This window comes from Orycteropus afer, unplaced genomic scaffold (genome assembly GCF_000298275.1).
Source record: "Orycteropus afer afer isolate SDZICR_OR568_19922 unplaced genomic scaffold, OryAfe1.0 scaffold00062, whole genome shotgun sequence".
NCBI lineage: Eukaryota > Metazoa > Chordata > Mammalia > Tubulidentata > Orycteropodidae > Orycteropus > Orycteropus afer.
Window position 1 is genome coordinate 10,276,737 of NW_006921649.1, and position 72,089 is coordinate 10,348,825.

Consider the following 72,089-nt stretch of genomic DNA (forward strand, 5'->3'; position numbering starts at 1 on the left):
CCTCCTTGGGTTTCCAAGGCGGTATCACTACAGAAGTAGATTGCCCAACCTTCCTTCCAAAGAGTGCCTGGTGGGTTTGATCCTCCAGCCTTCTGGTTAGCAGTCAAATGCTATTGACTATTATCCCACTTTACAGCAGAGGAAACTGAACCCTGGGGAGAAGTATCATGGTCTAAGAGCAGGTACCAAAGCCAAGATTATTAGAGCCCAGACTGTCTGACCCAGACATTGTTTCTGCAAGACCAGCAGACACAGGCCACTACCTTAGATGCTTCACCTTTGGTGATTGTTCTTAAAGAGGACCACAGTTATAATGCCTTTTGTCACCTCATTCAGGCTCTACTGCTGCTTCCCAATTAATTATTTTGTCTAGGCCTAAGTGACTGAGAGGGAGCTCTGGTAGCATAGTGCCTAAGGTACTTAACTGCTAGCCAGAAGGCTGGCAGTTCAAACCCACCAGCCACTCCTCGGAAGGAAGATGGAGCAATCTACTTTCGCAGTGATACTGCCTCAGAAACCCAAGGAGGGGTCGCTATGAGTCAGGTCCGACTTGATGGCACATTAACAACAACAACAACAAGTGACTGAGAACAGGGAAATGAGTAGGAAGGAGGTAAAAGGGTAATAAGTATGGGGTTCACAGTACTTATGTGGTGAAGACTCTGGGAATGGGAGTGGAAACCTGCATATACTGGAATTACCTCTGTTTCTCAAAGCCAGTCCAGAAAAGTGTGCCTTCAGCCACCTAGGTGACCCTAACATCTTGTCTCTGACCCTATGCCAATCTGAGTACTTCCAAAATGGTACTGCAACAGCTGACACCCTGGGATACAATAAAAGAAGCTTGAGCTTGGAGTTCTCATACTTATGTTGAGATTACTGAATTCTTTCCCAGAAAGATATGAAAAGGAATGAAAACTTGAGTGCTTTTTCTTCCCATTTGTCAGATGGGAAAACTGAGGTTCAGAGAAGTTAAACAACTCAAGTGTTCCTAATTCCAAAGCTCAAGCTGTCCTATACAAGTAGAGAAGGATTTTGACCAAAGATCCCCTCTGAGTAGAGAAAGGGCACAGAAGCTGCCACTTCCTATTCAGGAGCTTCATGAATATCATGCTCCTTGCAGTGCTGAATCTCCAGTGTTGCCACTGCAGAGGACACTGCCCTCTGGTGGCTCAGTTCACTGCTCTGCCAAATGCTATTCCCTGTGATTATATTACTGTCCATGGCCTGAAACTCTCTTCAGGCTGGCAGATACATAGTCACTTAATGGTTGGCTCCTCTGCCACCTGGGGCGCTGACAACCAGCTGCACAGCCACTTGAGATGTACTGTGGATGTGGCACTGTATCCCAGAAATAGGCTTGTTGTAAGAAGAACCAACACCAAGTGAAATCTGGCCCAGCTTGGGGCAGCTAGGCCACACCTTTCAGATGTGGTACGGGGAACAGGGGCTTAAAAAACCTGATTCAAACCATTGCCTCTTAATTGCTATGTGGCCTTAGCCAGATCCTTTCACCAATCTGAACTTCAACTATGAAAGTTAATGTCTGGGCAAGATGGTCAAGAATTAAATGAGAGTAAGTGCCAAACATGGCATCTAGCACACAGCAAGCATTCAGAGGATGTTAGTTGCTCCTACTTGTTTTACCTTCTGTTATTAGGTGAGACATGCTCAGAAGCCTAACCAGAACAGGACAGTGAAGTGAGATCAAATTTTCAGCTCTCGCCTAGGTGAGTCTTTTAGCATGAGACGCTTTCCCCGAGGCCCAAAGTTCTCTCCTAATGTAGCACTGAGTACTTGGGTGGTACAGACACGCTTGGCTGCTAACTGAAAAGTTGGAGGTTTGAGTCCACCCAGAGTCACCTTGGAAGAAAGTTCTGGTGATCGACTTCCAAAAAAACAGCCACTGAAAACCTGACAAAGCAGTTTTATTCTGACCCACTTTGGGTTATCCTGAGTCAGAGTTGACTTAATGGCAACTGGTTTTGCTTTGTGGTTCTGTCTGTTAATGTAAGAATGGCCACAGGGAAAGACTGCACTATCTGATAATAGTCATGAAACTGAAGGCTAGAGGTTTCCCTAAGTTTCTTGATCGAGGGCTGTTTCCCATTGAAGAGAAAGAGTTGAGAAATACCCAAAATGAGAAGAAAGCTAATTCAGGCCTATGGGGCCAGAAGAATGAAGTCACAGAAGGCTATGGGCTGGGGGGAAAAGGCTGAGTGTGGGTGGTAGGAGAGGGACTGTGAGGAAGCATCCACACTTTTGCCTAACATCTGGAGGGTCCACTGGCCTCCTTTGTTCACCTAGTAAATGTAATATTTCCTTCAAAAATCAAATGACTTTCTCTATGACTTCTGTTCTAGCTGCTCCATCCTCCCCCAGAAAAGTTGACTGCTCCCTTCCTCAGCACACCAGGTGTTTCTTTCCCTCTGGTCATTATTATAGGACAGTCTTAGGGACTTTCACTTCACTCCTTACACATCTCTCTGCTCCATGAGAGGAGCTCTGGTGGTACCCTGAGTGTGTCTGGTCTAAAGGAGCAGCTCATTAAACTTTCAGAAAATTGGATGAAGGGGTGGAAGGCATGGGAACCACTTCATAGACTCTCTTAAACTTGATGCTGGGGACAGAGGGAAGAACAGAGATTAGGGAGATGGACTAAAAGAAGATGATGTGAATATGCTCATTGGTGGATCAAAAAAGTTGATTTTACACCTGAAATTTACAATGAGTGAGAAGGAAAACATTGAGGTAGACATATATGGCATAGTGCAGAATGAGAGGAGCTTACACATGTGCAAAGATGCTCATTACTGATTTTATAATAGTAAAAAATGCAGAAATAACCTAGTGCCCATAAATAAAACCAAAAAAAAAACCCAAGCTGTTGCATCGATTCAGACTCATGGTGCCCTCGTGTATGTAGAGTAGAACTGTGCTCCATTGGATTTTCTTTTCTGTAACCACCAGCCACTCCTTGGAAGGCAGATGAGGCAATCTACTTCCGTAGTGATATTGCCTTGGAAACCCAAGGAGGGGTCGCTATGAGTGGGGTCTGACTCGACGGCACATAACGACATCAACAACAACTTTTACAGAAGGAGATCGTGAGGACTTTCTCCCACAGTGCCACTGGTTGGGTTTGAACCACCAGCCTTTAGGTTAGTACTCAAGCACAAGTCTCACCCAGGAACTTCCATCGGACATCTGTTAGATAAATGGTGGTACGTTTATATGATGAAATACCTAACAGCCATTGAAAATAATGCAGCAGATCTATAAGACTGGTATGGAAAAGGGTCTTTGATATGGGGATACAGTATGGTGCAGTGATTGAGAGTGTTTGGGTCTGCTTGCTTGGATTCAATTCTGCCCCACCCTCTTATTACCTTGGGAATATTTCTTAACCTCTCTAAGCCTCAGTTTCCTCACTTCTAAAATGAGTAGAATGATGGCGTCTACTTCAAAGAGTCATAAGGATTTGTGAGGTGCTTAACACAGTGGAAGCATGCATTAAGTATTCAAAAACTGTTTGCTATTATTATTGTAAAGTGAATAAAAGAAAAGAGCAGAAAATATCCACAGTATCATCTCACTTTTGCTTTTTATTTTTTTTGTTCATGCAGATATATATATATGTGCTATAAATATGTATGTGTGTGTGTGTGTGTGTGAAAAAATAACTATTAACAATTGTTATCTCTGAGGTGTGAGACTGGAGAGAAGTGAGGGAGGAACTTAGCCTTTCATCTTTATACACTTATTTTTGCTGTGAGCATATTTTATAATAAAAATAATATTAGTTAATTAATTGCTGAATCACACCCTGAGTCCTAGAATGTCTCCTATATCCATCGCCCTCGAGTCATTCTCACAGCAACCCTTTAGGACAGGGTAGAACTGCCCCAAACTTATAGAGTTTATAAGGTTGTAATCTTTATGAGACCAAACTACATCTTTCTCTCATAGTGCAGTTGGTGGGTTTGAACTGCCAGCTTTTGGGTTGGCAGCCAAGCACTTTAAACACTGCACCACCAGGGCTCCTCTAGAATTCCTAGATTCTAGAACATGTCCTGATTCAGAGGTTACCACAGAAGAGGGGATGATCCACCGTAGGACTGACTCCTGGGGACAAGACTGAGCCCACACCTGAGAAGCCCCATTTTGCTGCCCCAGCATGACAAGTCACAGACTTACTTGTTTGCCTCACTGCCTGCTTATTCTCTCAGAGCAACACCTGATAACAGCTCCCAAGATAAGCCCCAGACCAGGCCCACCTAATGATCCTCATGCATACACCATGGTTACCTACATTGGCCGAATGGCTCCAAAACACTTGACTATCTGGTCTGGGAGGCTTATGAGAGCAGCGAGTGTCAAGTCAACAAAGGCATCATTCCTGAAGGAAGAGAACACTGAACAATGAGGCAGCCAGCCCTGGATTAAAGTCTCCTCTGGCATCCACTAGCATGGTGTCATTTCCATGAGCCTCTGTGTCCTCACCTAAAATTCAGGGATTATCCTGCCATAACACTAGGCTATTGTGAGGATCAAGTAAGAAAATCTATAGCGAAGTATCTGATGCATTACTTGGCCCATGGAAGGTTCTCAGGAAGTTCTCATTTCTTGTCTATGTGACCTGCCTAATAGGCACAGATCCTAAAATAAATAAAAGAATGTCTGGCTCAGTCAAGGTGAGTGTACAGTTAAGATGTCTTTCCTGGTGAAGTCAGGACAAGGATAGGATAAGTTCAAGACAAGGACAGTCAAGTCAAGGTCAGGACAAGGACAAGGTAAAGACAGTCATGGAATTCCTCCAATATGCAGCACTGAATGGACTGGCTGCATTTTGGGGGCTGGTGAGTCACTCTCTAAACAAGATCTCAGTCTTGATGTAGGGTGGATTTAAAATGTAATCTTTAAAAATAGAGTAATTCATAGATACATGGACCAGAATCTACAACCAAAAGGTTTGAAAAGAGGTTATTCTCTTGAATAAAGGTTGAGACTGATGACTCACAGGAGAGAGAAGCTGGCCTGGACACAGGTGAGCCTTTTGGATGATCTGTCTCCCATCATGCCCCATCTCTTTCCCCAGGTGATTCCTACTTGGACCCTGCCCTGTGTGAGCGGTGCCTCAACATGAGCTGCAGCCTCCACTTGATCTTCTTGTGTCTAAGTCTCTTCACTCAAAGGTAAACTTTACTACCCCCTAAATCGTCTTGTTCTGAGTTGCTTTGTGTATAGGGGTGGCAGCTCTTTCTGTTCACCAATGACAAGGCAAACCTCATCATTCACCTCCCTGCAGCAACAGAACAATAAAACGTCCTTCCATTTATTCTCTCTAGAAGGCAATGGTGGTTCAGTGGTAGAATTCTTGCCTTCCAATGAAGAGCCCTAGATTCAGTTCCCAGCCAATGCCCCTTATGCACAGCCACCACCCATCTGTCAGTGGAGGCTTATGTTGCGATGATGCTGAATAAGTTTCTGTGGAGCTTCTAAACTAAGATGGACTAGTAATCTACTTCAGCGGCGAGTGAAAACCTTATGGCTCACCGTGGTCAGATCCAGTCAGGGACCAACTCAATGACAGATAACAGAAACACCAAATTTATTCTATCTGGAAAACTCAAGCTTCCAAAACAGTCAAGGCTGGATGAATCTCTTGTGCTTGTTGAGAAGGCACTTGGAGGATTCCCAAATTTCCATACCATTCTGCTTTAAATTCTAGATTTCTCTTTGGGAGAGTCACTGCTGGTACAAGGGCACAAGACACACATACACACACTCACAAACACACACTTGCAAACACAAGCTTAAGTTCCTGTGTATCTGTGAACAAACGTTCATACCAAAACTCATTCTCTTTTCCAGGATGTGTGTCCAGGGGAGTAAGTTTAATATTGAGGTCAGCAGAAGTGACAAGCTTTCCCTGCCTGGCTTTGAAAACCTCACAGCAGGATATAACAAGTTCCTCAGGCCCAATTTTGGTGGTAGGTCATCCTTTTTGTCTAGGACATCCATTCTAAAGGACAGAACCTGGGAAAATATCCAGTGGGGGTTTCCAAGAGGTGGCAGTTGACCCCCTTTTCTCCTCTTCTGTCTGCTTAAGGATTGGCAGTGATGGATGAGGAGAGCTGCCAATGATTCTTCATACTACCCTAGAGAAAGTGCTTTGCTTCTCCAGTGATAGGGTTATGAGAGCCTCCTAACAGCAGTGGTGGGTCAGTGGCAGAATTCTTACTTTCTAGACGAGAGATCCATATGGGTTCGATTTCTGGCCAATGCACTTCATGCATTGGTAGGCAGCTCCTAACTGTCAGTGGAGGTTTGTGTGTTGATGTAATGCTGAACAAATTTCAGTGGAGCTTCTGGACTAAGACAGACTAGGAAAAAAGACCTAGTGAGCTATTTTTGAAAACCAGACAATGAAAACCCTGTGGATCACAACAGTCTGATTCGTAAACAGTCTTGGCAGTGGTGCAGGACCAGGCAGCATTTTGTTCCATTATGCATGGGGTTGCCATGATGCAGGGGCTAAGAGTAGTTAACAACAACATGTTAAGGGACCTAGAGAGAGTTCAAATTTCCCTGCTTTCCCAGGCCTTATTAACACTAATCACAAGCATATGAGTCTGCATATCTTGGATAAGTCCACATAACAATTTTTCTTGCCTCCTGAATCCCAGACCATTAGGCTTGAGCATGGTCCTTCTCGTTCACTTGCTCACTGATCAACAAGACACAGAAGCCTTGAGCAAAGTGCTCATTCTGAGGACGTGGAACCAAAGTAGACTTAAGGGATGTGAAGCCCAGAACCTTCTGGGTGAGAAGGGAGCAAGGGCTCTTCAGTCAAAAAAAAAAGCGGGGGGAGGGGGACCACAGTGTCCTCCCTCCCCCTTTTTATGAGCCTCCTAGCACTCTACTTCTTAAAGAAACCTCCCTTTGTGTAGTAGCCTGGAGGCCCACGGAGTAGCCATTGCTCTCTATATTGTCTGTCTATACAGGCTTTAAGATCATGAGGTCCTTAAGAGACTGGACCTCCCTAGGATTTTTCAGGAGCTGAGCTGGACAGAGCAAAGATTTGCAAGCAGGCCAAAGTAAACACTGCCCAGGAGCTGGCTTTGACCTCTTTACTAAGAGAAAGCTGCCCTCTGGTGGCTTAGCTAAATTCTATAACTCAAGGGGAAGAAAGCACAAACTCTGGTCCATAGGAAAGCCAACTGAGGCAAGGCCTGGTAGAAAGTCTAGAAATAAACTTTAGAAAACACAGTGAGGTTGGAGCTCTTGAGTATTTTCCATCCTCCACATTCCTCTGGGAGGACAATGAACACTGACCAACTGTCCACCATGTTCCAGGCACTCAAAACACAATTTGTAACCTTGCCAGCTCAGCTCTTAAAGGTAGGCACATGTAGCACTATCTCAAAGATGAGAAAACTACATACAATACAGAGAAGTTTAGCAATTCACTTAAGGTCACACAGCTGGAAAGTAGGCAGCATGGGATTCAAACACGTCTATCCGAACCCAGGCTTCTCTTCTTAACATTGTACCATATGCTGCCTTGAGGAGAAGAAAGCCACTTAGCACATGCTTAGCAGCGTCTTCCAGTGTCTGCCATCAAAGACCATCCCCTTTACAAAGTACTAATGCTTAATTAGGAGTCCTGGTAGCATAGTGCCTAAGGCACTTGACTGCTTACCAGAAGGCTGGTGGTTCAAACCCACTAGCTACTCCTCAGAAGGAAGTTTGGGCAATCCTACTTCTGTAGTGATACTGCCTCGGAAACCCAGGGAGGGGTCACTATGAGTCAGGTCTGACTCGATAGCACATAACAACAATGCTTAATTATTTTTCAATTGCATTGACCCTAAAACTCCGTTTCCAAATGTCTTACCTCTATTCCATGGCTTGCTTTCCTTAGATTAATCAGGTAGCTTTGTCTGATTCCTACCAATAATTCTTTCTAAGCTTTTCTCAAATTTTACCTCTCCTTTTTGGTTAATGAATTCTCCTGACTCCCCAGGCACTACCGGCTAATTATTGCTAGTGGATGTAATTGCATCATCTATTAACATGGTGAAGACCGTGGTTCCCTTTCCAAAAGTAAAAACGACTGTGGAATAGAAGGGAAATGGCATTTATGAGACACCTCATATTACACTAGCTGGAAACTTTGTACAGATGACTGTATTTATCAGCCCCTTCTCTGGGTGGTGCAAATAGTTAACACTCTTGCCTGCTAACTGAAAGGGTGGAGCTTCAAGTCCACCCCCAGGCACCTCAGAAGAAAGGCCTGATGACCTAATTCAGAAAAATCAGCCATTGAAAACCCTCTGGAACACATTTCTATTCTGACATACATGAGGTCACCATGAGTTGGAATTGATGCCAGAGCAGCTGTCTTTTTCTGGATTCTGAGCTCATATATAGTCCCTCTTGACACTCTAGGAGCTTTGGTGGTGTAGTGTCTAAGACATTTGACTGCTAACCAGAAGGCTGGTGGTTCAAACACACCAGCCACTCCTCGGAAGGAAGGTTGGGCAATCTACTTCTGTAGTGATACTGCCTCGGAAACCCAAGGAGAGCTCGCTATGAGTCGGATCTGACTCGACAGCAGTGGATTTTTTTTTTTTTTTTCCCTTGCCACTCTGCAAGGAAGCTCTCACATGGCTAATCTCACCCTCATCATGACCCTGTGTGTCATTAGTGTTATTCCCCACTTGCAGGTGGGAGGTGAGAAAACTAGCTCCGAAAGATCCATTAATTTTCCCAAGATCTTAGAGCTGAGGTGTGACAGAGCTGAGATCTAAGTGTGCATCTCCTGGGCACTCAGTCCACATCAGTAGCCTAAGGAAGAATAAACTCTGCTTATTTGGCCTGGATTCTGAGATTCTGTAAGGCCTCTGTCTCAAGAGCTAAGACTGTGCTCTCTAGAGTTTGGCCTGCCTGCTGAGACCCCAGGACTTCTAACAGAGTGTGTACCCCAGCAAAGTAGGGAAGATTCTGCAATTCTAAACAGTTTAGGGTTGCTGGAATGTAAATGAAGAGGGGAAAATTGTCAGGAGGTAAGCATGAACTCAATCATGAGCAACTTGAATGCCATCTTGTGGTAAATTGACTTAGTTGAAGGGAAAAAGAAAGAGAAAGCAGTATACGTTCAGTCCAAATGGGTTAAATTTCTAAGTGATCAGTCTTTAGCAAGTGCCTTAGGAAAATCTTCCATGTAAGAAGTAGCAAATACCTATGCTCCCCCCCACACACTGCTTTCTTTAAATATGCACCAATGCTATACAGCATGGTCCCTTGTCATTATTAAAATAACTATATATTTTGTGCCTATTTTTTATAGAAAAAGAAGCCACATTATACACAATGGTTACTCCTGAGAGAGGAGAGTAGAAATTAACCTTCTACTTTATATACGTCTAGGTTATTTAACAGTTTTCAATGAGCAAGTATTACTTTTGTAATTAATAGTTTGGTTTTAATGCACTAGTGTAGTGTTAGAAAATCTTATGTTTGTCTTTCTGTGTAAGTCTTTCCTGTTTTTTCTTCATTCTCAGGAGAACCAGTTCTGATAGCAGTGACTCTTGACATTGCAAGTATTTCTAGTATTTCAGAGAGTAACATGGTAAGTGTTCTCACTTCATATTTCACCTGAGGAGTCACTGTTCTTGTGTTGAATGGGGATACGTGTTTGTGCAAACCAACCCAAGGAGACTAAAATGGCCCACCTCTGATGCCAAGTTGTGTGATGGATAACAAATCCCATTCCACACACCTGCATCTTGTGGGAATCTCAGCTTCTGATCCCTGTTCAATTCAGACCTCAGCTGCTCATATAGCCCTTCTCTCTCATCCCTAGCCACATGGGACCAGGTCAGCAAGTATTGGCTACAAGTGAAAAGTCTTCGTGACTCCCTCCACTTCGGACCAGCTGGGCCCTTCTCTCTCATCCCTAGCCATCTGGACTAGGTCAGCAGGTCCCAGTTGCAAGCTTAGGAGTCCACACTGTTGTTGTGTTGTTGTTGTTATGTGCCATCGAATCGGCCCCGACTCATAGCGACCCCTCCTTGGGTTTCCGAGGCAGTATCACTACGGAAGTAGGATTGCCCAACCTTCCTTCCGAGGAGTGGCTGGTGGGTTTGAACCGCCAGCCTTCTGGTTAGCAGTCAAGTGCTTTAGCCACTATGCTACCAGAGCTCCCAGGAGTCCACACTAGCCAGTCAAAAATTTTAGATTTTCCTCTACCCTCTTCAGGATACTAACTACAAGTTTGGGAGTCCACAGGACATTCCACTTCAGACCAGCCAGCTCCAATACTCCTTTGAGTCCTATAATTCACTGGAATGACTCACAGAGCTCACTGGAAACACCATACCTGTGACAACAGCTTTAATATAACAAAAAAGGATACCAACGAAGAGATGTGTAGGGTAAGGTCTAGGAGGGGTCCAAGTGAAAATCTTCCATGTCCCCAGAAGGTGTGCTACCCATTCAAGGCAGATGTTCATGCTTACCAACAGGAAGCTCCATACGAGCCTCAGGGTTCAGAGCTTTTATCAGCCTCACCACTTGGTCATGATCAATTACTTCATACCTTGTGAGGCTTAGTCAGCACTGGGCCCTTAAGTAAGCCTTTTTATTCAGGGCTTTCAGCAACCTAGAACAAAAGGCCAAATTGATACGTAGAAATTATTGAATTGGTGCATGTTTTGCTGTATATGTTCTCTGAACAATCAGAAAAAGGCAAAATTGCTTTCTGCACCTCAAAACTTTCTAGCTACTCTATACAGAACAGAAAGACTTACAGCCTCCCACCATTCTGAACAGTGGAAGCTGGAGACTTATCCCAAAAATCGAGAGAGTGGAAGATTCTTGTAAAACAGATTTTCTAAATAGCAGGAAGAAAGTGGATGCAAAGGCTGAAAGTGAGAAATCAAAGAATAGAGTAGGTACATTTGGTGAGGGATAATAATCAGGGAACAAAATGAAAATGCAGTGAGAAAGCCTGGACATTACATAGTCCTTCACAGAGTGGCAGACAAGCTGATGAAAACTGACAGTCCCATAACTGCTTCTCATGGCTGCTCACTTAAGACAACAAGTTAAAGACAAGGTCAAAGTAAAGGCAGTTTGCTAAGAAGGCCCACTGTCCTGTGCAAATCCTGGACAACCAAGCACTTAGCCCACCAAATATGCAAAAATTTGGTAGGGCCTTTGTCATGTGGAAAGAGCTCTGGTGACATAGTGGTTAAAGCATTCAGCTGCCAACCAAAAAGTTTATTGGTTCAAATCCACCAGCTGCTCCATGGGAGAAAGATGAGACCATCTGCTTCCTTAAAGATTTACAGCCTTGGAAACTCTATGAGTCAATTATATTATGTTCTACAGGGTAGCTATGAGTTGGATTGGGTTTGGGTTCGGGTTCATTGTCATCTGTAGCAACATGAGCTTGCATATCAAATAAGACCATGAACACGATTCTATGGCATTCCCTTTTGGCAGTGAAAGTTATCTAGAATAAATCATTGTTCTCTTATTGCTATAGGCCACCACCTTCAAACATAGCTTTATTCACCAGGTCCAATGTAGTATGTACTCTTGATTTAACCAGAGGGGGGGAAAGGAGTAAGTCTTGGTCCCTTTCCTTGCATTTTTGGAATCCTTTTCCTCCCACCCATTCCTACCTACTTACTCTCCCCTCAGGACTATACAGCCACCATATACCTCCGACAGCGCTGGACAGATCAGCGGCTGGTGTTTGAAGGCAACAAGAGCTTCACTCTGGACGCACGCCTTGTAGAGTTTCTCTGGGTCCCTGACACTTACATTGTGGAATCCAAAACATCCTTCCTCCATGAAGTCACTGTGGGAAATAGGCTTATTCGCCTCTTCTCCAATGGCACAGTCCTGTATGCTCTCAGGTAATCAGGAATCTGAGACCTCAGTGTTGGAAAGGAAGCAGCTGGAAGAGGAGGCATATATATATGTTGGGTGGTTCTGAGCAGCACTCTAATAGCCGCTCTGACATCCCACACTACTCATGCTTCTGTCTCCTTATATCCTTGATAGTTACATCTTAGTTCATATTAGTTTAACAAACATTTATATACACCTTCTGTGCCCAGCTTTGTGTTAACCCCTGAGAATGCATAATTGAATAAGATATTTCCCTGTCCTCAGTGACACAGAGATGTAAACAAAGAAATTTCAGGGTGCTGGCAGCCTGAGTTAGGAGGAGTCAGGTAGTTTGAGGTGATGCTGGATGCTGCTTTCACAGGACTCAAAGATGAATCTTAGAAGGTAAAAAGGAGTTAGCAGGATAAGAAGTAAGCAAAGAACAAGAATAAATAGAGAGCTTCATACAAAGAGCTTTCCTTTCATGGGGCTCAGTGGAGCTAGGGTTGTTCTAGACAACATCTCTATGTCTCTGTGTATTTTTGTATAAATTGAGCAAGGCTACTGCCACCTGCAGCCTTAAGCTCCCTTTATCACCTCCCTAAATTTCCAAAGCTAGAATTTCCTTCTACCCAATCACACATCAAGCCGCTGGTTGACTGGAACAGGGAAGATGCTCTAGGTGCCACAAGGACACCCCACAGGGAGAGGACTATCCCTGTTGCTAAGGGCTGGGCAAACCCAATGCTCCCTGGGAGAAGGCCAGTGACAAACACCCACTGTGATTATTTTTAATCCCAAATAAGACAGCCAGAAGCTGAAGTTTTAAAGCAAGGGTCAAGCTAAACAATAAACTGACTTTCTGGATTATTCATTGGACACTCCTCAGCTGCAATGAGTTATGCAAAGGCCAGCCAAGACTCCAACTTTTCTTTTAAGAAGTCTAACTAGACCTCTCCCTTGAAGCTCCTACTCCAATCAACATAAATGTCTCCTTCTCCATGTTCCCACAGCATGTGTGTATGTGTGTGTGTGTGTGTGTGTGTGTGTGTCTGTATTACAGGACAAAACACGATCTGTCTTGTTTAAGACTAAAAATAGCAGATGATGGTTGATAGTCTGGCTCTAGAGTCAGACAGATTTAGGTGCAAGTTCCTGGTTTGTTTCTTAGCAGCTCTGTGACCTTAGGCAAGTTACTAGACTCTCTGGGCCTCAGTTTGCTCAGCAGCAAAATGAGAATAATAATATTTTCTACCAGGTGGAGCTGCTGTAAAAATTCAAAGTGATAATGCATGTGAAGCATTTAGCCTAGGGACTGGCTCATGGTAAGCATGCAGCGAAAAGCAGGGATTGTTATTCTCTGTTTCCCTTAAGGGAGTGCAAGCTTCCTTAAGGTCGACACCATGCCTTAATCATGCCATAACTAAAGTGTAATTGAATATCTTTGGGCCTGAGCCCCAAGAACCACAGTGCCTGGTGTCCTCTGAGGCCCACCATTTCTGCATCTTGATCTGCTCTAGGAGTCAAGGACCTATGAAAACACACACAAGAGAATACCTGGGCTCAGTCCCAGCTCTGCCATGAAGAGGTGTGTACACCTAGCAGGTCCCTACATCTGTTGTCAAGTGGTGACAATGGTGACTGTGATAGCTGTTTAAATCCTCATGGGTTTGTCATGAAGTTTAAATTAAAAAAAAAAAAAAAAAAAAAAATCTAAGTGTGAAAGCATCTCAAATAAGCCAATGCATGGTTCTTCTCTGTGATGTTATCAGAAATTTGGTCTCTGAATTGCTGACATTCCAGCTTCCTCCACACTGGATACAAGTTTAGCTGAGTCTCTCAGGTGTTGTTTAACACAGAGACCCTCAGGGATGCTTTGAATACAGGCACATTGTAAGAGGCAAAATGAAAGTCTTCTTGGAGTGGTCTATGGAAGAGAACATAAACTTTCTATATCATTGTTGTTAGTTGCCTTCGAATCATGTCTGACTCATAGTGACCCTGTGATCGAGCTCACTGTTGAGACTATTGGGTTAATGCCTCTCATTGAGGATTTCCCTCATATTCTGACCCTCCACTTTACCAAATATGATATTCTTCTCTAGCAATTTGTTTTTCCTGATGATGTGCCACTATAAGCAAGGCAGTCTCACAATCTTTTTCCTAAGGAGCATTCTGGCTGTATTTCTTCTAAGACTGGTTTGTTTGTTCTCGTGGCAGTCCACAGCATATTCAATACTCTTTGCCAGCACCACAGTTTGAATGCATCAATTCTTCTGTCTTCCTTTTTCATTGTCCAGCTTTCACATACATTTGAGACAATTATAAAGACCATGGCTTGGGTCAAGTGCCCCTTAGTAATCAGAGTGACATCTATGTTTGTTAACAATTTAAAGAGATCTTTGCAGCAGATTTGCCCAGTATAATACATCATTTGATTTCTTGACTGCTTCTTCCATACATGTTGATTGTTGATCCAAATAGAATGAAATCTTTGACAAATTCATTTTTTTCTGCATTTATTATGATGTTGTTTATTGGTCCAATGCTCTCAATAGCAAACTTGTAACACATTTTTTAACCCACTTTTCCTTTCTTAGAATCACAACGACTGTTGGATGTAACATGGATCTGTCTAAATACCCCATGGACACACAGACATGCAAGTTGCAGCTGGAAAGCTGTGAGTATATATCCTAGAGGACCCTGAGATGATTTTCTTGGGTCACTTAGATCTGTGTATTCATGAAGAGTGTCTTACATATAGTGTCTTTTCTTTTCTCAATGTTTAATCACGAGTTCAGCCCTATTGGCTAGAGAGATTTAGAGACTGCTCCAAGAAAAACCTTCCAACATTACATCTTTGAGGAGGGCCATTGTCAGCTATTTCCACCTAAGAATATTATCTCTGACAGCCAAAGGAAATGCTTTAACATAGTTAATGGTCTAGGCCAGTGGTCATCAAAGTACCACCTGCCCTGGGCCAACTGCAGCCCACCACCTATTTCTATACATAAAGTTATATTGGAACAATGCCACACTACAATAGCAGAGCTGGGTAGTTGGGACAGAAAAAACATGACCCACTGGCTACTAGAAACCAAAAATATTAACATTCTTTTTTGCTGCATAGTTTTTAAGAGCCTTTAAATAAGCCAATTACCTGTGACATTCCAAGAGTGAGTGGTAACATTTCCCAAACTTATTTAACCATGGAATTTTCTTTCATGGAGTATTTTGTGAAACAATTCTTTGTTGTCATTGTTGTTTATTAACTTTTTATTGTGATTTGGACAAAAGTTTACAGAGTAAATTGGTTTTCCATTCAATAGTTCATACACATTTTGTTTCATGGCATTGATTATAATCCTCACAATGTTAACAGCACTCTTCCCACTTCCTCCCTGTGGTTACCATTTCTCTTTACCCTTCTTTCCTATGCATTCCTGCCTTCTGAGTTTTACACTGGGCAAATGCTGCCATTTTGATCTCTTATGTTTGATTGTTCTAAGTGTGTACCTTCCTGGTTCACCACATAGGGCTGCCTGTTGTTTGGCTGAAAGTTGAACCATGGGAGTGAGTTCACTTCCAGGTCTGAAGGACGATTCATGACCATAGTCTCAGTGGTTCCACTAGTATCTATCAGACCAGTAAACCTGCTATTATTATTATTATTATTATTATTATTATTATTATTATTTTGAGATCAGGACACTATTTTATAGAAAACACTTTGGTAGAAACTGTTCTAGACTAGCCCCTAATACCTAAACTTTTAACAGTTTATTTATGTGGTCTGCCTGGCTACTAGAAACTCTGATGGCATAATGGTTAAACCAGTGGACTGCTAACCAAAAGGTTGAACATTGGACTGCTAACCAAAAGATCGGGAGTTTGAACCCACCAGCAGCTCCAAGGGAAAAAGATGAGACAGTCTGCTTCCAAATAAGATTTGTAGCCTTTGAAACCCTACGGGGCAGTCCTGCTCTGTCCCATAGGGTTGCTATGAGTCAGAATCTACTCAGAAGCAGTGGGTTTGGTTTTGGGTTTTATCTGGCTACTACTAATCTTCAGAGGGTCTATGATTCCAGGTGATTTCCTTATGAATCACTGTATGACTCCAATCATCATTCACTCTCCCACCCTCACCCTACCACAGATCAAATCAGCCGGGGGTGGCTACGGAAGTTGATGAACAGGTCATAGGCCCATCATCAATGGCTCTTTCCATCTGTCAGCAAATACACTCAGGGCTACCCTTTTGCTCTAGAAAGTGAAAGTGTTGTGTTTACTAGAAAACTTCACTATCCCTTGCAGAAGAAGTGAAGACACTAGGAGGGGAAGACTACTAAGAAGAGATAACAAAACATATTGTAGGACCTCAATCTATTGTTTCCCTCGTCTCCTTGGCCTAACAAATTTTTTCACAAAAATTAATAATAACAATGACAATAATAAAAGATGTTGTTTTTCTGGTAAATACTGTATCATCCATTTACCTGTTGCTTACTACATACCAGGCACTATATTAGGTGCCTTCAAACAGTCACATGAGCTAGATACTGTTTTCCACTGTAAGGCCATTGACACTCACTTGGTTAGGACTCATGGTGACTTTGTGTGTGTTAGAGTAGAGTTGTGCTCCATAGGGTTTTGAGGCTGTGACCTTTTTTTTTGGAAGTAGATCACCAGGCCTTCCTGTTGAGGTGCCTCTGGTGGATTCAGACCTCCAGTCTTTCAGTTAGCAGTGAGCACATTAATCTTTTCCACTACTTAGGGACTCCTTATGGATAAAGAAATTAGGATTCATTTTGACTTGTACTTTTCCCAAGGAGACACATTAAGTAGCAGTACTGATACTTGAGCACAGGGGTGTTGAGTCCCAAATCTCTGGCTCTGCCCCTAACAGCTCTTCCCCTGGGCTGGAGAATCACATGGGATTTTGTTTCAGTGGCTAGTTTATGATCTGCACTATACATTTTTCCTGAGAATACCATAAAGTGCTTTTAAATAGTAATGTGGGGATAACAAAAAGCTTTTAATAACTCCTTTCCAGTTTTTCCAGTTTCTATGATTATCATTTTTCCCAAAATTTGTAGCCATGTGATGCTTGTTTTGGACTGCCCCAATTCTGCTGGAAACTTAAATTGAATTACAATGTGATTATCAGTGGTCCCAAACATATTGTTCTACCAATTCCTTTCCATTAGGGCCAAGACCAATGTTTTTTTTCTTTCCTGTGCATCCTAAAATCATTTCTTTGAGGAAAGTCTTTTGCTCTATCCCAACACTTCAGTTCTACATACCGGTATCAATACCATTTGGCATTGAGTCCATTCTGACTCTTGGCAACCCCATGTGTGTCAGAGTAGAACTGTGCTCCGTAGGGTTTTCAATGGGTAGTTTTTCAGAAATAGATCAGCAGACTTTCTTCCATGGTGCCTCTAGATGGACTTGAACATCAATCTTTTGGGTAGCAGCTGAGTTTATGGACCATTTGCCCCCACTATAGCCTCTAGTAGGAGCTCTGGTGGCATAGTGCCTAAGGCTTTGACTGCTAACCAGAAGGCTGATGGTTCAAACCCAGCCACTCCTCAGAAGGAAGACTGGACAATCTACTTCCATAGAAATAACCACCTCAGAAATCCAAGGAGGGGTCGCTATGAGTTGGAATCAACTCAATGGCAGTGAGTTTGGTTTTTTGGTTTATAGTCTCTAGCTAGTCTGGATGACTGGTTGAGTTCCTCCTGACTGTCTATCCTCATTTGAGTGCGCCATTCAACAAGTAAATAACAATTTTGTATTAAACACAGTGGTAGATGTTTGTGATACAAAGATAATAAAACAATGATCCAATCCTCAAGCAGTCTACAGTCTAATGGATGGGACAGAAGTTTAAATAATTATAATAGAAGAAATTGTAATAATATGAAGCAATGGTGTTATGGGAGCCTGGAGGAGTCAGAGACTTTCTAATGGAAGTACCACTTGAAATGAATCATGGGGGATCACTAGGAATTGGCCAAGAGGACAAAGTGTGGTATTCAGAATCTGCTAGGCCCAGAAGCAAGAAATAACACAGCATAAGTGAGAAATTGCAAACACACAGAGTCATCATTGATATTTATCACACCACTGTTTCCAACGTTTAAAAAACCTTACTTGATAAATATAAAACTTAATCTCTCCTGTTATCTGGAGATTTGCTCATGATGAGCAACTTGAATTCACTCTCTGTTGATGTGTGTAAAACAAATTCCTTGGCATTGTTAAGAAGCCTCCATTGTTCCTAAGTAAGCCACTCTGTGGTTGGGGAGGTGGGACCTATAACAGGTGTCCTGTAAAAACAATGCTAACAACAGAATTTATTACGTCATCAGGCATGGCTCATACCAATAATAATAATAATAATAAACCACCTCACTGCCATTGAGTCAATTCTGAATCATAGTGATCTGCATAGGGTTTCCAAGGCTATAAATCTTTATGGAAGCAGACTGCCTCATCTTTCTCCCATGGAGTGGCTCGTGAGTTTGAACCACCAACCTTTTGGTTAGCAGCCCAATGCCTTAACCACAGCACCACCAGAGCTCCTTTGGCTCATACAGGGGGACAAAAACTAGTCAAGAGCTAGGCCCTCCTCACATAATAAGGATGCAAGTACTCCAACATCTGAGAAGCACAACCATTTTGCGGCAGCAGCCATTTTTTCAGAGGTAGATGTTTAATTAAAGACTCAGACAGATTAATTATCATATTGATTAAATGTGTGCAAAACCTTCTTGAAGCAATACAGCTGTTTGGAGGCAGAATAAAACTTGGGGTTATCAAAAAGAGAACTCATTTTCAGTGCCACACAGAAAAAGTAATTGCCCTCCATGTGTCGTGGCTGTGATCATTTCAAATCCCACGAGGCAGATTCTCCGGGAAACTTCAGCACTCTGCTTGCACGAATCCTGTCCCCAGTGAGCAGAGGATGCTTTTGCTGAATGTTTATTAGCAGTTATTTGGGTACAGAAACCTCACCAAGGGTTTTGGTCTTTTTCTTTTAACTCCTCCCTACAACAGATTTGATTCCATCCACACTTGCTCACATCCACCCAGGGACAGAACAGTTATAATGCAACAATTGTGAGTGTTTGCCCATTGTATAAACCAACTGCCCAAGTAGGGACTTTTCTGCTCATGTTCATAAAAACCATTTGCTATTGAGTAGACTCTGACTCATGGCAACCCCACGTGTGCCACAGTACTTGAGAAAGGACTGCTTGAGAACTGTGCCCCACAAAGTTGTCAGTGGCTGATTTTTTTCAGAATGCCAGGCATTTCTTAAGTGCCTCTGAGTGAACTTCAACCTCTAAACTTTCGTTGGCATACAAGCGTGCTAACCACTGCACCACCCAAGGATTCCACTCACTTTTATAACGTTTTTAAAAAATTTCTTTGGGATCCTAGACCTAATTGGACAGTTAACCTCAGTACATGTTGGATGTTTCCAAGGAAAAGCCTAGGGACGCTTTAACCTAAGGGCTCATAAGTATACTTCTCTGCCCTATGGAAGGAGAGACAGCCACTACTAGATAGTGGTTTCCACAAGCTAAGACTTAACAAAATGTTAGTCTCAACACTGACATCACATTTCCCAGTTGGCTTTGGAAATGAAGGCATATAGTTCCATGTTGAAGATCACAGGTACTGGAATCACTGGTTTTTTCCTGTCACAAACTGTGTGACTTTGAATGGGTAATTAACCTCTCTGGAGCTCAGTTTCTTCCACTGGGTTTCCATGGCTGTAAATCTTTGCAGAAGTAGATTGCCTCATCTTCCTTCCACAGAGCAGCTGGTGAATTTGAACCACTGACATTTTGAGCACCCAAATGCCTTATCCACTATGCCACCAGAGCTCCTTGGGAAAAAATAATAATGCCTAACTAAAGGGATGACTTTAAAAACAGTTCCAAGAGTTATACATGTGTTTACTAGATGGATTGCCACAATGAGTGCAACAATGGGCTCAAACATAATAACGATTGTGAGGATGGCAAAGGACTAGGCAGCATTTAGTTCTGTTGCGCATATGGGTATCACATGAGTTAGAACAACAATGACATAGTTGACATACCATAAATTTCACCCAATTTGTGTTCAGTTTAATAAATTTACAGTTATGCCACCATTACCACAATTCAGTGATAGAACATTTCCATCATCCCCCCAAAATATCTCTCATGTCCATTTGCAATCAGTCATTCTCCATTCCCACCACTAGCCCCAGACAACCACTAGTCTACTTTCTGTCTCTACAAATTTGCCTATTCTGGACATTTCTTATCAGTGGAATCATACAATATGTGCTCCTTTGTGATTGACCTCTTTCACTTAGCGTAATGTTTCTGAGGTTCATCCATTTTATGTTGTTGTTGTTAGGTACCACCAAGTTGGTTCCAACTCTTAGCAACCCTGTACACTACAGAACAAAACGTAGCCTGGTCATGTCCCATCCTCACAATCCTTGCTACACTTGAGCCTTTCATTGTAGCCACTGTGTCAATCCATCTAGTTGAGGGACTTCCCCTTTTTCACTGACCCTCCATTTTACCAAGCATGAAATCCTTCTCCAGGGAATGGTCCCTTCTGATAACAAACCAAAGTAAGTGAGATGAAGTCTGGCCATTCTCGTTTCCAAGGAGCGTTCTGGCTGCACTTCTTCCAGGACAGATTTGTTCATTCTTCTGGTTGTTGTTGTTGTTGTTATGTGCCATCAAGTCAGACCTGACTCATAGTGACCCCTCCTTGGGTTTCCGAGGCAGTATCACTACAGAAATAGATTGCCCAAACTTCCTTCCAAGGAGTGGCTGGTGGGTTTGAACCACCAGACTTCTGGTTAGCAGTCAAATGCCTTAGGCACTACATTACCAGAGCTCCTATTTTTCTGGTAGTCCGTGGTATTTTCTGTATTCTTCCCTGACACCACAGTTCAAAGCAGCAATTCTTCTTTGGTCTTCCTTATTCATTGTTCAGCTTTCACATGCATATGAGGCAATTAAACATGCCATGGCTTGGGTTAGGCACGCATTAGTCTTCCAAGCAACATCTTTGCTCTTTAACACTTTAAAGAGGTCTTGTGCAGCAGATTTACCCACTGCAATATGAAATCTGATTTCTTGACTGCTGCTTCCATCAGTGTTGATTGTGGATCCAAGTAAAAAGAAATCTTTGACAACTGCAAATATGACATACTCCTCATTTATTGACTATCTTGTTATCTGATGTTTTACATTTATGACAATAGGAAAAATCTACTATTTGACTATCTTGCATATTTGTGATGTATGTTTGGCAGTAATGAACACTGAAGTGCAAGGTGAGAGTAACATGGCTGTGATGATTAAGGTTATATGAAAACTTGTCTGGGCCATAATTTGCAGTGGTTTGTAAGTTATGTCATGATGTAATTTGGCAATTTTATAATGATGTAGTCATCCTCCATTTTGTGCACTGATGTAGGCATTCTCCATTTTCACTTAACATTGATTTTCACATAACGACCTGGTCTTTGGAACTTAGCCAAGTCAATCAGTGAGGAATGGGTGTAGTCCTACCAGTTCACTCGATTCTAATTAAACAGTTGTTGTGGAGTTGACTCTGAATCAGGGCAACCTAATGTGTGTCAGAGTAGAACTGAAGTCCATAGAGTTTCAATGCCTAATTTTTTCAGAATTAGATTGTGAAGGCTTTTTTCCCAGGCATCTCTGGGAAGACTCAAACCACCAACCTTTTGGCTAGCAGCTAAGCACTTACCCATGTGCACCACACAGGGACTCCTCATTTTAAATAGACACTGCAATTACACTTAAGAAGCACGCCAGGTTTGGACATATCCCCATCAAGATAGAGTTCATGCTGTCCCCATACTGTAGCCTTTTCCAGACCAGTTCAACCTGCAATGACTTTTCACTGACCGTGACACACTTTTATTTGCAGGGGGATACGATGGGAATGATGTGGAGTTCATGTGGCTGAGAGGGAATGACTCTGTGCGTGGGCTGGAAAACCTGCGGCTTGCTCAGTACACTATACAACGGTATTTCACCTTAGTCACCCGGTCACAACAGGAGACAGGTAACTTGTGTGACAAACTGTACAAAAGAGATGTAACTGAACTGAGGTGGAGGGTTGCACTCTGAGTCATAAATCCCATCCCTTCTCCACTTTACCCCTTGTGTCTTCAGGGACTGTTCAGCCTGGTGGGGGATGAGGGAGTCAGGTTTGGGCTCAGCAATTTTGCCTGTTCCACAGCCAGCATTGAAACAGTTCACTGAGGAATAGACAGACCTCTGGGCCAGCTCTACAGCCATATATCATTTACCTCCAAATATGTTATAATGATTGCTCAAATTCCACAGCTCCCCCATGCATAAATTTTATTGGTGTTTCTAACTGGAGAACTGGTTCTCTGCCACTGAAGAAAAATAAATAAGAACACAATTTACAGGTGAAGACATCAGCTGTACCTAACAAGAGCACAAACAACCTATTTGTTCCAAGCTATCAAAAAGGAATTAGTCATTCACTTCACTGAAACAGTTGGATCTCATAGTCTAGGGATTTTTCAACAGATGCTTTCCAAAAAAAGACACATGATTTTATATGTAAGTAGTGGCATTTTCTTCTCAATTCCTCATGATCATATTAAGAATGCTTGTTTTCATAGATATTTGCCCCTGAAAAAAACCTGCTATGTGTTTTAATGGAGGCTGTTGCTAGTTGCTATCAAGTAGGCTCTGACTTAGGGTGACCTTTCATACAACAGAATGAAACATTGTCTGGTCCTGTGTCATCCTCCCATTATTGGTATGTTTGAACCCATTGTTGCATCTGTTGTGTCAATCTACCTCACGGAGGTTTTTCCTTGCTTTTGCTGACCTTTTGCTTTTCCAAGCATGATGTCTTTTTCTAGTTGTTGGTCTTTCCTGATAACGTGTCCACAGTAAGCCAGGCAAAATTTCACCATCCTCACGTCTAGAGAGCATTCTCGCAAGATCATACATACAGCAAGATCATACATACAGCAAGATCATATCCACATAAGAATTAGAAATTGAACATTGCAGAGAGGAAAGACTGGAAACAAAGATTACTGTTCTTACTTTTCATATTTTCTAAAACTTAAGTAATTTGTGTGTAAAAACCAAAAACCAAACTCACTGCTGTGAAGTCAATTCCAACTCACAGCAACCCCCTCCTGGGGTTTCCGAGGCGGTATCTCTACAGAAGTAATACTTTTATATTGGACAAATTAATGCATTAAAAAAAAAAGATTCATAAACTGAGGTTATAGTTGTTAAATGTTATCAAATCTCTATTCTCATTTTTTGGTTCATGTAAAAATGGTTTCCATTTTTCAGAATCATTTAATTCCAAGTAACACATATTGATTTTGTATTAAAAAAAGAGCCATTATTTAGTCAAATATTAATTCTAAGAGTTCTTTGAAACATAGACTTCAAAATCAAGGCAATGGAGCAAGCAGCATAGAATAACAGAAGGTCCCTAATAGATGAGAGGATGAAAGACCTGATTTTAATCTTACTTTTGCCATTAACTAAGGGTCTTTTCACAAATTGTTTGAACTCCTCATTTCTTGATTTCTGCAGTTCTACAGGTATCCCCCACTTTTCAAAAGCTCACTTTATAATCTGTGCTTTTACAAAAAACCTACATTAGTATTTGTTTTCACTAATGGAAAGAAGTCCAAAAATGATTTTCTCTTTCACAAGAAAAGATAAAAAGTGAAACTAGTGTTCAGTGTTTGTTTTGCAGAAATCCATTAAAGGGGCACCCCAAGCAGTGAGAGTGGCATTGCCAAACTCCTTCTCCAGGAACTACACTCAGCATCTCAGCATCAAGCCACCATAGCTTTGAACTGTATTTGTGAACACTATATGTTAGTGTTGTTTTAGGTTTTATGTGTTATTTGGTATGATTTGGTAGGTTATTCTTTGGGTCTTGCTTAAAAACTTTTCCCATATAAATGAGTGTTAATTGCTTCTTCACTGTGCCATTTCAGGTTATGAAAGGTTTCATAGGAAAACTCTGCTTTCAGATAGTGGGAGAAGTCTGTAAACTAATATACTAGATATCATGAATGTCACATCATATTATAAGAATTATTTATCCATAGAAAAAGGAATATCTATGGGCCCCTGAAAAAGCTCTCGTGGTGTAATGGTTAAGTGTTCGGCTGTTAACTGAAAGGTCGGCAATTCGTGCCTGTGCAAGAGAAAAGACCTCGAGATCTGTTCCTGTAAAGATTACAGCCTAGGAAACCTTATGGAGCAGTTGTACTCTGTCATATAGGGTCACTATGAATTGATTCAACAGCATACAACAAAAACAACATGGTGGTCCCCTAGAGTCTATTGATCTCTAAACCAAACAAACAAACAAACAAAAAAACCCACTGCCATCAAGTCAATTCGGACTCATAGTGACTCCCATTTGGTTTCCAAGCCAGTAAATCTTTATGGAAGTAGATTGTCCTGTCTTCCTTCTGCATAGTGGCTGGTGAGTTTGAATTGCCAACCTTCTGGTTATCAAGCAAATGCCTTAGTCATTACTCCACCAGAGATCCTGATTGATCTCTAGGGCCTATACATTATAAAAATTGTAAGTTTTTATTCTAGTCTGTTTCTCTCCAGTAGCATTTCCATTGTTTAGCTATTTAATGGTATCATTTTATATTTCAGGCTTTAATTGGAGGGGAGGGACAGTCCCTCCACTAACCTATCTCCTCTAACTCTACCCTGAGCCAGGATTCTCGTTTTTCCAGAGGACAGTCTCTTCACTCTTCCATCCAGCCTACTGCTGGCCACTACTGCTCTCTCTCTGCTATTTGCTCATCTTCCTTTAATAGAGGCATGGCTTGGTTTTCTAACTCAAGGATATATATTTGGTGCTATAATAGCCTATTTACCACTCAGGATTCTATTAATGATAATTCTCTATTACTTACATTCTTCATATCTAGTATATATTGATCATTTCCCAAGGATGACTTTGAAGTGCTGTAGGACTATGATGTGCAATATTAAATCATCAAATATTAAATCACATGCACTAGCATTTTGACATCAGATCTATTTTGTAGTATTCTTATAAAATGGATAGTCATGGCTATCTTCATTCAGCAGGTATTTATTGAACAACTACTTTGTGTTTGCAGAACTGAAAGATTCAGGGTCTGCCCTCAGGGGGCTCATAGTCTAGAGAGGTAAATGTCCAGGAAACCAATAGTTATAATGTTGTTCGCATTTTATGATAGAGAGAGGCATAAGAAGAGATCATGAATGAGGGGAGCATCAAAACCTTATAAATCCATTCTATGCAACAACAATTTCTTTTCTTGAAACCATAGTGACAGTTTTTGATTTACTGGAATATCCGATTAACTAGGTTTTTCAGAGGGCATAATGTGGATATAGCTAAGTTAAATCTCCCATAGATACACCACCTACCATGTGAGCAGACATGATTTCCCATATCTCTTTTACCTTATCAGGAATTTATACACAATTGGTCTTACAATTCGAGCTTCGGAGGAATGTCCTGTATTTCATTTTGGAAACTTACGTTCCTTCCACTTTCCTGGTGGTGTTATCCTGGGTTTCCTTTTGGATCTCCCTCGATTCGGTTCCTGCAAGAACCTGCATAGGTAAGCCACTCCAACAGGAGGTGTCTAAGAACTGGGTTATCAGGACCTCACTTTATATATATATATATATATTTTTTTTTCCTTCTACTACTGTTCATTATCTTTATTGATATTCACAGAGTAATTCTAGAAGTTTTTTTTTTTTTTTTTTTTTTTTTTTGAGTAGTTCTTTGCTGGGAAGAAAGAGAGAAAAATGGTGAGAAGGAAGGAAAGAGAAGGAGACTGAGAGGGGAGAAGGTAGAGAGAAAGAGCCACAGAGAGACACAGAAAGAGATAGAGACACAGGGAAAGAGTGGGAATAAGAGAGTGAGAGACTATTTTGGGAGTAGTGCAGTTTTAAACATATATTTACAGTGGCACATAAAGGAGAAATGTGATTGGATAGCCTATTGTCAGTTATTTTGTATCCTGAATACCCCCTGCAAGGAGAAGACAGTAGACAAAACATCTAGAAAACCACATCATTCATATCTGTAAACAATGGACAAATAAACCAGAAGGTTTACTTATAAATAAGTATTCTAGAAGTTTTTTATAAATTATAAATATTTATAAATATAAACATTATAAATTTATAAATATTCCAGAAGGTTACAGATCTTTCCAAATGAGGTGTGTTCTATTTCTAAGATTTGTCCTGCCAATTCTTGAGTGCAGGGTTAATTGGCCTCTAACTGGAAATATCTCCTGCTTGTTTTGCCAGGTGTGACTACCGTGTTGTCAATGACCACACTGATGATCGGGTCACGCACTTCTCTTCCCAACACAAACTGCTTCATAAAGGCCATCGATGTGTACCTAGGGATCTGCTTCAGCTTTGTGTTTGGAGCCCTACTGGAATATGCGGTTGCCCACTACAGCTCTTTACAGCAGATGGCAGCCAAAGATAGGGTAAGAATTTTGAGGACTCTATATAGAATTTGTCACTTGTGCCATGTGCTGGTCAATAGAGATGAACTGGACCTGGTCCTGCCTTCCAGGGATCTACTTTGCTCCAGCGATTCTGAACCTTGTTCATGTTGAAGGGGGCATCTGGAAGTCTGACATCTCCTGAAAGAGTCCACTCTTTTCACCAAATATAATGAGATGCTAATAGGTTTAATTTTCCAGCAGAAAATCATTATGCATCTGTACGCAACATAAAATCACAGATACAAAAATGAGCACCCAAGAATATCCAATAGCAAACCTAACATGACCAGTTATTTACAAGTTTCAGATTAATATGTATTTACTATCTAATCCTTTGGTTTCATTTTTATATTCTTAAATCCTACAAGTAACTGCTTACTGAAAAACATATGAAAAAAATAGCAACAAATTTCTTTATTAGTGTGTTTTTCTGCTAATTGAGAAAAACTACCATTATTTGATTTAGCAGTGGAACACCCTGATCCAGCAATCATAATAATTATGTGGTGGTTGTTGTTATGTGCCATCGAGTCAAACCCGACTCATAGCGACCCCTCCTTGGGTTTCCGAGGCAATATCACTATGGAAGTAGGATTGCCCAACCTTCCTTCCGAGGAGTGGCTGGTGGGTTTGAACCGCCAGCCATCTGGTTAGCAGACAAGTGTCTTAGCCACTATGCTACCAGAGCTCCCATAATAATTATAGTGATTATCATTTATTGAGCATTTACTGTGTGCTTCCAGACATAGTAAGAAGCCTTTTGCAGATACTGTATCATTTAAAATGGTGATAAAACCCAATAAGGTGGTTATTTCCACTTTATAGTTTTGGAATCTGAGGAACAGAAAGGGTAAGTGGCTTACCCCAGAGGACACAGATAGTAAGATGGAGAGCTAGGATTTGAACCTAAGTCTAGTTGATTCCAAAGTCTGTGACCACTTGCTGTAGGCAAGGGGCAATGGGCCATGCTCTTCATTATTCCTCTTTACAGATCCACAGAGTTCCTGAGACTCTTTGGAAACCCAGTTTGAGAGGCATTGGCACACAGCAACTCATGCTAACAAGCAAAGAAAATGGTAGGGGTCCAATACAGAAAAGGTACCCACCTTTAGCAAAGTGCTAGAATTCTGGAGGGTCTAAAAGTGAGGAAATGAGGAATCAGAGTATCCTAAAGATCCAGTGGCCTTTTCCTTGTGCTTGACTATTATGAGCGACTTTTAATACAGTCATATCAAATGTAAATGATTGTCATGTACTGGCCAAAGAAGAATATGGATTCCATTTATCATACTTACTTTGAGTCTTCCTTGAGGATACAGTAGTTAATTACAAATATATACATACATATGTGTGTGTGTGTATATACACATATATACACACACACATACACACATATGAATTTGGTAGAGGAAGGTTGGGCAATCCTACTTCCGTAGTGATACTGCCTCGGAAACCCAAGGAGGGGTCGCTATGAGTAGGGGCCGACTCGACGGCATATAACAACAACAACAACAACAGATTGGCCAAATGGGAGTTGGAGAATTACTGAGAACCTACACTGAAGACACCAGACAAAACTTATAGAGCTGTATGTGTGTGATAATAGCTGCACTGTGGAGCACTTACTATGTCCTATGCACCTTATAAATATCTCATTTAGTCCACCAACATCTCTGTTACATGGGTGACATTATTGTCCTGATTTTACTGTGGAGAAATCTGCCACTCAGAGAGGGGACAGGACTCATCCAAAACCCCACACCTAGTCAGTAGCCTGGCCAAGGATGCAAGCCCCACTCTCTCTGACTTCACTATACACTCCACATACTGTGTTAGAGCACCATATTGAAGAATTGACAACTCCCTGAGATTGCAGTGAGTGCCCCCATTTTGGTTTGTATGCCTAAGATCTTAAAATACTCCTGATTTTTCTTATCTCTCATCACCAATTATCCTATCATCTTCACTGGAACAGAATGGAATTCCTTAAACATCTACTAAATGCTTTGCATAATTTATAACACTTAATCTTCCCGTCAGCCTTTTGAAGTAGGTATTAATATCATCAACATTTTTTAGGCAAGGAAATCAAGTCTTAAAGGGACTAATGTGTCTGAACTTTTGCAATAGAGACAGGCAGAATGGGATTTGGAGCCATGTCTGCTAACTTCAAAGCCTGAGCATTGAGCGATTATATTTATTGCTCTGCACATCTGGTTGTTGTTGTTGTTGTTATGTGCCATCGAGCTGGACTTGACTCATAGTAAATCCTCCTTGGGTTTCTGAGACAGTATCACTGCAGAAATAGATTGCCCAGCCTTCCCTCCAAGGAGTGGCTGGTGTCTGTCTGGAGTGGACAATAATTATTCTTTCCATTTTACATGCTGATGACCTAGAGATGTTGTTATTGCTAACTGCTATTGGTCAGCCCCCAATACACAGCAAACCCTGGAACAAAATATTGCTTGATCTTGTGCCATTCTTGGAACATTGTGATCCATAGGCTTTTTGTTGGCTGAGTTTTGGAAAGAACGCTGGTACTTCAGTGGTTAAGCATGCAGCTGCTAACTGAAAGGTCAGCAGTTCAAACCCATCAGCTGTTCCACAGGAGAAAGATGTGGCAGTCTACTCCTGTAAAGATTTACTGCCTTGGAAACCCTATGGGGCAATTTTACTCTGCCCTGAGTCAGAATTGGGTTTGGATTTTTTGGTTTTATTTTTGGAAGTAGACTGCCAGGCCTTTCTTCTTAGTCAGTCTTAGTTGGGAAGCACTATTAGAATGTGTTTAGCATCAGAGCAACATGCAAGCCACTGCTGACAGAGGGGTAGTGGTTGCATATGAGATGCATTGGCCAGAAATTGAACCTGGGTCTCCCACATAGAAGGCAAGAATTCTATATTGAACTATCATTGCTCCCAACCTAGAGATAGTTGCCTATATACAAGATAACAGGACTGCCAAGCCTGGCTTACCGGATGGTTTCCAAGGCACTAAATGCCACTGTCTATTAAACCTAATTATTCAATACTTAACGTCTCTAAACTTTTTATTAGCTCATTATCCACTAATTTATTTTGCTGAGTCAAATCCTTCAAGCTAACTGCATTGCCTCTAAACTAGGGGACAGCTAAGGAAGTGGAAGAAGTCAATATTACTAACATCATCAACAGCTCCATCTCCAGCTTTAAACGGAAGATCAGCTTTGCCAGCATTGAAATCTCCGGTGATAAAGTCGACTACAGTGACTTAACAATGAAGGCCACTGACAAGTTCAAGTTTGTCTTTAGAGATAAAATGGGCAGGATTGTTGATTATTTCACAATTCAAAACCCTAGTAATGTTGATAGATATTCTAAACTACTGTTTCCTTTGATTTTTATGCTGGCCAATGTATTTTACTGGGCATACTACATGTATTTTTGAGATTCTAATCTTGAATTTTTTGCATGCTGCTGGTCTTCAACAGAATAAGGTAATGATGTAAATGGTATTCTAATCCAAATGTGCACTCTAATCCAATGGTGCTACAAGTAACTAAAATATTTGAGTATTTCTCTGAAAAGAATCAGTCCTCAACTATTATTCTAAGCTATGTAGAAGTCCTAGCATTATGGGGTCTTCAGATAGAAATATCATCCCTTTCCCCTTTTAACTCTACAAAGGACTTCCAAAAACTACAAACCTACTCAGGGCTGAATATTTGGTCAGTGACTCCCTGGTCTGCATTTGTTGTTATTGTTAGTTGCTGTGGAGTTGATGCCAACTCATAGTGACCCCTGTGCATAGAGTAGAACTATGCAGAGTTTTCAAGGCTGTGACCATTTGGAAGGAGATCACCAGGTCTTTCTTCTGAGACACCTCTGTCTGGGTTTGAAATGCCAACATTTCAGCTAGTAATGAAGTGCTTAACCATTTGTACCACCCAAGGACATTCCATAAGCACCATAGAAATTTAGTAAATGACATGTATTATTAATTTAGAACAACCCCTGACACTTGAGGGTCACCTGGTACAGGTAATTGTCTCCTTCTCATTTGGTTCTGCCACAATCATTTTAAATAATCTTTCCATCTTCAAGTCTTCAGCACCCTTTTCTAATTAATGCATGACTTTACCCCTCCCTTTGGGAAAACCATGGCTTTGGGAGATCATTTCTCTTTCAACAAGCCAAGAATATGGTACAGACTGAATGTAGAAGAGGTGTTAGTAACCCTTATATCCACAGGCTCTTATTCTTTTTCTATTATGATATGTCTCACAATTCAGTTGCTTTCGATTTGATCACCTGAGTTTTTAACAATATAATGTTTTTAATGGGAATGGGGGATTTAAAAAGGGGGATATGGCTGTAAGTTCAATTGTATTTATGACCAAAGGAAAAAAAAAGAGAGAGAGAGAAAAGGTTTAAAAGGAAATATTTCTTTTCTTAAGCCCTATTCAAGAATTATATAAACAAAACTGTAAAGATGTGAAACTATGATATGAATACACCATGTTAGCTACTCAACAAATTGATCAGTCATCTCTAAAATGAATGTTGTAAGATTTCATTTGGGAAAAGCGTACATCATAGTGAACAATGGGTTCATACTCTTCCACCTTCATGTTTCCCTTACCCCAGATAGTACGTGCAATCTTTCTCATTCTCCCTACTATTTCCTACCAAGGAAGCTAAACACTGATGATGTAGTCAATTTTTTTATTTTACATCACTGCCCCACAGCACTTCCTTTGCAATTAAACAGCTGGGACTGGTGATCTTGAAAGATATAATTCTAAGAAAATATCACAAATTCTCTTATAAGTCTTCTTTATTATTTTGGAATTCTTTTTTTGCATGATAGCTTTATAGTTTGAGAATACACTTTGGAAAAAATTTGTTCTTTGACTTTGTGTCATTCTGTACTTTATGTAAGTTCTCAGTAAAATACATCCTAATATTTTAGATCTGCCTCATATATGCTACCTAGAGCACTCTCAGGATTATTCAACATATTGATTTCTTGGATGAAAATATCAAGACTAGCCTCTTCAAATTTCCCAAAGACATGAAACTAGATGGGGTTGAGAATATTCTATAAGTCATGGATATATAATCTAAGGATATCTTGATATTGAGAATAAACAGTTCTATCAATATAGGAAGATATTTAGTAACATGACAAAAGGTTAATTTCAAATGAAATGGAGAAATGAAAACAACAGAAAAGACCCTGGGATCACAGTAGACCACAAGCTTCAAATGAGTAGGCTATGCAGGGGAGTACCACTAGGAGCAAAAGTACAGTATAGTTCTCTAGTGCCAGGCAAGTATAGTCACAATCTTTTATTAGGAGGCATTTGACATTCAGGATTGAGACAGGGTTCTTTTTTCAATGCTGTTCATTACTCTTACATATACAGAGCAGCTCTCTCAGCTTCTGACCTGTAGTAAATGCTCATCACTCCATAATACAGTTACTGCCAAAGGCCCTTGCTCCTTTAAATTTTTTTCTTTAAATTGACTCTTAACAGATAAAGGAATATACAGTCAACATAATTTATGTTTTGTATCAAAGACTTTTAAAAATAATGAAAGAAGATTGAAATATATGTTTCATCTGTGTTTTGAATAATTAAATATAACATATTAAATACACATAGTTTTCACAGGTTTTGGAGAGAACTTAGATCTATTTCAAACTACAGTGTATTTGAGTTGAAAAACACCAGGTCTAAATTTGGTTACCACTCTTCTAAGAATATGAAGACACGGTGAAAGAGTCTGAGAAAAATAACAGAGGTGACTGAAATCACAGAAAATAGGACCAATAAGAAGCTGGGCATCTTGAAAATCAAGTCTAAGTAATAATGACTGCCATTATTAGGTTTGAATAGGGTTTCGTATAGGGAAATGCTATTCCACTATTCACTTGAATAAATGAACTGAATAAAAGTAAACAGGCATCATTGAACTTAACAGAAAGTCTAATTATTTAGAAGGAAGAAAATATACAAGTTTAATAATGAAACATAGTTGAATAATCCAATGCTCAGATAAACTTCCAGTCTCCATCTGGAAATTTCCCTGAAGAGTAAATAATCATCTCTTGTTTGATTCTACCATCAACTGCCTGGAAGCAGACAGCACTATTCTACCAGGTAATTTTGGGAGGTTGTAGATTCAGGGAGCCACATCTGGCTGCAAAAACTTAGGGTCATACAAAGCATAACTAGCATAAAATGTGTGCTAAAGAATATTCCTGGTTACCCATGAGGTTATAGTCTCTTTTCAGAGACTTGAATGGGAAGCATGTGATTCACAGCCTTCAGTGACTTGGATGTGGAGTGGGACTTGACCATCCAATCTCACTACTTATACTTATGCCTTACACAAGTTAGAGAAGAAGCAGTTCTATTTGGGAAACAAGGGGAAACAGACATAAAAAGTGAATGAGTAATGCATTCACTTGTCTCTGTGATTTCTGAGGACATCTTCAAGCCAGTTCTTTATTCTGCGCTAAACTCAGACTAGAGCCAAGGACTAGAAAGGTCTTGGAGATTGAGGCCCACTTCTTATTCAAGTCAGGGTAGGTGATCATATTGCTAAAATCCTCAAGGAATAGGTTTTTATATTTCATCACCTGAATCTCCATTGTCATCTGGAAGTTTCACCTCCTATCCAAAACAGAAACATAATTGACATGTTGTGCATAGAAGAGCAGGCCTGAGACTGCTACCCTTAGAAAGCCCTGTTTGTAAGATTGGTCCCTTGGCTAGCATCTAGGAACTTGGATTTCTAATTGATAAGAGTGGCTTACTGTGCCTAAACTATTTATACAAAAAAAAAAAAAAAAGATTCATGCTGAATATCTGCATCTGCTTTACTTGTGAGAATATGGAACTTTGGTACACACTAGGCAGAGCCCCAAAACCCAAACCCACTACCATCGAGTCGATTCTGACTCATGGCAACCCTATAGGACAGAGAAGAACTGCCCCCATAGGGTTTCCAATGCTGTAAATCTTTATAGAAGTTGTTGTTGTTGTAGTTGTTTTGCCGTCGAGTCGACCCCGACTCATAGCGACTCCTCCTTGGGTTTCCGAGGCAGTATCACTACGGAAGTAGGATTGCCCAACCTTCCTTCTGAGGAGTGGCTGGTGGGTTTGAACCGCCAGCCTTCTGGTGAGCAGTCAAGTGCCTTAGGCACTATGCTACCAGAGCTCCTTTTATAGAAGTAGACTGCCTCATCTTTCTCCCATAGCTAGTGGGTTTGAACTACTGACCTTTTGATTAGCACCTGAATGCTTTAACCACCACACCACAGGTGCTTCTTGCTGGGCAGAGGGTGCCTATATAACCAGCCATCCAATAAAAACCTTGGACACTGAGTCTCTAATCAGCTTCCTTGATAGACAACACATCACTTGTCACAATGCAATGCTGGAGGAATCCTGTATGACTCCACAGGGAGAAGACTCTTGGAAGCTTGTACCTGATTTCCTCCAGACTTATCCCACGAGCTTTTTCCCTTTGCTGATTTTGCTTTGTATCCTTTTGCTGTAACATATTATAGCTATGAGTGTGATTATATGCTCAGTCCTGTGAGTCCCTTTAGAAAATCATCTAATCTGAGGGTGGTCTTAGGACCCCTGACACTCATGTCTTGGACCAGTGACTCTCATATCTGGCTCAGCATATGACTTACTGATGGAGTTTTGTAGACAACAGATCTCTGGGCCTCACCCCAGACCTATGGACTCAATATCTGTATTTCTTAAAGCTTTCCAGATATTTCTGACATGCAGCTAGATGAGAAAACAGATAATAAATGCCTTGGTGGAAAAGAGAACAGCTATATGAAAAACGTATTTTCTGGGAAAAATAATAATGTATCTGCTACATGAAAGGAAAAGGTCCAACTGAACATGATTATTGAGTATGAATAATGTATAGATCATACAGAAAACAAACTTTTTCCTTTGTCTCATTGAAAGTATAATTTGGTGCCAAGAAGGCACAGGACAATTTCTATTTCAGATATGGCCTCAAGGTGGCACAAAGGCATCCATTGATAAACATGCAATTGAAGAGTCAGGCAGATGGGGATGCAGCATGTAACCAGAGAGCTTGGCTTTTGCAATAAGTAGAAGGTCCACTGGTTTGGGTGCTTCATAGGTAGTTCTTAAGGAGGTCAAGGGTACAGTCTCAAAAGTCTCATTAAGAACTCTCATTAGAGTAGAAAAGGGAGAGGACTCACTTGAGACATATGAGAATATCAGAGAAGGGGCATGAAAGGACATCTCTCAACTCCAACACCTTTCTCATTCTTACAGCCTCTTGCTGTCTGGCCCACCAACTTATTCTACATCTGCACCAAATGCAGAGGTCTTGCAAGTTTAGCCAGAATCTGAATTGTTGTGGAGATTGTTGTCTGTTAACATCAAGTTGGCTCCAGCTCACAGAACTCCATGTACCAGTCCTGTGCTATCCTCATTATCACTGTATGCTTGAGTTCATTGTTGTAGCTACTATTGTGTATTTTAAGTTCCTTCCAATCTAAAGGGATCATCTCCCAGCACTACATCAGAAAATGTTCTATTATGAAGCATAGGGTGTTCATTGGCTGACTTTTGGTAGTAGATCACCAGGCGTTTCTTCCTAGTCTGTATTAGCCTGGAAACTCCACTGAAACCTGTCCATACGTGACCATAAGTGACCCTGCTGATATTTGAAATAATGGTGGCATAGCTTCCAGCATCACAACATGAGCCACTACAGTACAACAAACTAATAGACAGATGGTGGAAAATCTGACTTATAACTATTATCTTGTGGGTTAAAACACTTGTTTGATTTCTAAATTTTAGAAGCTGGCTTTTTAGGTTGAATGCTTTTATGGACATATTAAACAACAACAACAAAAAAAAAGTGGATAAGTCCTTATAACATACAGAAAGGTGGCATGACTGATGAATAAACACTTGGTCTCTACGAGAGATTTTTTTTTTTAGAGGAAATAGACAAATATGTCCCTGATGGATTTTGCTTTTCAATAACAAGTTATTGAACCAATTCTCCAAAATATATCTTGAAGACTCAAAAAGCCCTCATTCATAAATCAAATCATATCTACAGAACAAAGTAAAGGAAATGAGAAGAATGACAGTGGAAAGTGATAACCACAAATATTACCAATAAAAGTTAGACTCTGATGCCATGGCATTTAAAGCCACAAACCTGAGCCTGTAATAATAGAGTGAATTTTGGGAATGTAAAGAAGTCCCAGGAGAAATTATCCATTTAAAAGAATATGAGAATGTACCTTTTCTGGGTTTGTACATTTCTTAAATGCTAACAGAACATTCTAATCCATTTCACACAGGGATTTGAAGGCAAATATGTAACAAGGGAAAACAGAACTTTGCTTTATCTATTCCTATGGGAGCTCTGGTAGCATAGTGGCTAAGACACTTGCCTGCTAACCAGACGGCTGGCGGTTCAAACCCACCAGCCACTCCTCGGAAGAAAGGTTGGGCAATCCTACTTCTGTAGTGATACTGCCTCGGAAATCCAAGGAGGGGTCGCTATGAGTCGGGGCCGACTCGACGGCACACAACAACAACGTATTTTAGCATGTTATCAAATTATCTTCTTTTTTTTTTTAACTGAGAATCCAGTTGCACACCCTTTCACATTTATCCCAAAAGACTAATCCAGTTCAATTTAGTGCAGGAGCTCAGGAATGATAATCAAGAGATCTGGGCACTGAGGGGGCACTGGTAGGGCCTACAGTCAGGGAGTTGCTTTGGAAAAAGAGGCTTTGAGGCTTTGGGAGACAACGATTATATGATGGCCCAAGGGGGCTGGTGGTCAACAGACACCAATGCTTCAAGTGAGCCTTTGAGCTTAGCAGGCCTGGAGGAGGCAGCAGGGGGCGAAGCAACCACAGCAGTGGCCAGGGAAACTCTGTACCCAGTCAGTTCCTTGGACAAGCCTGATAACCAGCATGCAGGAGATAGACTGGATCCTGGTGGAAAAGCATTTTTAGGACATTGCCTTGGATTCCCTCAAACAGACTCCCATGAACCTCTTCATCATGTACATGGCTGACAATACTATCTCCATCTTGCTACTGTGATGATGCTTATGATAGCCTGATGACATATTCAGGCACTTATGGTCATTCAAATCACTTTCAAGATATAAGAAAGTTCAAGTCAGAAGTTCCCTCAGGGTTTGGTTGATCTCATTGAGAACCTCATGGGTTTGACATTGGATGTTTACCATGGGACTCTTTACCATGCCAGTCCATGGGACTGTTATCTACACAAGCATCAGATTGGTTAGCTTTCATTGAGCCACCAGAGAGGATGGAGTTCAGACCTGGGGAATTGCTTTTGTGAATCTGAGAAAGAAGCACCTGGCACTAAAGATTTGGATCCCGTTTATATACTTCTTTAGGCCCACTGGGTCCTCCTCAGCATAAAAACTCACCTTAAAAATTATCACTCATGCTGAAAAGAGCCAAAAAGCTCTCTTTTTTCTCTGATGAGGAGACAAACCCTAGAAGGATAATATCCATATTACTACAACCACAAAGAAACTATACCATAACTACTGACAGAAAATAATGTAGAAAACTTTATCTATATATCTAGTACAGAACAAAACAACAAATAAAAATATAACTCTGAGAACAAAAGTATTAAAAAAAAAAAAAAACCTCATTGGCATCAAGTCAGTGTTGACTCATAGCAACCCCCCTTGGGTTTCTAAGGCTATAAATCTTTACAGAAGTGTTGCCCCATCTTTCTTCAGTGGAGCAGCTAGTGGGTGGTTTGAACTGCTGACCTACTGTTTAGCAGCCAAATGCCTTACCCACTACGGCACCAGAGCTTCTTAAAAAAAAGTATGGGTGCTGCTAAATCAAGAATCATAGTAGCATTTCCTCAACAAATTAAAGGGCTATGAACAAAAAAAAAAAAAAAAAGAAAGAAAGAGGGAGAGAATTCTGGGCTCTGCCAGTAACTTAATCTTTTTGCCTCAGTCTCCCAATATGTCAAATGGAACAAAAATATTTGCCCTTTCCTACCTCACAGAGTTGTGGTAAGGTTATTGAGGTTATAATTGTAGAAGAATATTAGAAATGTGCAGTCTAACTGGATCCTAATTAGTTTTTTTTCCTTTGTTTATTGTGGTAAAAATATAGGTATCGAAACATTTGCTATTTCTCCAATCTTCACATGTACAGTGACTTTAATTATGTTCATCATGTTGCTTAACCATCACCATTAACCACTCCTGATTTTTCCATCACCTTTAACAGAAGTTCATGGTCCTCTAACATTCCATTCCCCCTCCCTCACTCCCATCCCTGGTAACTACTAATAAACTTTGGTCTCTATACACTTGCCTGCTCTAGATAGTTCATATAAGTTGGATTGTACAGTATTTGTCCTTTTGTGTCTGACTTTTCACTCAGCATAATATTTTCAAGGTTCATCCATTTCATAGCACGTATCAAGACTTCATTTCTCTTTATGGCTGATTAATATCCCACTGTATGTATATCAATCTCACTGCCATCTTGTCAGTTCTGACTCATAGTGACCCCCAGTGGGTTTCCAAGGCCGTAAATGTTTACTGAAGCAAATTGCCTCTTCTTTCTTCCACGGAGTGACTGGTGGGTTTGAACCACCAACTTTTTGGTTAGCAGTCAAATGCCTTAATCACTACACCACCAGAGTTCCTTTTGTTCATATAAACCACATTTCATTTATCCATTCCTCTATTAATGGGTATTTAGGCTATTTCTGTTTTTTGGCTATTGTGAATAGTGCTGCTATAAACATTAGTGAACATGTATGTTTGTGTTCCTGTTTTTTAATTCTTTCAGGTATATACCTAGAAGTGGAATTGCTCAGATCCTGATTAATTTGATACATGATTATGCACATATTACAGAATCCTAGAAAATTAGAATTAGGATGGCTTCAGCACATCTGAAGTCCAACCAGCTAACATGATGTAAAGATCAGAGACATCAAAGGATTTGTCCAAGATCAGACATAGGGCACAGCCAGGACTAGAACCTATGTCCCTAAGCCCAGCATTATTTCTGCTCATCTCATCACTCAAATGATTCTGGGCAAGCAGCTTCATATACTGCCCATCCAGAATCAGTGCCACAATATTCCAGCATCCACAGTGTAACAAAAAGGCACAATCTCATCAATGTTCAATGGCCTTATCTAAGGCCTATGTCTTGAAGACCTTTCTCAATCTACCTGGACTGTTCTAGCCATGGAAATTCAAAGTAGAGTATCTCTGAAATCTCTGTAACCAAATCAGATCATTCTTCCCCAGAAAGGACTTTTTAAAGTCGTTCTTTAGCCGACAGAACCTAGCTTTTCACTTGTTTCCTCTAAAAGTCCCTGCAAAGGACATTCCGCAAGCTGGCATCCTGCCCACAAAATGTATCTTTGACCTGGCCAGCTGCTCCCAGAACACAGTTGGCAAGCAAATTCTATTTCATTTCTGCAGAGGTGGAAGAGCTCAGATCGTGAATCCACTCAGCACTGCACAGGTGAATTGTCTTAAAAAATGCATTTGTATGTATAAGCAGTGCCTTCCATTGCAATGAATCTTTTGCATTTTTAACGGTAAGTTGTATGTTCTGACACTATAAATGGTAGTAAAGGTATTTCAAAATTATTTCTCATTTGCTTACTGTATTAGCTAGGAGAGTACATAAAGGCAATAAAGTTATATCTTTATCAGAAAAGCATACAGTGCTATGGTAAGCACTACACTATCACAGAACTTTGTTCAAAGTGTTATAATATTTTTCAAATAAAAAACAGGCATAAAATAATTTGTATTCCATTTTCTGGGGGGAAAATATTAAGAATAATCACCACAATGCAGTTCATCAGTGGTTTCCTCATGTTGCTTCTTCAAATATTTTAGGTAGACTTGGTGTTACGAGTCACCACCACATCCAAGGACAGATTCCACTTAATAGCTACAATTTATTAAGTGTCAGCCATGCACTAGGCACCTAACCTACCTATGAGAAACCAGTCTCCCATCTTAATGACAATACTAAAAAGTAGTTCTTATTAACACATTTTGCAGATCAGTAAACAGTGGCTCAAAGACATTTAAGGGGCTGGTTCAAGGTTATACTGTTGGTGAGTGGTAGAACTGAGATTTGAACCCAGGTCTTATTTGACCTTAGGACCCAGGCTTCATCCACTAAACCATACTGTTTCCCATGTACAAGTTATTAAAAGTCTCGGGGTCAGTCTCTGGATCAGAGTTAGATAATAATAGGAATGAAAGAAATGCCAACAGTAATAAAAATATGTCTCCTTTACTTTCCTCTCTTAGAAACCCACTGAACTTTTCTATATCCAAAGCCAGTAACTCACAAGGGTGATAAGCAAAAGCAAACTTGTTGCTATTATTGTTTGCTATCAAGTCAATTCTGACTCATAGCAACTCTACAGGACAGAGTAGAACTGCCAATAGTGTTCCCTAGGTTGTAATTTTATAAGAGCAGTTCGCTAGGTCTTTTTCCCCTATGGAGCTGTGCGTGGTTTCGAACAGCCAACCTTTTGGTGAGCAGTTGAGCACTTAACCATTGTTCAAGTCATATACTGGGGATGTTAGGAGCTATGGCTTTGCCCAAAGTGAACCTGCATTTGAGACCTGACTCTACCCATTACCAGTTAGTTTTGTGACCCGATCTAACCTCTCTGAAGCTTGCTTACTTCTCTATAAAACAGGAAAAAGAGCCTCAGAGACTGAATAACACAATGTGTGTAAAACACTTATCACAATACCTGACATATTGTTGTGTACTCACTAAATGTTAGCCATTTTTTTTTTACTGGAACTTTTGTTGTTAAGTTGCTGTACAATAAAAAGACACATTATTGGTAAGAATTCACAGTTTCTGGTTTAACTAGTTTTTGTTGGCACCCAATAGCTCTGCATCTCTTGATTTAAAAGGGCCTTAAAAGCAAAGAGTGGGTATTAAACACCAGATTTCTATTTTCAAGAACAGTTGCTCTTCGTTGGGCTTAGCTAACACTGAAGCCTAGTCAGACATCCTAAAATAAAGCCCATTTGATTTTCCCTACCAGTTAAAATGGATTCCCAGGGTGGTGCAAACGATGAAACACTTGACTTAGAACCGAAAGATTGGAAGTTCAAGTCCACCTAGAGGCACCTCAGAAGAAAGCCCTGGTGATCTACTTCCAACAAATCAGCCACTGAAAACCCTCTGGAGCACAGTTCTAGTATGATCCACATGGGGTCACTATTCATCAATGCCAAACGGCTAGGCCAGTTTAAGTGGTAAATTGGTCCTGGCAAGTGTCTGAACGTAGAGTCTGTAGAATATTTAATTAATATACTAATCTCTCAAATTTCTTATTTTTAAGTTATAAAATTTTAGCCCTCATCTCCAACATTCCCAAAGTCTTCCTAAAAACAAACAAACAAACAAAACTAGTCTTCAGTAGTATCACTGAAAATAAAATAGCAGCCTGGCATGTATGCAGAACTGAAATGGGTAAAACTGCTCAAGGTAATCCGCCCCCCTCACCCTGTCTTCAGTCTTGTTTATGATTTAATCCTGGATAAAATGCAGCTGTCCCCTTGTAAAGCTAACACCTTACAATATTTACTTCTGAATAAATGAAGAATGGCACACATTTGTTATAGTTGCTGTTAGTTGCTGTGAAGTCTATTCTGACTCATGGTAACCCCATGTGTTACAGAGTAGAACTGCTCCATAGGATTTTCTTAAATTAAATGGACTACAGCAAGAATGGCCAGACTTCGTCTCACCTATTTTGATCATGTTGTAAGAAGGGACCATTCCCTGGAGAAGGATGTCATGCTTGGTAGGGTGGAGGGTTGACGAAAGAGGGGGAGGCCTTCAGGGAGATGGATTGATACAGTGGCTGCGATGATGGGCTCGAGTATAGCAGGGATTGTGGGGCTGGCGCGGGATCGGGCAATGTTTCGTTCTGCTGTGCATGGGGTCGCTATGAGTCGGAAACGACTCAACGGCACTTAACAACAACAACAACAACATAATCTTCATGGACTCAGATTGTCAGAACTTGTCTTCCATGGCACCCCTGGGTGGATTCAAACCAGAGCAACTGGTGGGTTTGAACTGCCAACCATCTGGTTAGCAGTCAAATGCCTTAGGCACTGTACCTCCAGAGCTCCTTTTGACCTAGGGCTAGTGCCATATAAAGTTCCACTTCTTCCAGTTGCCTTCGAGTTGACTCCTATTCATGGTGCCCACACATCCCCCCTCTGCTCCCACGTATATCAGAGTAGAACAGTGCTCCACATGGTTTTCAATGGCTGATTTTTAAGTAGATCACCAGGCCTTTCTTCTGAGGCACCTTTCAGTTAGCAGCTGCATACTTAACAATTTTCACCATCCATAGTTTCTAATAAGAAAAACTGAAACAATTCTTTCTGAAGCTTTCCCCAATTATCACCCACAGGGCTGGGTCCTTACGGACTTATGTTTAGACTTATTTTTCAATGCCTCAGGAAGCTTTCTCTCCTTCCCTGACCAGGTCATGTCCTTATGTTTTATAAGCTATAGAAATAAATGCATGTTTTTCTTTAAAAGCCCCATACTTTGATCACATGTATAAATTTACACCTATTTGAATCATATCTTGTTTACTCTCTGTCCTTCCATGAGATTTACACTTCAGACAGGCAAGTATGTCTGCTTTTGTCCATTGTGTAGCCACAGTACCTAGACCAATAACTTCCACATAAAAAGCATCCAATAAACATTGCTTGAGTGAATGAATATATTCCATGAGTTTAGAAATCTAAGTGAAACGCTGCCCCTAGAGATGAAAATAGTATTTCCCCAAGCATGTTTACAGTCAGAATGCCTGGGTTTCAGTCTTGCTTACAACATTTACTAGCTGTGTCTTCTTGGTCAAGTTCATGTCCCTCTCTGTGCTTCTGTTTCTTCATCTTTTACTTCTCTGGTTTGTTATGAAGATAAAATAAACTAAAACATATCTGCATAAAGCGATACCCTGCACATAACAGTGCCTCAACAAATATAACATATTGCTATAACATTATCATGTTTCTTAAAGCATGACTTTGGCTAGACCATCTGGGGATAAGGCATTTCTCATCAAAGAATTTTGGAAAATACTGGAATAAATAAAGTTAATGACCTTTCTTTGCTGCCTGACTTCTCTGAGCTTTTAATATGCTAGTGTACATTATGAATGTTTAAGGGTAGGATACAACCTCCAACGTGTCCCAAATTTATTTGACAATAGAGTAAAATATATTAATGTGAGCAATATCTATAAGAGTATCTCATGGATATTTTATGGAACACACTTTAGGAAATGCTGAATTAGATTCTCTAGGCCTAAAATGGCAAGAAACAGAATTTGAGCCAAATATACTTCAATAGCATAAGTATTTAAGAAATGCTGACTGTAACAAGAAAATGACCCTTTCTAAAACATAATTAATAAGGCATGAAAGACATGAAAAAAAAGAGCTAGATTTTATTTAAAAAACAAACAAACAAACACACTCACTGCCATCAAGTTGATTTCAACTCATAGCAACCCCCATTGGGTTTCTGAGGCTGTAAATCTTTATGGAAGTATGTCACCCCATCTTCTTTTCACAGAGTGGTTGGGGAATTTGAACCACTGACCTTCTGGTTAGCTGTCAAATGCCTTATCTACTGCACCACCAGAGCTCAACATAGTGGCCTGGGCCAAGCAAATTGACCCCTGTGGCATCTGGAAGCAGAGTCTACAGCACGTACCTGACATGGTTTATACAAGAGTTCAGCACAGGAGATGGTGGTGGGAGCTCCCCATTAGTGGAGTGCATTTTTAAAGAAGTACACAATACATATGGTGACTTGTACACTTGTAAATTACGATCTGCCCTCCTCCTCCTTCTTTCCCAAATAACCAGGTACAATACCTCTCAACAGCCTTCTGTAAGAGTAAGAGGTTGCTATCTATTCTAGTAAATGTCCTAATTTGCCCCAAAAAATTAAAGCCCCATTTTTCTGCAACCACTTTACCTTTTACTCTGTCACCCCCACCAAGAGTGGCCCTATGACTCTGGCCCTTTGGTATCATCCAACATCTCTTTGAGAAAAGCTGTAGTGACATCTTACATCTCTGTTCATTCCCAGTATCCATCCTTAATGGGTCTTTGTATCACCCTGGGGTAGATAAGTCTGTGTGTCAACTTGGCTGGGCCTGGCTGAGTGGCTGGGCAGCTGGATGGAGTTATTCCCCATGGTGAAATTGGTAATTAACTCCATGGTGGACTCTATTGCCTGCCTTGCCTTGCAGATCTTGGGACTTTTTCTGGACTTGAATTAGTGGCCTGCTATGTTGTTTGGTGATGTCAGGACTGTGCCTTTTCACTTGTCAAGACCTTGGGTTTGTCAGCCTCAGCAACCAGCTGCTGCCTGAGTGAACAAAAACCTCTAGCTTTAGTGGGCCGGGAGCAAGAGGCAGAGCTGAAGCCCAAGGTCCAGGGGCTTTTACCCAGGCCCCAGAACCTGGTACTTTGAACTCGGACTCCTAGCCTCCAAAAATGTAAGAGAATAAACTCCTATTTGTTCAAGCCATCCCATTTGTGGTATATTCCTGTCAAAGTGGCACAAGATAACCAAAACACACCCCAACACACCCATCTTTCCAAGACCTAAGTAACTTCCTCAGCTATCAAGGATCCCCCATCACATTACAAAGATTTAACATCCACAGCATCCAGAAGATATCCCAAAACTAGTTGCCATCCAGTCAACTGCAATTCATGGTAAGCCCATGTGTTCAGAGTAGAACTGTTCTCCACAGGTTTTCAATGGCTGTTTTTTGTTTTTGTTTTTGTTGCTGATTTGTGGTTGATTTTGTTTTTGGGTTGTGACTTTGGAGAGGTGCCCATCTGTTATAGAGTAGAACTGCTCAATAGGGTTTTCCTGTCTATAATCTTTACAGCAGAAGATTGTCAGGCTTATTTCTTCCACAGTGCCACACAATGAGTTCGAACTGCCAACCTTTAGGTTATCAACCGAGTGCAAACTGTTTGTACTACCTGAGGACTTACCAATGACTGTTTTTTTGGAAGTAGTTAGCCAGGACTTTCTTCCAATGTACTTATGGGCGGTGTAGTGAAGTAGATTGCTTAATATGGCTCTTCTAGCCATAGTCTTCCATTTTGTGATGTATTGTAAATCCTAGCCTCTATGCCTGTTTAGGAGCTCTGGTAGCATAGTGCCTAAGGCATTTGACTGCTAACCAGAAGGCTGGTGGTTCAAACCCACCAGTCATTCCTCAGAAGGAAGGTTGGGCTATCTACTTCTGTAGTGATACCACCTCAGAAACCCAAGGAGGGGTCGCTATGAGTTGGTTCCGACTCCATGGCAGTGCACTGCACTGTTTTTTGAAGGTTGTTTAGGGTGGGATGTATCTTGAGTTCTGCCTTGCTGTTACTCAAGTCACCACCTTTAGTCTCCTTAAGGGTATAAGCTCTGATGGCATCGTGCCTAAGGCATTGACTGCTAACCAGTTTGAAGCACCAGCCACTCTGTAGAAGGAAGACTAGGCAATCTACTTCTGTAAAGATTTACCACCTCAGAAACCTAAACGGGGTTGCTATGAGTCACAGTCAGTGAGTTTGGTTTGGTTTTTATGTAAATGTTCTGGCAAAGATGCTTTTTCTTACACTGTATCCTACGTTTTGGTCATCAGGATCTCACTACTGAACTTGAGGCAGCAGCCATTCATCTGATCTGCTGATTTGGGTTCACCAGCCCCTGCAGCCATGTGAGGAGAATCTTCCAGACCAACACCTGACCCATGGATTTGGGACTTGCCAGCCTCCCAGCCTCCATCACCACATGAGCCATTTCCTTGGCAGTGAGTTTGTGAGTTCTGTGAGACATTACAGTGAAATATGGAACCCTCAGATGGGAAAGAGAGTACTGAAGGGAAGAGAAGGAGTTGATGTTAAAGATGATGGAGTGGTACAGCAGTTTAGAAAAGTTGGAAATGTGGGATATCTTTAACTTCTGTTTCATAGAGACCAGCCTTGTACAGATCCTCCTGAAAGAAATGATTTCAGCAGGTGGACTCAAACCTCCAATCTTTCACTTATCAGCTGAGTGCATTAATTATTTCTGCCACCCTATGACTCAGTATTAAATAGGAGTAGTCTTTCACAGCTGGGGAAACAGAGGACTTCCACTATTTGATGATAGTTTACAGGGCTAAGAACAGCCCTAAATCAGTGGAGGCCTCAATACCAACGACAGTGGAGGAAGAATGGACATTACCTCTCACCTCAGAGCTAGGACCTGGCTGGAGGTCACGGCATGGTGTTCAGCTTCTATAATGGAAAGCAGGAGACTCCCCCCCTTTTTTAATTACCTTGTTATGTGATAGAAGTCATAAGGTGAAAAAAAAAGTATGAAAAGTTGCCTTTTTCCATACCTGACCTTCTGATTCCCTATATGTTTTAGGGACAGATAACTTCCTAATGAGACTTTTTATAATAAAGCTTTCATTGCTTTGAAAAAATATTAACTTTTCCAGTTCTTCTGGGTAGATCAAACAGACCCTGCAGTTATAGTTAACAATATCCTAAAGATTTAGCTTCTCAGTAATAATGGGTAAGAGCCTTAGCATTGCCACAGGCCAAAACTATATTATTTGAAATGAAACCTCTCATAAATATCCAACTATGAAATCACTATCTATCAACTGCTGTTATATAAACAGGACAGAGCTAAATCTCCCATCTGCCAATATCAGAGCTGCCACACACAACGATTTTGTGTCCAGAACTCACAAATTAAACAGGCTCTTGCTCTGTCAGCCAATTCTGGGAAGTCAAATTCCATTTGGATAGTGGGTGGGTCCAAGTAAGGAGGTCTTAGTTCTTCAGGCATTTTCCTCTTGTCACGAGTTTAGCTCTCCCCCAACAGCTCTATTGTGGGTAATGTAACAAATGTGACCAACTCTTTAGGGAGAACATTGTAGCACCTACTCTTACACTTCCTATCACTCCTTTTCCATAGCTTTCTAAAGTCAAGACCTAGACTTTAGAGCCCAGCTGAGGCCTCATCTCTCCTGAAGTTTGCTGGGTTTCCCTCACTCTGCTCCGAGCATTCACACACCCAGTTCACTGTAATTTTGTTCAGCACCAGAAATGCTGGTGGAAAGCCCATGGACCACGCTTGGAGAAACAGCATGAAGCTGTTGAAGGAGGAGGGATTGTTATTGTTTATCTTTTCTCATTTTTTGTTTGGAACATCACAGTTACATTGTAAATGTGGAGAATGTGATCATGACGTGGTAAACGTATGTTAATCTAAACTGAAGCCAAGATTTTTTTTAGGTTTACAGAAAAAATGTGCAAAACATCCTGTGGTGTCAAAACCCATAGAACACAAAGAGTAAACTCTAATGTAACTATGAATTTTAGTTTAAAAAAATAATGTATCAATTTTGATTGATCAACTGTGACAAATGTACCACAGGAATGCAAGATGTTAGTAATAAAAAACAGTATACAGAACAAAAAGCGGGTATGTGGAAACTCTGTATTGGATGGCATGAATAGTTTGTGTTTGACTAACCTAAAGGTAGTTTCTAACCCACCTAGCAGCACTGCAGAAGAAAGGCCTGGCAATCTGCTTCTGTAATGATTACAGCCAAGAAAACCCTGTGGAACAGTTCTACTCTGTAACACACAGGGTCGCCATGAGTCAGAATTGACTGGATGGCAATGGGTTATTGGTACTTTCCGTACCATTTTTCTGTAAACCTAAAACTGCTCTAAAAACTAAAGTCTATTTAAAAAAAAACAAACAATAAATCTGATTCTACCATTACCCAGTGAAGAATTCTTCAGTGGTTCCCCTCAGCCTCAAGATAAAGGCCAAGTAAGCTCTTAGCATGACTCACAAGACCCTCCAAGGTCAAGCCTCCTACTGACCTTTCAGTGCCACCATTGTGTCACTTCCTTCCCCCACCACCTTGCACATCACACTCCAGCCATACTCAAGACTAACATTCTTTCATTACCCTCTCTACCTGGATTGCCTACCCTTCTCTATACTTCACCTGGCTAACTCCTATTTGTCATTCAAGACTCAGACTAAAGGCACCCCTCCAAGAAGCATCCCCATCCTAGCTGGGGCTGGGTGAGCCTCTTTGGTGATCCTGAGCATCCTGTGTACACTGACCTCCTTGGACCTAGGTAAAGAAGCCTCATCATTTTTGTCTTTGCACCTCCAACATCAAGCTCACAGCCAGGCACTTGGTAAACCCTTCATAAGTGTTGAATAGGGAAGGAATGAATGAACTACTTCTTTAGCTTGTTTGGAGGGCATCCTCAGTACAATGTTACTTATGAAAACTGGAAAGCAGCCTGGAATCCTGTAACCATCTGAGAGAAAGCTTGGCTGGCAGTGAAGGGAGAGAAAGGAAACCAACACTCCAGTTCCCCTTGCAGCAATCAAGATTTGAAAAACAGAAGGTTACAGAGGCAACCCCCACAACACAGATGGGTGGTATTTCCCAGGTCTTTCAAACACATTTAATTGCACACAGAGAAAAGAATGGCATCATTATTTAATCCAAAATACAATAACAACAATAGATTGCTCGTATGGGTGCATAAGTCCCCCGAAGAGTATTTAATGTGTGTGTTGCCTTTACCCACATATGCAGCCAAGGCAGAAGGAATGAGGGCCAGCCCATTCTCCAGGCTTGGGAAGAGAGACTGTGGATGCCTGTGGTTGTTGTAACAAGCAAAAGGAGAGAAAACAAAAGAAAGCCCAAGGGTATAGCTGTGACCACTTAAAACTAATGCATATCCTCATTTTAGTCCTCAGCAATAATCCAAAGAATTATTTGATGCTGCTGAAAGACTGCTGTCATCCCTGGTAGATACTCATCAATTATTATTAAGTATTGCACAGTTCAGGTCAAGATATAATATGTCTGAGAAAAACCATGGCACCTCCTTTTAATCTTGCGTAGAAAACAATTAAAGTATATAAAGCACATTATTAAAATATGTAAAATTTATAATTTAATTATAAGATTGCATAGCTTTATGATCTAATAGTTCTGCTGTATTTTGCATATTAGTGAACAATTGCTTTCTTAAAGCACACAGTAGAATCATTTACTTGATGCTGGAGAATAAGTTAATTATGGATTCCCTGTATATGACTAATGGATTTAATAATCACTTTACTGTAGAATTAACTTATACTTCCCTGTGCTTATAGCACTAAAGATGATATTCATAAAAGTTATATTTTTTAAAAAATGTAAGATTGGCACAAAAAAAGAAACCAATGGACAACTTGGTTTTAGACCCAGCAGTTCTAAATAGATAGTGCAGAGCCATCAAGGCCCTCTCCTTGCTCTGCAATAAATCATACACACCCTCTCCACCCCCCACCCCCGCCACCAACCCTGCTTCCATTGGCTTTATTAAGGGAATTTATTTTATTTAAGGGAAGACGAAATGCTTGCCAGATGCATTTAGTGAAGCTCCTGATTTCTTTTAACCTCAGTTGTGGGCTACAATGAGGAGTGTTCACTTAACATCCACTGCATGGAGTTCTGGGAAGTCCTACATGTGCTAAGATCATGTTGGGATACCCTGGTTTGGTTTCATTTTTTTGTCCTCCTTTTTGGTCCCTTCAAGTTACTCACATTTCTTCTTCATCCAGAAAAAAAAAAAAAAGACTGATGAGAGGAGTGAGAGGAATGTCCTTTGTTTAAGGAAGAGCAGTCCTAGCACTCCCTTTCTCATCTCTCCTCTTATCACCACCACCACCACCACCACAATCATCAGTACCATCATCATCATCATCATCTGGGTTACCCTTCCTCATGGAATTATGCAATGGAAGACCTGGGTTTTATTTTCAGCTCTTCCAATGTACTAGCAGGAATGACTTTGGGTGAATCATTAAACCTGCCCAAATCTGTTTCCAGAGCCCTAAAATGGAAAAAGAAGAAAGGCCTGATGATCTACTTCTGAAAAATCAATTGAAAGCCCTATGGAGCATAGTTCTATTTAGATGTACATGGAGTTTCCATGCTTCAGAGTCAACTCAATGCCAACTGGTTAGCTGGTTTGGAAAGTGGGAAAACTGATGACCTCCCTCTGACCTTGAATGTGCTTCATCCACTGTCAAGCCATAAATATAGGCAGTGTCTTATTCTATGCTCCCTCCTACTGAAGCATCACCCAAAGCTCCATATAAGGCAGATTTTTAAATCCTGGAGGGAAAGCATTACTGGTTTGCACTTTGGTATACTGCATGGAGATGTTTATAGACTGTGTGCTTAATAACACATGTTGATGAATTGATTGATACAGTGTAAATTCTTCATACACTCCTGAACCTGGAGGGCTATTTCTTTTAGGTCAGAGACCATAGCTAAATGCTGTGAATTCTTCTGAATCTTTGTCTCTCTGCCTTAAAATCTGGTGCCATTGAGTTGATTCCAATTCATAGTGACCCTACAGGACAGAGCAGAATTGCCACTTAGGGTTTTCTAGGCTGTAACCTTTACAGAAAGGAGGTCTGGTGGCATAGTAGGTAAGGTATTTGGCTGCTAACCAGAAGGTTGGTGGTTCAAACCTACTAGCTGTTCTGCAGGAGGAAGATGAGGCTATCTAATTCTTAAAGATTTACAGCCTTACAGGCAATGGTCCTATAAGTTTATGTGAATGATCAGAATTCCCAGGTGTATAGTAGAGCTGACAAGGGGAAGGTTGTGGTCACAGCCAGCTACCCAGAGGGACCGAGTAGTTGAACCTGCAGGCTTGGGACCATAGTCACAGGGGACAACAAGCTCAATTGGCATAACATACTATACAAAACATTGTTCCACCTCCTACTTTGGCGAATAGCAACTGGGATCTTAAAAGCTAGCAAACTGCCATCTAGATGCAACAAAATGGGTCTTTCCTCGTCCAGAGCAAAGAAGAATGAAGAAAACCAAAATTCATGGAAACAATTAGTCCTAGCGACTGGTACACCATACACCATCTGATCTGCAGCCTATACGACTATGAGACCAGAAGAACTAGATGGTGCCCGGCTACCACTGTCATCCACTTGGAAGGGGATCTACGTAGGAGATCCTTGATAGAGAGGGAGAACAATGTGGAACAAAACTCAAAATCATTTGGAGGGGAAAAAAAAGAAAGGTGACCAGATTGGCTGGTCCAGTAGAGCCTGGTAGAACCACTGAGACTATGGCCCCTAGCTGCCCTTCAGGTCTGGAATTGAACCCACACCTGTGGTTTCCAGCCAAACAAAAGACAGGCATATGAGTTGAACATTTACCTTAGTTAGATACACTCCTTGGAGAGAACAATCATGGGAGAAAGAAGGGCTGCTTATGTACAGGGAGACAGCTCAGGGGGCAGGAATGCATGGACAGATGGACACAGGAAAGAGGTAACTATGGGGAGGAAGTGGGAGGGCAGTTGTTGCATTGTGGTAAACTGTGGTCAATGTTATGAGACAAAGTATATGTGAACCGCTGTATGTAAAGTAAATTTGCTCTGTAAACCTTCACCCAAATCACAATTTAAAAAAAAAAAGAAAGAAAGATTTACAGCCTTGTAAACCCAATGGGGGTCACTATGAGACAGAATTGACTTGATGGCAGTGGGTGTTTTGTTTTAACCTTTACAGAAGCAAATCATCACATTTTTCTCCTGGGAGTGGCTGGTAGGTTTGAACTGAAGATCTTTCCATTGGCAGCCAAGTTCTTAACCACTGTGCTACCAGTGCTCCTTTTATCCCTGCCTTACACTTCCACAAATCACTCTCAGTTCAATGTTCTGCCAAGAGTGCAAAAGTTCTAAATGGGGATGACAAACTGCCAGGAAATGTAATCTAACAAAGACTCAGGAGGCTAAGAGAACCATCACCTGCCCCACTAATGGTTTCCTCACCTGTGAAGCAAGGTGCAGGATACCTCTTTCCTGCTTCCTCAGCACACTGAAGGTAAATTGACCTTTGTAAAATACAGAATGGCTTTTACAAGAGAAATCTACAATGTGTTATTTTTGTTTTATTCGTAATATATATAACATATGAGAGACCATTTTTTAAGCTGAATTTTCAATATTTCCCTCAAGTTCACCTTGGCTAATTAAATTGTACCTGGTAAATAGTGGACTGAATTAAATGTTATGATCCCTTTTAATACATACTTTTCTTTTTTATCATTTGTGTTATTAGTTGCCATCAAGTTGGTGCTCATTCATGGTGATTCTGTGTACAACAGAATAAAATGTTACCCAGTTGTGCATCATCTTCAAGATCATTAGCATACTCCAATCCATAGTGACCGTTGTGTAGTTTGAGTGCCTTCCAACCTTAAGGGCTTATCTTCCAGCACTACACCAGACAATGTTCTGTTGTGATCCATAAAATTATCACTGGTTAATTTTCAGAAGTAGATTGCCAGGCCTTTCTTCCTAGTCTGGAAGCTCCACTGAAACTTGTCTACCATAGGTGACTCTGCTGGTATTTGAAATATTGGTGCCATAGCTTCCAACATCATAGCCACACACAAACTACCACAGTATGACAAACTGACAGGGATGGTTTAGTGACTTTATTTACAATAAACATTCTCCCCCACCACCTCACATTCCCATTCCTTGCCACAGTCCAATTCAGACTTCTATGGCAATTCAAGTGATTTGTCCATTGTCTGTTCATTCATAAAAAAAAAGTACTCAGGATACTCCAGGAACTTCAATTTTCTTGTAAAAAAAAAGGAAAAGAATATGTAAGATCACAAACCCCTTGCCCAGCTTCATGCCTTTTGCTCTTTGTCTACACTAACAGTGTTTGGCCTAAATCAATTTTTCTGAGACTTTAATGGCCATGTAAGTTAGCTGGGATCTCATTAAAACGCACACCCTGACTCAGGTCCCAATGGGGCCCAAGAGTTGGTGTTTCTAACAAGCTCACAGGTGAAGCCAAAGATGCTGGTCTCAGACAACACGTGGCATAGAAGGACCTAAAATTCCTGTGATTCAGCCTCTGGAAATAATCTCTCTTTAATTTTAAACCTGGAAAAAATCATGTGATATGTATATAATTTTTAGTGCAGGAAGCAAATATTTAAACAGAGCAATTTCTGCTACTCAGAAATAAGTTTGTTATTCTTTTTTTTCTTTGTAATACAATAACTCACCACCTCTCATCTCTGTCTCCACTGTATCTCCATTTCAGATTCATAGTCCCTTCTCATTTCTCAGCCTGCTCCATGCACAGAATGCAAAAGCAATACATTGAGTGATAATTAAGTATAACTTCTCTGATTTTTGGTTATCTTTTTTCTCCCAAATGTTAAATGATATTAACAATGTCTTGAATTTACCTTTAAGAAGGTCCCTGGATGGAAAAATGGTTTGCACTTGACTATTAAGATAAAGCTGGCAGTTTGAACTCACCCAGCAGTGCCATGAAAGAAAGGGCTGGCAATCTGTTTCCAAAAGGATTGCAACCAATAAAATCTTATGTGGCAGTTCTGCTCTGTAACACATGGGGTCACCAAAAGTTAGAATCAGTGCAATAGCAATGGGTTATTTTGTTTTGTTTTGTTTTGTTTTGTTAATGCCTAAAAAGGGCCTTCCCCTTTTAGGGGAGAGACAGAGTGATATAGTGAAAAGAAATGGCTTTGGTGTGAGAGTAACCTGGGTACAAATCCTGGGTCTGCTAAGTATTCAGTCTTAGACAAATTATTTAATTAGCCACTTTGCTTCAATTCTCTTATCTGTCAAACGGGCATATAAAAAGCTCCATTATGCTTATATACAAATGGGACACAATGCTACAGAATGTATAATACAATGTTTTTGTCCATATAAAATGACATTAATTTTGAAACCTAGGCCAAATACTAATGATACAGAAGGAAGAAGTCCAAACTGCACTGAAGGAATTGGTGCAAAACAAGCCTTCAGGAATTGGCAGAACACCCATTGAGATGTTTCAACAACAGGTGCAGCTCTGGAGGCACTTATTCATCTATACCAGGAAATTTTCAAGATGGGTACCTAGCCAACCGACTGGAAGAGATCCATATTTGTGCCCATTCCAAAGAAAGACGGTTCAGTAGAATGTGGAAATTATAGAACAATATCATTAATATCACATGCAAGTAAAGTTTTGCTGAAGGTAATTCAAATATAGTCACAGCAGTATATTGACAGGAAACTTCCAGAAATGCAAGCTGGATTCAGAAGAGGATGTGGAACAAGGGATATCATTGTTGATATCAGATGGGTCTTAGCTGAAAGCAAAGAGTACCAGAAAAATTTTTACCTCTTTCATTGACTATGCAAAGCATTCAACTGTGTGGATCATAACAAATTATGGATAACATTGAGAATAATGGGAATTCCAGAACACCTCATTGTGCTCATGAGAAAACTGTACATAGATCAAGAAGCTGTTGTTTGAACAGAACAAGGGGATACTGCATGGTTAAAATCAGGAAAGGTGTGTGTCAGGATTATATCCTTTCACCATACTTATTTAATCTGTATGCTGAGCAAATAATCTGAGAAACTGGACTATATGAAGAAGAGCATGGCATTAGAATTAGAGGAAGACTATTTAACAACCTGTGATATGCAAATGACACAACTTTCCTTGCTGAAAGTGAAGATGACTTGAATCACTGATGAAGATCAAAGACTACAGTCTTCAACATGGATTATAGCTCAACATGAAGAAAACAAAAATCCTCAAACCTGAACCAATAAGCAACATCATGATAAAGGGAGAGATAAAGTTGATAAAGTTGTCAAGGATTTCATTTCACTTGGATCCACAATCTATACTCATGGAAACAGCAGTGAAGAAATCATTGCACTGGGTAAATCTGCTGCAAAACATCTTTTTAAGTGTTGAAGAGCAAAAATGTCACTTTGAAGACTGAGGTGTGCCTGACCAAGCCATGGTATTTTCAATCATCTCATATGCATGTGAAACCTAGGCAAATGAATAAGGAAGACTGAAGAAGAATTGATGCTTTTGAATTGTGGTGTTGGCAAATACTGAAAATACCATGGAGTGCCAGAAGAATAAACAAATCTGTCCTGGAAGAAATACAGCCAAATGCTCCTTAGAAGCAAGAATGGCCAGAATTTGTCTCACCTACTTTGGTCATGTTATCTGAAGGGACCAGTCCCTGGAGAAGAATAGCATGCTTCATAAAATGGAGGGTCAGAGAAAAAGGGAAAGACCCTCAACAGGATGGACTGATACAGTTGCTGCAATGATGGATTCAAGCATAGCAAGGATTGTGGGGATGGTACAGGACAGCGCAACACTTTGTGCTACTGCTCATAGGGTCACTATGAGTCAGAATCCACTCACTGGCACCTAACAACAACAATAACAGGCCAAATAAACTGGAATTACATGAACATATCATTTCAAAGGCAAATGTTGTAACCTTATGTTGCCATTTTTAAATTTCTGCCCTCAAAGCTTTTCAACTGCTATTGGAAAGCATGTACCCACGAAGCCAGGTGAAGGCTGTGAGAGTTAGTTACCTAGTGCCCAGACACTGGAATACTGAATGTGTAACAATCTCTGAAATGTGTAACTAAATGTGTAAAGAATTTAGTGATCCTCACTAAAAATGTATTTTTAGAATATGAACCTATTTTATCTGAGGAGCCTGAGTAGTACAACAGTTTAGCACTCAGCTGCTAACCAAAAGGCTGGCAGTTTGAACCAACCAATGGCTCTGCAGGAGAAAAGATCTGACAATCTGCTTCTGTAAATATTACAGCCTAGGAAACCCTATGGGGCAGTTCTACTCTGTCCTATAGGGTCGCTATGAGTCTTAATCAACTTAATAGCGCACAACAATGTCATCGCCTTTTCCGTACTGTTAAATCCATTGTTATAAAACAAAAGAGGTACAAAGTCTAGCCCAAATAATGATCATTGTACAATTAAAAAAAAAAAAAAAAAAAAGACTTCCACCATTATCCACCTATCTGGTTAAAATTAGGGTTGTGGGGTTTCAAATATAATTGACTAGCCCACCACTGGGAGTGCAGATAATACTGGGTGTTTCTTCCCTTCCACACTCACACCCAGACTGCTCCTCTAATCCTCCTACATCATTGTTCAAGCATGTCTCGATCCCCTGTCTTGCCATCTCTGTCCTTCTCAGGGCTACTGACATCAGATGCTATCTCTTCCTTTCCTTTTTCACTCTCAAATCTTTCAAATTCCTCTACAAAGCCTACTTCTTTTGTGAAGCATGCAGCTGGTACTTGACACTTAGATTTCAAGTGATCAAACAAGACATGAAGACAAATCCAAGAAAAATGACACTAGTCCTTGAAGAAAACCAAAGTCAATTCCCTCTCCTCCCTCTTCCTTGAGCTCCCTTCTTTTCCCACTGTTATCTTACCTCATCTATCATACTTAGACAGAAATCCATAGGTCTAGTTTAAATTGCTGTTTCTCAGACAATAGCCAGGCCACTTAGCAAAAGTCTAAAGCAAGTCAGTATAATATTCTGCCCAGAGTAAGATTCGGCCAAAGATTACTGTGCCAGAGGAGGTTAATTATTCTAAGAGGACACCCTTTCATGATAATTATTGATTGCCATGAACTAGTAAAAAAAATAAAATAACAAGACCTGCTGTTTATTAAGTGCCTTCAATGAAAGCTAGATGTTTTTACATACATATTTTATTTCATCTTCATCACAACTCTGCACAAGTTTTCCCAATTTTAAGGAAATTTGAAGATCAACTTGATGAAATGACTTGCCCAAGATCACAAGCTGGCGAGAAGTAGAGCCAAGATTAAAGCCAAACCATGATTGATCATTTTACCCTGATTTGTTACCATTACTTTTAATTTAAAATTTATTTTTAACCAAGTAATACATATAAAAGGAGCCCTGATGGCACAACGGTTAAGTGCTTGGCTGCTAACCATATGGTCAATTGTTAGAACTTACCATTAGGTCAATGGGAGAAAAGACCTGGCCATCTGCTCTGTAAAGATTGCAGCCCAAAAAAAACCCATGGCACAGTTCTACTCTGCCATATAGGATCACTATGAATCAGAAACGACTCGAAGGCATACCACTATACAATTCAATACACATACGTACACAAAAAATCACTGCCATCAATTTGATTCCAGCAGCACGGTGATTCCATGTGCTACAAAGTAGAACTGTGCTCCACAAAGTTTCCTTAGCTGTAATCTTTATGGAAACAGAATGCCCGGTCTTTTTTCCACAGTGTCAATGGGTAGGTTTGAACTGCCAGTCTTTAGGCAGTTGTTGTTGTTGTAGTTATTTGCCATCGAGTCGACCCCGACTCATAGCGACCCCTCCTTGGGTTTCCGAGGCAGTATCACTACGGAAGTAGGAATGCCCAACCTTCCTTCCGAGGAGTGGCTGGTGGTTTTGAACCGCCAGCCTTCTGGTTAGCAGTCAAATGCCTTAGGCACTTTAGGCAGTAGTCAGGTGCAAACAAGTAATGCATACATGTAATATTAAAGGAGTTCCATAAGACTTAAAACAAACAACAACAGTCCCTTGTGCCACCCCTCCCCAACCCTGATTCTCATTCCCCAAAGGAAACTTCTTTCAATTCTTTTAACTAAAAATGATTTCTTAATTGTTCAATTATAACTGACTTACTACTATGGAAGATGAAGATTTAACTTTCAACCACCATGGCTCCCACACACATACACACACCTTCCCTCTTCCCTCATAGTAAGAGAAGAATTTTTGGTTAAATCAGTGTTGTTGTTAGGTGCTGTGGAGGCAGTTCTGACTCACAGCCACCCTAATGCAGTAGAACGAAACACTGCCCGGTCCTGCACCATCCTCACAATCCTTGCTGTGCTTGAGTCCAACATTGCAGACACTGTGTCAGTCCATCTCCTTGAGGCCCTTCCCCTTCTTTGCTGACCCTCTACCAAGTGTGATATCCTTCTCCAGGGCATTCTCCCTTCTGACAACGTGACCAAAGTAGGTGAAATGAAGCTTGGCCATTCTCGCTTCCAAGGAACATCCAGCTGCACTTTTTCCAGGACGGATTTGTTAGTGCTCCTGGCAGTCCATGGTACTTTCTATATTCTTCACCAACACCACAATTCAAAGGCATCAACTCTTCTTCAGTCTTCCTTATTCATTGTTCAGCTTTCAGATGTATGTAAGGTGATTGAAAATACCCTGGCTTGGGTCAAGTGTACCTTAGTCTTAAATCAATAGTCAATGTTTACATTGTTTTGGACGTGTAGATAAGGAGGTCTGGTGGTGTGAGGTCAGTTGTTCGAACCCACCAGCAGCTCCATGGAAGAAGGACAAGGCAATCTGTTACCATAAAGACTTCACGGCCTTGGAAACCCAATGGGGTTCGTTATGAGTAGGAATCGACTTCACGGCAGTGAGTTTGTTTGTTAGTTTTTTCATTGGACATGTAAATATTATCCAGAGATGAATAACAAAAGTAGTAGATCTTGGTATTTTTTCTTTACAGTTTTCCCTGGAATTCATTACTGTGTCATCATTTCATGTCTTCAATGTTTTATGTTTCTAGTACTAATTCATCCCTAGCTCTTTGGCAGAACCATAAAGTTCTTGGTATGGTTAAACACATCAAGTGATCTATCATTTTCAGTGCATGCATGTATATTTTCCACCAGTATTCATCCTGGAGCCGTGAACTGTCCCAATCCTCACTGGCGACTCCCCAGGCCTGCTCTGTTCATTGTGCTGGCCTTTGGGCAGGCACTTTCAGTGTGGCACCATGTTCCTCAGTTCTAGGAATTTTTCCTATACGGCTTCTTTGACCATTTCCTTTCCTTTGAGAATTTCTCTTCCCTATCTCTATATCCCCTGCTCGTTAGATCCTGGACCCCCTGAATAGAGTCTCTGCCTTATCTCTTCTCACCTTCTTTTTAATTGTTTTGGTCTATTTTGGGGGTACTTTCCTTCCAGCTAATAAGTTTCATATTTGTGGATGTTCTTATTTTGGGGACACAAAATTTTATTTTATTTTCTCTTTATCTAAGGCTATTAATTATAGTTTGGTTTAAAGTGTTTGTTTCTGCTCTCTAAATTTTGTATTTCCTCCAAGTGGCATTTTTCTATTTGCTCATTTGGCTTTCACCTTCCATATTAGAGGTGTGCCTAAAATGTTTGACGATCCTTAGCTGTGTCATTGTGAGGCATTCTTAAATATGACACAGATGTTCTGTAGAACATCTAACTAGTGAGCTTGATAAGAGGCTGAGGAGGTGACAGGTCAACTTTTCCACTGGTTGATATCCAAAGTCACCATCAAAAAGTTAAATCTCCTGGATGAGTTTGTTTCCCTTGAGAGAATCCTCCTGTTTCTTCTTTGAAAGGTATAAACCTGGCTACCAGTACTTTAGGAGCCCAGAGGGGCAATAAGCCTCAGGTCCATTGTTCAGTGTACTGACTTCCACTTAAATCTCCTTGTCCAGCGTCTTATTCCTGCCATAACAAAGAAACCCTTGCAAGAAATTAAACTCTGTTGTGTTTTGTTTTAATCTGGAAAGGGATCTGAAAAAAGGGGAGATTTTTCCCTTTCTTCTTGTTGTTAGCTACCATCGAGTTGGCCCTTGATTCATGGGGACCCCATGTACAATTTTGCAAAGTAGATCATCAAGACTTTCTTCCTAGCTCCTCTCAGTCTGGAAACTCCACAGAAACCGGTTCAGCATCACAATAATATGCAAATCTCCACTGACAGACAATTGGTGGCTATGCTTGCCATGCATTGGACAGGAATAGAACTTTGGTCTCATGCATGGAAGGGGAGAATTCTACCCCTGAACCACCACTGCCATCTTTGATAGGTGATCTTACTTAGCTATATATGAACTTTTAAAACAGCTCCCTGTGTTCCTCCAGACTCTACAACCCTATCTTCAGAGTTCCATGTTGCTTTTAAGTCTTGACATTCTGACTTGAAATGGTTCAAGTTCTGCACCACACCACGTCTGGCTTCTTGCGATTTTCCCCCACTGCAGATATTCTAGGTTTCCACTCTGTCTGCTGTGCTAAATCAGTGACCACTTGCTCATTTGCTTCTCAGTTTCCAGTATTGTGTTGATTTCTCTCATTTGCTATTGAGCCCTTTCCTCTCTTTTGGCATTGTGGGTTTGTGGTTTTTAATTTCTATGTAGTCATTTTAGTGGGATTTGAGGTGAGAACAGGAATCCATGGGTGAACTCATTTTACCATGTTTAACCAAAAGTCCTATGCTTTATTATTGTTTAACATTTGCTTTAGAATCATAGTATATTAAATAATGGTCTGAACCACTCAGTAGTCAAGAAATCAAATGATGTAATATATTGGACAAATGTGCTGTAAAAGACCTCTTTCAAGTGGAAAGATGTCACTTTGGGGACTAAGGTGCACCTGGCCCAAGCTGTGGTATATTCAATCGCCCCATGTGCATATGAAAATTGGACAATGAATAAAGAATACTGAAGAATCGATGCCTTTGAATTATGGTGTTGGTGAAGCATATTGAATATATATCATGGACTGCCAGAAGAACAAACAAATCTGTCTTGGAAGAAGTATAGCCAAAATGCTCTTAGAAGCGAGGATGGTGAGATTTCTTTTCACATGCTTTGATCATGTTGTCAGGAGGGACTAGTCCCTGGAGAAGGACATCAAGCTTGGTAGAGGGTCAGTGAAAAAGAAGAAGACCTTCAATGAGATGGATTGACACAGTGGCTACAACAATGAGCTCAAGCATAGCAACCATTGCAAAGATGGTGCAGGATGGGGCAGAGTTTTGTTCCGTTGTATATGGGGCTGCTATGAGTCAGAACTGACTCGACGGCACCTAATTAACAAAAGCCAACCAGAACCTCACTTACCATCAAATAAACAAAGGCCAATTTGGTTGGGCCATAGATACTTGCTGGCATTTCATAAAATGATAGCCTAGACTTGGTGAATATGTTAGTTTAACTCTGATCCTTACTAAAACAAAAGAAAGGGAGGGAGGGAAAGAGAAAGAAAGGGAGGAAAAAAAGGGAGGAGTGGAGGGAAGAAGAAAGTAAAGTGAGAAGGAAGAAGGAAGATGGGAAAGAAGAAAGAATGGAAGACCTTTACTTGAATTTTTTTAATTTTAATGATAATAAACTACAGCAACAACAAACTTTACACTTTACACGATTTTTCTTCATTAATACTTCTTGGGCTTCAATATTAGGTGGTATAAAACAATTCCATTCTCATACAATAACTGTCTCGGGATTTGGCTTCCAGAAATAACAGGAGGCAAAAACTACAATTCCACTGTCAAGAGTATAGTTTGTTTTAAATCCAAAAGCTGTCCTTATAAAAATTGCATCCCAGAAGAGCATTTGTGGGTTTTAAAATATTCTATTCATATTTTCTAGACTTGTAATCTGATGTCAAATATTGGCTTGAAATCTTCTGTAGCAGATTAGTAAAATTTTTTGGAGGAGAAAGAAAGGGGAGAAAAAAAAGAAAAAGAAATGTAGATTTCTTTTTTTTCTTTTGGCTTAAAACCAAAGATTCAGGGCTTGTATTCGCCTTTGAAATGAAGCCTTTGATGAGCATAATAGTGTTTGCAGCACTGTGCCATGGTTTTCAAAATCTCCCCACTTTGAACCACAAAAGGTAGCTGAGATTATTCAGGGAAGATGGCAACTGTGGGAAATGTGATTTCGAACTCTGCTTCCAGACGCAGACAGCCTGGCTGAGACTGTGCTGGATCCATGTGGCCACTGCTTGGAATGTGGGAATGTAGAAGTTCAGCTCTGTGAATTAGACAGGAACAGTGACTGCTGTGGTCAATGTGGACACGACCTGGCATGTGTCCCGGGTGTCAAGGTGTTGATGGATGGAGAAATACCTGAGCCCCAATGCATCTGTATGAGCCAAGAAAGCACCTATGGGCCCAAAGGAAAGACCTATGAGAACATTTGCCAGTTCAAGGAACTGCATTGTCAGAAGAGCACCAACAGTCACCCAAAACACCAAGGACCTTGTGAATCAGGTAATATAAAATCTCCACCATCCCCTGGAGTCTTTAAAGAATGAAGGCTATAGGGTTCCACTTATATTTATCTACTTTTAACACTGACTTTGTGTGTTGAAGGACGTAAAAGCTACAGTAAAACCTGTGAGAGCTGGAACTCGATGGGACTGCCTTGTTTTTCCAGGTCTTTCAAGTTTTCCACCTCTGACAGGGTGCAGTCCTAGCATTTTTCTATCACTCTCTGTAAGTGGAAAATACTTAGACTTGTTTCTGCCTTACACAGGTTCTGGCTTTCACAGGTTTTACTGTATCAATTTTTGGTCATAATCTGACTTAATTTCTGGGCTATCAGTCCTCTGGCAGATCTAAAAACTCAAGTTAGTTGTGCAGGGCTTGATATAGTGCTCCATAGATAAAATATTGTTGTTGTTATATACAAGGATCAAAAAAATCAACTGTAATAGAGTTCAATTATGTGACTTCATCAAGTGCTAGCAAGTGTTTCTGCGTTTACATGTTTCATAATGCCAGCAGAATTTCCTATGTCTTCCACAAGCCATCATACAAACTCAATTCTTTATTTAGTAATTTCTATATGGATAAGGAAGAGCTCTCTGGTAGTGCAGTGCCTAAGGCATTTGGCTGCTAACCAGAAGGCTGGCAGTTCAAACCTACAGCCACTCCTCAGAAGGAAGACTGGAAATCTATTTCTGTGAAGACTTACCACCTGGGAAACCCAAAGGGGGTCGCTATGAGTTAGAATCCACATGATGGCAGTGAGTTGTTGTTGTTGTTGTTGTTGTTTTTAATCTACGTGGAATTAAAAATTAAAAGAAGGAATAGCAGGTAAAATGACTTGATAAATATGCACTGGACTCAAACTGTGAATGGAAATGACACAGAATCAGTTGGCTGAAATTTTGCTTTAGTGTGAGATTCAAAACTTACATAATTTGAAAGATCCATGTGCAAATAGATGGTAAATCTTCATTACTAGTTAAGTAAGTAGAAAAGACTTCCTATGTCAACGGAAGATCATTTCCATTTATTTTGGTGCACTTAAGGGTCTAACAAGACAAACTAAAGTTCTTATAAGGCTGCATTTTCCTTGATAGGATGAAGAAGGCAATGTAAACATAAACCTACTCTACTCATTGGGAAAGATGAAGAAAAATAAAGTGGTTACAACAGCAAATTTCACAGAGATAGTTTTACAACCCCATTATTAATATAATTCATTGTTCAAAAATGAGTGGCTCCAATTTCTTATAGATTCTCAAATGTCTTAATGTGAACTCTACAGAGCTCTAAATAGCTCATTAAACACTTCGAAATATAGTTCTGAAGTTAGCTATTAATGAAAGAGTGCAAGTTCACCAGTTACCTCAGGAGCTAGAATCCACTGTGTTCTATCACAATTGGCACATTAAACACACGTATTTCAGAATAGGATTGTTACACTTCATTTTCAAAACTCCATTGGCTTAATTTTCCCTGCTACATCTATTTTTGACAAGTAAAAATTGAGATCAGAAGATGCAGATTCCCAGAATGAAAAAAAGCTTAACCAGCATAGCTCCCCTGAAGCGTAATAAGGTTGACCCATCCTAACACAGCATTAGAATTGCAAATACAGTTGCACAGTTTGCAGAGCATTGCAGTACTGGATGTGCCCAATCTCAAGACTCCTGAGAATTACATAGTTTAGCAAAGAGAATGTTTTTGTCTAAGACCTACATGTTCACGATAATATCTCCAATCAGCTCTAGCCTACTATTATGCATGTCTTCCGCTGTAAATAAAAAACAATAGTCATTTTCTCCAGAGTTATAGAACCACAGCAACACTGGAAGTAAATGCAGTGATCCCAATATCATTATCATATTTATTATTGATGATTATTTATTCATAAGACCAAGTTTTCCAGTGTCAATTTTTTTTAAAAAAATTTAAAATTATGTTGCTCTTCTAGTATCATTTTTATAGCCATGAAGATTTTCAGAAAGCTTAAACATCACTTCTAACCATTGATTCACAACTTCTGGGTAGAATTTGTGAATTCCTAGGAGCTCTGGTAGCATAGTGCCTAAGGCACTTGACCGCTCACCAGAAGGCTGGCGGTTCAAACCCACCAGCCACTCCTCTGAAGGAAGGTTGGGCAATCCTACTTCCGTAGTGATACTGCCTCGGAAACCCAAGGAGGGGTCGCTATGAGTTGGGGCCGACTCGACGGCAAATAACAACAACAACAACAACAGGGCTGAGCCTGGGAGGTGCCAATGGGTAAGTGCCAGGCAACTAACCAAAGGTTTAGAAAACCCTGTGGAGCACAGTTCTACTCTGGCTCACATGGGTCACCGTGGGTCAGAACTGACAAAAATAGTTTTCTGATTTTTTGGTTGTTTGGATTTGTTTGTTTGTTTCAGGGATGAGAAGATGGAACTAAAAGGACTGGTGATATTACCATTTCAGGAGTATACAACTTTTCATTTCTGATTCAGTTACCGCTCCACACACTAGCTTCTACGTGGATAATATTGCTGTTTGAAGTTGAAATATAATAAAATGAATTCAGCAAATAGGATGTCTTCAGAGTCTTGTGATAAGCGTTTAAAACATCACATTTATAAAAACATAGTTCAGTATTACCATGTTAATTTATATTAATAACTTCCTATAGTGTTCTGAATTCGCATGCATTGCAAAATGACAAGCTTACCAACATAGTTAGGATTTCCCTAAATTCATAAGAAATAATTGGGAGTTAGTTTACCACACTGGTACACCTAATCACCAGGAACAGTGAATTGAATCCATTACAATACTTCAAAGGTTGCATTTTACTTAAATCTGACTCAATGTTTTTGAGCTAAATAATACAAACCTAATATGGTTTAATGGTCCACTGGGTACAATTTTCTTTGGGGTTTGGCAGATAACATGATGAATTGGGTTTGAACTTTGATCGTACTGGGGCTATGGAAAGTCTATGAGACCTTTTGTGGACAAGATGGGTAGATTTATCATGAGTGATTTTAGCACAGGTTATTGTGGATATATTAAGGTTCTAATATACAGGGAAATTAAAGGTCCAGCCTTGCTGATTAATATGTGACATTAGCTGGAGCAATGAAGTCAGTACCAGAGTTCCCTTTAGCTGAGAACAGAATAATTGATTTGTGGACCATTCAGGATCCTAACTAAATAGGTTTAATTCATTTAAGCCCAAGAAAAGGCTACTATTGTTAGCAATCAAAAAGTATTCCCAAAGGAGAAGAAAGAAAAGCATCACCAAATATTGGGAGCTTTTAGCACAAGCCAGGACAGGGGAAAAAAAAAAAAAAAAATTAGGTGGATAGGAGAGCTAAGCTGAACCACCCATTCTTTATGAGTTTCTTGATATAAAATGTACTCCCTAATGTTGAGAAGAAACAATTTAACACCAGGCCACTTTGTTGTTTTATTTCTTATCCCATTTATTTTTGATTGGATGTGGACAACCTAATACTTCCAAGGGCCACAAGAGTAGTGTTGCCCTTGAAGAGGGGAATTTATGTGATTTCTGTTTTTTATTTGGTGCCTTTGGCATCCACATTCCCGCTATCCCAGGACCACAAGAAAAATTACTTTAATGCTAAAATGACTGATGGCCCATTCAGATTTCCTGAGATTACTACTAATGAAAAAATGCTTAATATTAAGAAAGAGAAGCTATTGGAATATAAATTTATAAAAGCTATCTGCTTTTATAGAACCCTATCAGCCATTAAATAATTATACAATGTCAGCTTGTATCGATTGCTCTGGAGACTGAAACAAACAAATAGTTAACTAAACTGGCAAGAAAATTCACAGACCTGGATTAAAGATGGTTTGATTTTTTTTTCTTACCCTGGGCCATAACAAATTCAATTTCCAAGATGTTGCATCACTTAAGGCAAACTGAGTTATGTAACAATGATATTGTATTATTTTTCAGGGAGAATTTTTTTTTGTATATGTAATTAAATATTAATTAAATGTATGCATGTGCATATATTTTGAAATTTATCCACTAAATATATAAAAATATCCTCTGTGGCAATTTGTAGAAGGTTAGGTCATTATTTATGTTATTTTTTTTAAGTAAAAATAACACTGAAATAGGATTTATCATATTCTTAGTTATTATAGTTAATTTCTAAATAAAAGGTCTGTTTTAGATTTAGCTCCATTATGGAAATAAAATTATAAAACCAATTATAATACAGAGACTAAATGATGTCATGGAAAAAATATTTGACAAACTTTAGTTAAATCTGGGCTCTGCCACTTAAAAATGTGACTGATCTTAGGCAAGGTGCTTCACTTCCTTGAAGCCACCTATAAAATGAGGAAATACCTATTGTGCAGGCTGGTATTACTTAATGAATAAAAATATCTTGCACAATGCTTAGTACATAAGTGGTTAAGAAAATATTTGTTCCTTTCTCCCATCAATGTAACGAAAATGAGATCCTAGAGCAATGGCTATTTTCATTCCATATGTTATAAAAATTATAAAGAACATCTTTGTATTCTTGACAAGTCTTTTCAAAAACCACTTTATTGAGATATAACTCCTGCCGTATAATTCTCCCATTTAAAGTGTACACATTAATGGGTTTAAGTACATGCAGAGAGTTGTGCATCCATCACTACACTTTTAGAATACTTTTATCACCCCAAAAAGAAATCTTGCTCCTTTTGCTATTCCATCCCTATCCCTCATCTCCCCAGCCCTGGGCAACCACGAGTCTGCTTTCTGTCTGTACAGATCTTCCTACTCTGACATTTCATATAAAGGGACTCATACAGTATGTGGTCCTTTGTGACTAGCTTTTTTCACTTAGCATATTGTTTTCAAAGATCATCTGTGTTGTAACATTATCATTACTTCATTCTGTTTTATTACCAAATAATATTCCGTTGTATGAATACACCACATTTTGTTTATACATTCAAATGTCCAAATTATGGACATTTGAGTTGTTTTTATTTTTGGCTATCATGAATAATGCTAAAAATATTTGTGTACATGTTGTGTGTGAACATGTTTTCATTTATTGTAAGAGTGGAATTGCTGGATTATGGTAACTGTTTAACTGTTTGAGAAACTACTACACTGTTTTCCAAAATGGCTCACCATCTTACATTGCCACCAGCAGTGTATGGATTTTCCACTTTCTTCACCTCCTCACTTGTTATTTGAATATCTTTTCTTGGGCTTATTGGCTATCTGTATATGTTCTTCCCTTTTTTTTTTTTTTTTTTTCCAATTGTGCTTTGGGTGCAAATTTACAGAGCAGAATTTGTTTTACATTCAACAGTTCATGTACGTTTGGTTTCACTCCCCAATTACCATTCCCAACACTCTCCTCCTCTCCCTTCCCTGTGACCGCCCCCCCTCAATCCCTCTGCCCTTCTTAGTTATGCACTCCTATCTGTCCAGCTCTCCCTCCATGTGAATGTTGCCCCTCTGGTGCCCCATAGCCAATTGCTCCAAGGGGTGTATCTCCATAGAGTAGGTGGGTGCCTCACACTGGGTTGGATGTTCTGCATGTAATTCTTACTACTGTTGGGCTGAGAGCCAGCACTTGGGAGTGAGTTTTATCCCAGACCTGAAGTGTATCCCAGGGCCATAGTCTTGGGGGTCTCACCAGACTCCATCCAACCAGTAATTCTGGTCGTTATTGTGTTTTTTAATTTTGTTTCACATTTTTCCTCCCACTCTATCCAGGATCTCCAGTTTTGCTCCCTTCTCGAGTGGTTGGCATTGGTCGCCGGGTTCTTCTGGTCTCGAGGTCCATCATATCCTAGGGCTGATTGTTTCCAAATGCCCTTGGTTTTCTTCACTCTTCTTCACTTCAGATAAGAGGAGACCATTGTCTGCATCTTAGATGGCCGCTCGAAAGCTTTTAAGACCCCAGTTGCTACTCCCCAAAGTAGGTTGTGGAACATGATTTTTATGTATTAAGTTGTGCCAATTTAGCCTGGTGTCCCCCAATACTATGTGCCTGAGTCAGCAGATCTGGTGGTTCTCTCTCCCAAAGTGTCTGGCTGTCTCTGAGGGATTGCTCCAAGTCTGTCTTCTGTTGCTTCTGTAATGATTGTGGCTATTTTGTATCACTAGTATCTGTGCAAGATTATACTCAGGTGAATCTGTCATTGGTTTGAAGTACATACCCCTATCTGATCCTCTCAGTCCATGTATTTGTCTGTAGCCTGGTGTTTGGTGTTCGTGGTACTGCTGTATTGTGGATACACTGGTGTTAGCCCCTGTCGTCTGTATCTTATGTGCACAATTCGGTGTCTTCCCTTTCCTCAATGTTATCATGCTGGTCACAGACTCTTTCCATATAATCCCTCCCCTTACCCAACATAGCGTGTGGCCCCCAAGGAGCCCGAAATTTTCACCTCCCTTTCCTCCCATCCCCAGTAACCTACAAAGTGTTACCTTCCCTAAGCAAGCACTTCCTTGACTTTTTACAGTAATAGGCTCTTACAAGAAATGTCCTTCTGTGATTGACTTATTTCACTCAGCATAATGTCCCCCACATTCATCCATATTGTGAGATTATTCGTGTATTCTTCATTGTTCTTCAATGTAGCATAGTATTCCATTGTGTGAATGTACCATAATTTGGTTATACATTCACCTGTTGATGGGCATGTAGATTGTTTCCATCTCTTTGCTATAGTGAATTGTGCTGTGATGAACGTGGGTGTGCATATGTCTGTTTGTGTCCTGTCTCTCACCTCTTTAGGATATATTCTTAGTAATGGAATTGCTGGTTTAAATGGTATTTCTATTTTCAGTTTTTTAAGGAAATGCCATACCATTTCCACAATGGTTGCACCATTTTACAGTCCCACCAGCAGTGTATGAAAGTTCCAATCTCTTCACAACCTCACCAGCATTTGTTATTTTTTGTCCTGTTGAACTTTGCTATTATTGCTGGGGTGAGATGATATCTCATCATTGTTTTGATTTGCATCTCTCTAATAGCTAATGATCGTGAGCAATTTCTCATGTGTTTGTTGGCTGCCAGCATATTGTCTTCAGTGAAGTGTTTGTTCATGTCCCTTGCCCATTTTGAATTGGATCTTTTGTCTTTTTGTCATTGAGGTGTTGAAGTTTTCTATAAATTTTGGAGATAAGTCCTTTGTCAGATATGTCATAGGCAAATATTCTCTCCCAATCTGTAGGTTCTCTTTTTACCTTTTTAATGAAGTCTTTCAATGTGCATAAGAATTTAATTTTTAAAAGGTCTCAGTCATCTAGCTTCTCTTCTACCTCCTGTGATTCTGGGTTATGCTTAATAGTCTATTTATGCACTAAATTAGGGCCCCTAGATTTGCCCCTATTTTATCTTTGATGAGCTTTATAGTTTTGGGTTTTACTTTTAAGTCTTTGATCCAACTTGAATTTGTTTTTGTGTATGGAGTGAGGTATGGGTCTTGTTTCATTTTTCTGCAAGTAGATATCCAATTCTGCCAGAACCATTTGTTAAAGAGGCTATCTCTTCCCTACTTCATGGGTTTTGGTCTTTTGTCAAAGATCAGCTGTCCATAGATGGATGGGTCTATTTCTGGGTTTTCAGTTCTGTTCCATTGGTCTATCTGTCTGTCATTGTACCAATACCATGCTGTTTTGACTACTGTGGCTTTATAGTAGGTTTTGAGGTCTGGGAGTGTGAGACCTCCCACTTTGTTCTTCAGTAGTGCTTTGCTTATCCGAGGTCTCTTACCTTTCCATATGAAGTTAGTGATTGTTTTTTCCATATCCTTAAAAAATGTTGATGGTATCTGGATCAGTATTGCATTATATGTGTAGACTGCTTTGGGTGGTATTGGTATTTTCACGATAGTCAGTCTTCCTATCCATTAACAAGGCAGATTCTTCCATTTATATAGATTCCTTGTAGTTTCTTATAGTAGTGTTTTATAGTTTCTTTGTGTCTCTGGTAAGATTTATTCCTAGACATTTTATCTTTTTGGTATGTATTGTAAATGGCATTGTTTTCCTTATTTCTTTTTCAGAGGCCTCTTTGTTGATGTAGTGGAATCCAACTGATTTTTCTATGTTGACCTTGTATCCTGCCACTTTGCTGAACCTTTCTATTAGTTCCAGTAGTTTTTTTTTTTTTTTTTTGCTGAGTTTCTTGGGTTTTCTATGTATAGGATCATGTCATCCACAAATACTGATAGTTTTACTTCCTCTTAGCCAATTTGTATGCCTTTTATTTCTCTTTCTTGCCTTCTTGCCTTGGCTAGGACTTCCAATAAATTGTTAAATAGAAGTGGTGATAGAGGGCATCCTTGTCTGATTCTCATTCGTAAGGGGAATGCTTTGAGTCTTTCTCCATTAAAAATAATATTGGCCATTGCTTTGCATATATACCCTTTACTATGTTGAGGAATTTTCCTTCTATCCCTATTTTGCTGAGAGTTCTGAACACTTGTTGGATTTTATCAAATGCCTTTCTTACATCTTATTGATATGATCATATGGTTCTTTTGTTTTGTTTATGTGGTAGATTACATTAATTGTTTTTCTGATGTTGAATCATCCTTGCATAACAGGTACGAATCCCACTTGGTCAGGATGTGTTATTTTTTTGATATGTTGTTGGGTTCTGTTGGCTAGCATTTTGTTAAAGATTTTTGCATCTATATTCATGAGGGATATAGGTCTATAGTTTTCCTTTCTAGTGGTGTCTTTCCCTGGTTTTGGTATCAGTGTTATGTTTGCGTCATAAAATGAATTTGCAAGTGTTCCATCTTTTTCTATGTTCTGGATGTTTGGTAAAAATCTCCAGTGAAGCCATCAGGGCCAGGACTTTTTTTTGTGGGAAGTTTTTTTTAATGACCTATTCAATTTCTTCCTTGTTACAGGTCTGTTCATGTATCCTGTCTCTGACTGGGACAGTTTAGGTAGGTCTTGTGTTTCTAGAAACGTGTCCATCTCTTCTAGGTTCTCAAATCTGTTGGAGTATAATTCTTCATACTATTCTGTCAATATCTTTTTTATTTCAGTTGGTTTTGTTGTGATGTCATCTTTTTCGTTTATTATTCTTGTTATTTGCATCTTCTCTTTCTTTTCTTTTGATAGATTTGCCAATGGTTTTTCAATTTTTTTAATATTTTTGAAGAAGCTTCTCGTTTTGTTGATTTTCTCTTATTTTTTTGTTTCCATTTCATTTATTTCTGCTCTGATCTTTATTAGTTCTTTACTTCTGAATACTATAGGTTTCTTTTATTGCTCTTTTTCTAATTGTTTTTGAGTTAGAATGTTGATTTTGTTTCATTCCTTTCTTTTGATATGTGCATTTGTTGCTATAAATTGACCTCTGAGTACTGCTTGAGGTGTGTCCCATAGGCTTTGGTAAGATGTATCTTCATTCTTGTTTGTTTCTAGGAATTTTTTTATTTCACACTTTATTTCTTCTATTACCCAGTAGTTTTTGAGCAGTGTATTATTCAACTTCCACATTTGATCTTTTTTCCTTGATCTTCCTATTATTAATTTCTAATTTTATAGCATTGTGGTACGAGAAGATCCTTTGTAGTATTTCACTGCTTTTTAATTTCTTGAGGATTTTTTTATGTCTCAACATATGGTCTATTCTGGAGTATCATCCATGTGCACTGAAGAAGAATGTGAATTTGCTTTTGTTGGGTGGAGTGCTATGTATATGTCTATGAGGTCAAGTTGGTTGATTGTGGTGTTGAGTTCTGTATCTTTGTTGAGTTTTTTCTAGTTGATCTGCCCCTCCTTGAAAGTGGCATGTTAAAGTCTCCTACTATATTGTAGAGTTGTCTATTTTCCCTTTCAATTCAGTTAATATTTGCTAAACATATTTTGGAGGACTTTCACTGGGTGCATAGATATTTATAGTGGTAATGTCTTCTTGGTCAATTGACCCTTTTAGCATCATATAGTGTCCTTCTTTGTCCCTTATGCTGTTTTTCACTGTAGTGGTAACTTCTGTGCTGCTCTAACAGAAAATATACCACAAATGGGATGGCTTGAACAAACAGGAGTTTATTCTTACAATTTGGAAGGTTTAAGTTCAAATTCAAAGTGCCAGGCTCTAATGGCTTGGTGAAAGCCCCTCAACATTGGGCTTCATCTCTGCCTCCTGCTCCAAGCCCTCTGAAGCTGGAGGCTATTCTTTACTCAGCTGCTGGTTGCTGAGGCTGACAAACCCAAGGTCAACAAGTAACAAGGCATAGTCCCAGTATTACCAAAGCATGCTGCAAGTCTATCAAAAGTCCCAATATTGGACAGGAGTGCATGGGAGGAAAGGATACAGGGTAGAGGTAACTATGGGGAGGAAGAGAGAGGGGAGTTGTTGCATTGCGGTAAATTGTGGTCAAT

At 40.2% G+C, this 72,089-nt stretch overlaps 1 protein-coding gene and 1 pseudogene across 1 annotated transcript; both read left to right on the forward strand.

The window, feature by feature from the left end:
- The first annotated feature begins 5,142 nt into the window (after positions 1-5,142).
- On the forward strand, positions 5,143-29,957 carry LOC103196107 (gamma-aminobutyric acid type A receptor subunit pi). Its single transcript, XM_007939759.2, has 9 exons — positions 5,143-5,195; positions 5,875-5,993; positions 9,570-9,637; positions 11,716-11,933; positions 14,508-14,590; positions 21,892-22,029; positions 25,469-25,621; positions 26,325-26,512; positions 29,655-29,957. The coding sequence occupies exons 1-9, from the start codon at positions 5,143-5,145 to the stop codon at positions 29,955-29,957; spliced, it is 1,323 nt and encodes a 440-aa protein (XP_007937950.1).
- A 95-nt stretch (positions 29,958-30,052) lies between these two features.
- On the forward strand, positions 30,053-36,921 carry LOC103196124 (annotated as a pseudogene).
- Positions 36,922-72,089: the final 35,168 nt, after the last annotated feature.

What these genes read in the sequence shown, in the direction of transcription:
- LOC103196107 (XM_007939759.2), top strand. Translation starts at nt 5,143, where the DNA reads ATGAGCTGCAGCCTCCACTTGATCTTCTTGTGTCTAAGTCTCTTCACT. An exon ending in CCTCAGGCCCAATTTTGGTG is followed by an intron (nt 5,994 to 9,569) that starts GTAGGTCATCCT and finishes CTTCATTCTCAG; the next exon opens with GAGAACCAGTTCTGATAGCA. An exon ending in TCCTGCAAGAACCTGCATAG is followed by an intron (nt 25,622 to 26,324) that starts GTAAGCCACTCC and finishes TTGTTTTGCCAG; the next exon opens with GTGTGACTACCGTGTTGTCA.